This window comes from Mobula hypostoma, chromosome 16, assembly GCF_963921235.1.
Source record: "Mobula hypostoma chromosome 16, sMobHyp1.1, whole genome shotgun sequence".
NCBI lineage: Eukaryota > Metazoa > Chordata > Chondrichthyes > Myliobatiformes > Myliobatidae > Mobula > Mobula hypostoma.
In genome coordinates this window covers 67,049,585-67,121,673 of record NC_086112.1, presented here as the reverse complement: position 1 = coordinate 67,121,673, position 72,089 = coordinate 67,049,585, and the positions used below count along the sequence as shown (strand labels likewise).

Here is a 72,089-nt window from a genome sequence, read left to right as displayed (position 1 = left end):
CATGGGAAACAACTTTGCCACATCCACTCTGTCCATGCCTTTTAACATTCGAAATGTTTCTATGAGGTCTCCCCTCACTCTTCTAAACTCCAAGGAATACAGTCCAAGAGCGGACAAACATTCCTCATATGTTAACCCTCTCATTCCCGGAATCATTCTAGTGAATCTTCTCTGTACCCTCTTCAACGTCCGCACATTCTTTCTTAAATAAGGAGACCAAAACTGCCCACAGTATTCCAAGTGAGGTCTCACTAGCGCCTTATAGAGCCTCAACATCACATCTCTAGAAATGAATGCCAACATTGCATTTGCCTTCTTCACCACCGACTCAACCTGGAGGTTGACCTTAAGGGTATCCTGTACAAGGGCTCCCAAGTCCCGTTGCATCTCAGAATTTTTCCCATTTAAATAATAGTCTGCCTGTTTATTTCTTCTGCCAAAGTGCGTAACCATACACTTTCCAATATTTTGCCACTTCTTTGCCCATTCTTCCAATCTATCCAAGGCTTTCTTCAGACTCTCCGTTTCCTCAGCACTACCAGCCCCTCCACCTATCTTCGTATCGTCAGCAAACTTAGCCACAAAGCCATCTATTCCATAATACAAATCATTGATGTACAATGTAAAAAGACGTGGCCCCAACACAGAACTCTGTGGAACACCACTGGTAACCGGCAGCCAACCAGAATAGGATCCCTTTATTCCCACTCTCCGTTTCCTGCCAATCAGCCAACACTCTATCCACGTATGTAGCTTTCCCGTAATTCCATGGGCTCTTATCTTGTTAAGTAGCCTCATGTGTGGCACCTTGTCAAAGGCCTTCTGAAAATCCAAATATACAACATTCACTGCATCTCCCTTGTCTAGCCTACTTGTAATTTCCTCAAAAAATTGTAATAGGCTTGTCAGGCAGGATTTTCCTTTAAGGAATCCATGCTGAGTTCTGCCTATCTTGTCATATAGCTCCAGGTACTCTGTAACCTCATCCTTGACAATCGACTCCAACAACTTCCCAACCACCGATGTTAAGCTAACAGGTCTATAATTTCCTTTTTGCTTCCTTGCCCCCTTCTTAAATAGCAGAGCGACATTTGCAATCTTCCAGTCCTCCGGAACCATGCCAAAATCTATTGACTTTTGAAAGATCATCGCTAATGCCTCCGCAATCTCCACAGCTACTTCCTTCAGAACACGCGGGTGCATTCCATCTGGTCCAGGAGATTTATCTACCTTTAGACTATTCAGCTTCCTGAGTACTTTCTCTGTCGTAATTGTGACTGCACACACTTCTCTTTCCTGCCACCCTTGAGTGTCCAGTATACTGCTGATGTCTTCCTCAGTGAAGACTGATGAAAAATACTCGTTCAGTTCCTTTGCCATCTCCTTATCTCCCATTACAATTTCTCCAGCATCATTTTCTATCCGTCCTATATCTACTCTCACCTGTCTTTTAGTCTTTATATACTTGAAAAAGCTTTTAGTATCCTCTTTGATATTATTTGCTAGCTTCCTTTCATAGTTAATCTTTTCCCTCTTAATGACCTTCTTAGTTTCCTTTTGTAAGGTTTTAAAAACTTCCCAATCCTCTGTCTTCCCACTAATTTTTACTTCCTTGTATGCCCTCTCCTTTGCTTTAACTTTGGCTTTGACTTCTCGTGTCAACCACGGTTGCATCCTTTTTCCATTCGAAAATTTCTTCTTTTTTGGAATATACCTGTCTTGCACATTCCTCATTTCTCGCATAAACTCCAGCCACTGCTGCTCTGCCGTCTTTCCCGCCAGTGTCCCTTTCCAGTCAGCTTTGGCCAGTTCCTCTCTCACTGTAATTTCCTTTACTCCACTGAAACACCGACACATCAGATTTCAGCTTCTCTTTTTCTAATTTCACAGTGAACTCAATCATGTTATGATCACTGCCTCCTAAGGGTTCCTTCACCTCAATCTCTCCAATCACCTCCGGTTCATTACACAATACCCAATCCAGTACAGCCGATCCCCTAGTGGGTTCAACAACAAGCTGTTCTAAAAAGGCATCTTGCAGACATTCTACAAATTCTCTCTTGAGATCCAGTGCTGACCTGATTTTCCCAATCTACTCGCATGTTAAAATCCCCCACAATTATCGTAACACTGCCCTTCTGACAAGCCTTTTCTATTTCCTGTTGTAATTTGTAGTCCACATCCCTGCAGCTGTTTGGAGGCCTATAAATAACTGCCATCAGGGTCCTTTTACCCCTGTGATTTCTTAGCTCAACCCATAAAGATTCTGCACCTTCCGATCCTATATCACCTCTTTCTAATGATTTAATATCATTTCTTACCAATAAAGCCACGCCTCCCCCTCTGCCTACCTTCCTATCCTTCCAATACAGTATCCTTGGACGTTCAGCTCCCAGAGACATGCGTCCTTTAGCCAGGTCTCAGTAATGGCCACAATATCATACCTGCCAATCTGTAGCTGTACAACAAGATCATCCACTTTATTCCTTATGCTGCATGCATTTAAGTACAACACTTTAAGACCAGTATTTGATACTTTTCGCTTTGATTTCACTGCGACTTTATTGCATTGCAACTCATCCCAATGGCTACAAATTTGCCCCATCACCTGCCTGTCTTTCCTGACATCTTTACTGCTCACTATCTTAGATTTATTTCTGTTTTCCCCTTCCTCCGCTCTGTCATTCCGGTTCCCATCCCTCTGCCAAATTAGCTTAAACCCTCCCTAACAGCTCTATTAAACTTTCCCGCCAGGATATTGGTCCCCTTCGGGTTCAGGTGTAACCTGTCCTTTTTGAACAGATCATACTTCCCCCGGAAGAGATCCCAATTATCCAAGAATCTGAAGCCCTGCCCCCTAAACCAGTCTCTCAGCCACGCATTCATCTGCCTGATCCTACTATTCTTGCCCTCGCTAGCACGTGGCACAGGTAGCAATCCGGAGATTACTACCCTGGAGGTCCTGCTTCTCAGCATCCTTCCTAACTCCTGGAAATCTCTCTTCAGGACCTCCTCCTTTGCCCTATCTATGTCATTGGTACCAACATGTACCAAGACAACTGGCTGCTCACCCTCCCCCTTCAGAATATTCAGGACCCGATCCGAATCATCCTGTACCCTGGCACCTGGGTGGCAACACACCATGCGGGTATCTCTGTCAGGCTCACAGAATCTCCTGTCTGTTCCCCTGACTATGGAATCCCCCACGACTACCGCATTTCTCTTCTCCCTGCTTCTCTCCTGCACAACAGCGCCAGGCTCAGTGCCAGAGACCCGGTCACCGTGGGCGTCCCCTGTCAGGTCATCCCCCTCAACAGCATCCAGAACAAGATATTTGTTGCTGAGGGGGACAGCCACACGTGTGCTCTCCACTATCCGGGCATTTCCCTTCCCTCTCTTGACAGTGACCCAGTTTTCCGACCCCTGTAGCCTGGGGATGACTACCTCCCTGTAGCTCCTGTCGATCACCTCTTCACTTTCCCTAATAGGCAGTAGGTCATCAAGCTGCAGCTCCAGATCCCTAACACGGTCTCTGAGGAGCTGCATCTCGGTGCACCTGGCACAGATGTGGCCATCAGAGAGGCTGGAGGTCTCCCAGGATTCCCACATCTGACACCCTGAACAAAGCACTAACCCTGCAGGCATGCTATCTAATTCTACAGGGATGAAACAGGAAAAATAAGTCTACTCACCCATTTACCTTGCCAAACAGACGAACTTTTTAAACCATTAGCTGTGAGAGCCCTGCGGTTCCTGTCTGTCCGGGCCAATTCGCCGGGCGGGGGGAAAGGAGTTGGTGCTTCGCTCTCACCTTTTCCTGTTTACCGCCAAAGCCCGTTGAAGCCAAAGCCTTACACTCTGCTACCGCTCACTCCACTGCCCACTCCGACCACTGCCCGCTGTATAGGGTGGTCTCCTTTTTAAACTCTCTGTGCTGTCCTGTTGACGTCGCACGGCTGCGCAGTCTCGTCCTTCTTGCAGTTGAAGAAGTTTTTAAAAAAAACTGCCTTCCTTCAGAATTCAGCTCCCACGATGCTCTGTAATCCCGATCCAAAAGATATAATTGTGAAGATAGCTCTGCAGCACCTCTATTCTCTCTGCAGAGACTTGGCATGTCATCAGAAACCTTTTCAAACTTCTATTGACGTGTGGTGGAAAGTGTGCTGACTGACAGCATTACTGGCTGGTATGGGAACACAAATGCCCTTGAGTGGAAAATCCTACAAAAGGTAGTGGATTTGGCCTAGTACATCATGGGTAAAGCCCTCCCAACCATTGAGCACATCTACATGAAATGCTATCGTAGCAAAGCAGCATCCTTCACCAAAGATCCTCACCACCCAGGACATGCTCTTTTCTCACTGCTGCCATCAGGTAGAAAGTACAAGTTCCTCAGGACTCACACCACCAGGTTCAAGAACAGTTACTACCCCTCAACCATCAGGCTCTAGAACAAAAGGGGATAACTACACTTATCTATTGAAATGTACTGGAGTTTCCTACTGGTCATTGATGGATTAGCAGCTTTTTACAGTTGCTCCTATTTTACTTACTTTACTGTTTCCAACTTACTTTGAAACCTTACTTTTAAACGTGATATTGTTTTACTATGGCTGCAAGGGGTGCCAAAAGTACTAAAAGAGAAGAGCCTCCCGCAACTTTGGAATCTATTATCGAATTGCTTCGAAAACGCAGAAAAGAATCTTCCGAGGAGTTCCAGCAGGAGTTTCAGCAGATGTCCCAGTGCTGAAATTAAACAAATTGATGTAAAATTGGACTCCATTCAAAAAATCTTAATTGAACATGATAAACGATTACAGGAGAATGAAGCTACTCTGACGATTTTAGATGCAAGAATTGAAGACCTGCAACAGCTTTGTGAAAAACAGTCAAAGTCAAACGATAAGTTAAGACAGAAGATTATTGACTTAGAAAACAGAAGGAGAAGAAGTAATCTATGAATTCTGGGTCTTGAAGAGCTAATGGAAGGTAATCAGCCTACGGAATTCTTTGCAAACTTCTTGGCAAAATTATTTCCTAAAATTTTAAAATCCCCGCCTAAGATTGATCGAGCCCATAGACCGTCCGTGCCCGGACCTGCCCTAGGAGAGAGACCCTGATCGGTGACAATCTGTTTTCATGATTTTCAAACAAAAGAACTTTTAATTCATGAATCCCGTCGAAGAGGTATGATTGATTACAACGGTTAGAAGATCAGAATTGTTGAGGATTTTTCACCTGAGGTGATGAATGAGTGCTTCAAGTTTAAAAAGTTTATGTTGGAACTGTATAACAAACGTTTCAAACCGTCTCTCCGTTACCCTGCTTGGCTCAGAATTATTTTGAGGAATGGTTCTCAGAAATGGTTCTGTTCAATACAAGAAGCGCAAGAATTTTTAGAATCAGGAGAGTGACTGTTTAATATGAATAATTGCTTTTACTTTTGGTATACCTTTGGAGCTAATTCTCTTTTTGAACTCTTTAATGCTTCACTTAGAAAATAAGATTTTAATGAGATAATACCTTGCATGTTAATATGTTTTGAACTTTGATAGGTTTTTTAAAAAATATTATATATTATACTTATTTTTTGAGGTTTTTTTCTTTCAATAAGGTTTAGTTTGCTTTGTCTCATATTTTGTCTAGGTTGGAATGCAGTTAACCTTGGAAATTTATTTGGAGCTATGCCAGTAGGTTTTTTTGGGAGGGCAATGTCGTTAGGTTTAGCTGTTAACTGTCTATTGGTCGGTTTTTTGACTTTGGGTGGGGGGTGGGAGGTTGGGTGCTTTCTTTTCTGTAAGCTGTTTTTGTCTCTTAGCCACACTTGTTGCCTGGTTACTCTATCTCAAAGTTCACTGTGTGGATTTAATATACATTCCAGTGGTTACTATTCTAACTTTCCTTTTAAGTAGTATTAAGAATGGATCATACTATTAATTTACTTAACATGAAAGGATTAAACCACCCTGTGAAACGGAATAAGATATTTATCTACATTAAAAAATTTAAGGGCCCAATTATTTTTTTACAAGAATCTCTCATTTGTAAATGTGACAATTTACGCTTCTTTAGTTGTTGGAAAGGGCTAACATTTCATTCCTCCTTTCAGAATAAGTCTAGGAAAGTTTCGATTTTTATAGATAATACAGTTTCTTCTGTTAAACATAAAGTAGTGTCTGATAACAATGGGCATTTTGTTATAGTATCAGGAAAATTAGATAATAAATTAATGGTACTTGCTAATTTTTATGTCCCGAATATAGATGATCCAGGTTTTTTTTCGCTTTTGCCAGAATTAAGTCTTTACTCATTGGTCTTGGGCGGAGATTTTAACTGCTGGTTAGAACCAGTTTTAGATCGATCATCTTCTAAACCAGCGACACTTAGTAAATCAACCTTGTTTATTCAATCTTTTCTAATGAAATGTGAAATTGTTGATGTTTGGCATTTCTTACATCCAATAGATAAGGAGTACTCATTTTTTTCCCACGTTCATCATACATATTCCAGGATTGATTTTTTTTATTGATAACCAAATGATTCCATTAGTTCGATCCTGTGACTATAAAGAGATTGCTGTCTCAGATCATGCTCCTGTGTTTTTATCTTTAAATCTCCCTGGTCTCCCTCAAATAAACAGATTTTGGCATTTTAATCCAACTTTGCTCTCAGATAAGGATTTGAAAAATAGTTTTGGAGAGTCAAATTACTCTTTTTTTTTGAAGAGATATGCGGGAAGAGACTTCTAGTCTTATTATATGGGATGATTTTAAGGCTTATATTAGAGGACAAATTATTTCTTATACTGCAAATGTTAAGAAAAAAGCAAATACAGAGAGAATTGAATTAGCTAATCAGTTGAAACAACGAGATCAAAAATATGCCTTGGCTCCAGAACCTGCTTTATATAAAAGGCGTGTTGAAATTAAAACTAAATATGATCTTCTTTTAACATATCCAATTGAAACTCAACTCCTAAAAGATAAAAGTTAATTTTATATTCATGGAGACAAAACAGGTAAATTATTGGCTAACCAATTAAAAACCTTTATAACTAAATAGCAAATTAAAGAAATTTGTGAAGCTAATGGTGATAGGACAACTGATCATTTAGAAATAAATGATACCTTCAGAGAATTTTATCCTAAACTTTATAGTTCTGATCCTCCTAAAGATAATACTGTAGTGAATAATTTCTTAGACAAATTAAACATCTCTACACTTTGTGGTGATAACTGAAAACAGTTAAATCAACCTATTTCTTATGAGGAAATTGCCGAGGCTATATGTTCATTGCACTTGGGGAAAGCTTCGGGTCTTGATGGATTTTCTGGAGAATTTTATAAGGCTTTTTCCTCAATGCTTATATCTCACTTATATTTAGTCCTCTCAGACTCCTTTAAGTTAGGTAGGTTACCACAATCTTTTTTATGAAGCTTCTATTTCACTTATTCTTAAAAGTAATAAGAACCCATGCTCCTGTGTTTTTATCTTTAAATCTCCCTGGTCTCCCTCAAATAAACAGATTTTGGCATTTTAATCCAACTTTGCTCTCAGATAAGGATTTGAAAAAAAGTTTTGGAGAGTCAAATTACTCTTTTTTTTTGAAGAGATATGTGGGAAGAGAATGCTCTTCATATAGACCAATCTCCTTACTTAATGTTGACACTAAACTCCTATCCAAATTTTTGGCTCGTAGGATTGAAAATACTTTACCATCTATCATTTCTGACGGTCAGATGGATTTATTAAAAATTGATATTCCCACTTTAATGTTCGTCATTTATTAAATGTTATTTATTCTCCTTCTAAAGAGATATCGGAATGTGTGATATCCTTAGATGCTGAGAAAGCTTTCGATCAGGTTGAATGGAATTATTTATTTAAAACCTTAGAAAAATTTAATTTTGGGCCCGATTTTATTCAATGGATTAAATTACTTTATTTATCACCCACTGCTCGGGTTCTTACTAACTCTCAGAATTCCAAACCATTTAAACTTCAGCATGGAACTAGACAAGGCTGTCCTCTGAGCCCTCTGCTTTTTGATCCGGCCTTAGAACCCTTAGCTATTGCTTTCCGAGAATCTAATGATATCACTGGTATTTTAAGGAGAGGTATTATTCACAAAGTTTCGCTTTATGCTGATGACCTATCGCTTTATATTTCTGATGTTGAGACTTCATTACCTTCCGTACTTTCCTTACTCTCCTGTTTTGGTCAGTTTTCAGGATATAAACAAAATTTTCATAAGAGTGAACTTTTTCCTTTCAATAATTTGGTATCAATTAATGCTAACATTCCTTTTAAAATTGTAAGAAATCAATTTACTTATTTGGGTGTAACAATTACTAAGAATTATAAATATTTATTTAAAGCAAATTTTTTTACCCTACTGAATTATGTAAATAGGGCACTATCAAAATGGTCGCCCCTTTCATTATTGTTGATTGGCCGAATTAATTCTATTAAAATGAATATCTTGCCTAAATTTTATACCTTTTTCAGGCCTTACCCGTTTTTATTCCTAAATCCTTTTTTGATTCTCTTAATTCTATCATATCTTCATATATATGGAAAAATAAACTTTCTCAACTAAATAAAGTTCATCTTCAAAAGCTAAAAAGAATGGAGGTTTAGCTTTACCTAATTTTAAGTTTTATTACTGGGCAGTTGATATATGGAATCTTACGTTTTAGTCATATTATACGTTTGTATTAACTGAGAGAACTGTCTGGTTTGGGTTTCTTTAGAAGCTAACTCTGTTAATAAATTTTCTATCATCTTTCTTCTCGGATCCTCAATTCCTTTATTTTTAAGTAAACTAACTGATAGTTTTCTAGTTAAACATACTTTAAGGATTTGGGTACAATCTAGAAAATACTTTGGTTTATTGAGATTTTCTCTTTCAAGTTCCATTTTTTCTAACTATTTTTTAAACCTTCTATGACTGATGTAGTTTTCAAAGATTGGGATAAACTGGGTATTAAATGCTTCCAGGATTTGTTTGTTGGAGGAAGTCTCTTTTCGTTTGAGCAGTTGTCAGCTAAATATAGCTTACCAAAAACCCACTTTTTTCAGTATTTACAAATTAGAGACTTTCTACGATCTCAATTACATACATTTCCTAAAAGTCCCGATAAGAATTTATCAGATGTAATTTTTAATTTGAAACCTTTTCATAATTGATCAATATCTAATATTTATGGTATGCTGTTGGGAATAAGAAACGTTCCTTTAGACGAAATTAAAAATCTCTGGGAACAAGACTTACAGACTTCAATTTCTGAGGAAATTTGGACTGAAATTTTTAAATTGGTTAATACTTCATCGTTATGTGCCCGTCATTCCCTCCTACAATTTAAAGTGGACCATAGGCCCCACATGACTAAAGATAAGCTGTCTCGTTTTTATTCGGATATATCTCCCTATTGTGATAGATGTAACAATGGAGAAACTTCATTAATTCATATGTTCTGGACATGCCTGAGTCTTGAAAAATATTGGAAGGAAGTATTCCAAATTTTTTCTGTGCTTTTCAAAGTAAATTTTAAACCTAACCCTTTGACTGCCTTATTTGGTATTGTTGGAGAAAAAGATATTATCTAGGAGACAACTGATTTGCACATTTTGGCTTTTATTTCTCTTATAGCTAGAGGCATTGTTGCTTAAGTGGAAGGGTGTTGCTCCGCCTACTCACGCTCAATGGTTAAGCGATGTGATGTCGTGCTTAAATTTAGAGAAGATTTGTTGTTCAATTTCTGAATCTAGAGAAGACGTTCCAACATTGTGGGGACCATTTTTGAATTATATTCAAAATCTTTGATTTGTTATTATGTACAGATATTGGCTAATAATATGTTTTACTATATGATAAGGATTTTTTCTGTTTTTCTTTCTTTACCAAACAGCTTTTCTCGGTAGTGGGTTTAGATTTTTTTGTATAATAAAATTATTACTTTTCAATACTACGATTCTATTTAATTTACATGAATATGGGGTAATGAGATTATAAGCGTGATTTAAGTATATTGTAATTGATATATAATATATATCCTCCTATACTCTGTATTCTTTTATGTAAGAAATCAATAAAAATATTGAAAAAAGAAATGTACCCACAATGATCTCACTTTATCTTGTTATTTCATGCTCTCGTTATTTATTGCTATTTATTTATATTTGCATTTACATGGTTTGTTTTCTCCAATGCTCTTGCTCTTTCATTGATCCTGTTTACAGTTACTATTCTATATATTTTTGAGTATGCCCGCAAGAAAAAGAATCTCAGTGGTGACAAGTATGTGCTCTGATAACTTCTGCACTGAACTTTGAACTTTAAAGGTTAACTTGCAGGTTGAGTTCGCAGTAAAAAAGGCAAATTGAATCTTAGAATTCATAGAAACATAGAAAACCTACAGCACAATACAGGTCCTTCGGCCCACAAAGCTGTGCTGAACATGTCCTTACCTTAGAAATTACCATAGCCCTCTATTTTTCTAAGCTCCATGTATCTATCCAGGAGTCTCTTAAATGACCCTATCGTATCTGCCTCCACCACCATTGCCAGCAGCCCATTCCACGCTCTCACCACACTCTGCGTAAAAAACTTATCCCTGACATCTACTCTCAGGGTTGCCAACTGTCCCGTATTTGCCGGGACATCCCCTATATTGGGCTAAATTGGCTTGTCCCATACGGGACCGCCCTTGTCCCGTATTTCCCCCACTAAGGTAGAGCATTCCTATGAAACCGTTCGTAAGCGGAAATGGCGTGAAGCGAAGAAGCAATTACCATTAATTTATATGGGAAAAATTTTTGAGCGTTCCCAGACCCAAAAAATAACCTACCAAATCATACCAAATACATAACACATAAAACCTAAAATAACACTAATATATAGTAAAAGCAGGAATGATATGATAAATACACAGCTTATATAAAGTAGAAATAATGTATTACAGTGTAGTTTCATTTAACAGAATCGGGAAGAATAAACCAAAACCGATTTGTAGAAAAAAATCGGCACGTACACGCATGCGCACACAGGTGCCCGCGCAAGGCTTCATGGTCATGGTAGTCTTTCTCGGGGTGAACACAAGTGTCCCGTATTTGACTGCTACTTTTGTCCCTTATTTGGGAGTGAGAAAGTTGGCAACCCTATCTACTCTGTAACTACTGCCAAGCACCTTAAAACTATGCCCTCTCGTGCTAGACATTTCAGCCCTGGGAAAAAGCCTCTGACTATCCACACGATCAATGCCTCTCATCATTTTATACACATCTATCAGGTCACCTCTCATCCTCCGTCGCTCCAAGGAAAAAAGGCCAAGTTCACTCAACCTATTCTCATAAGGCATGCTCCCCAATCCAGGCAACATCCTAGTAAGTCTCCTCTGCACCCTGTCTATGGTTTCCACGTTTTGAGAGGAGTAAAATATAAGAGCAAGGCTGTAATGCTGAGGCTTTATAAAGCAATGATCAGACCACACTTGGAGTATTGTGGGCAGTTTTGGTCCCCTTATCTGAGAAAAGATCTGCTGGTATTGGAGATGGTCCAGAGACGATTCACGAAAATGATTCTGGGAATGACAGGGTTAACATATGCGGAGCATTTGATGGCCTGTACTTGCCGAAGTTTAGAAGAATGAGGGGGGATTTTATTGAAGCTATCGAATATTAAAAGGCCTAAATAGAGTGGATGTGTGGAGAGGATGTTTCCTGTAGTGGTTAAGTCCAGAAGCAGAGTGCACAGGCTCAGAATAAGACCATAAGACATAGGAACAGAATTAGGCCATTTGGCCCATCGAGCCTGCTCTACTATTTCATCAAGGCTGATTCATTTCCCTCTCAACCCCATTCTCCTGCCTTCTCCCCGTAACCTTTCACCTGGCAAATCAAGAGCTCACCAACCTCAGCCTTAAGTACACCCAATGACTTGGGCTCCACAGCCACCTGAGGTAACAAGTTCCATGGATTCACCTCTCTCTGGTTAAAGAAATTCCTCCTCATCTCCTTTCTAAATAGATGTCCCTCTGCTCCTAGATTCTTCTATCAGAGGAAACATATCCACACCCACTCTATCTAGGCCTTTCAATAGATTTCAATGAGCTCTCCCCACCTCATTCTTCTAAATTCCAGCGAGTAAAGCCTCAGAGCCATCAGTCGCTCCTCATATGATAAGCCTTTCATTCCTGGATTCATTCTCGTGAATGTCCTCTGAACCCTCTCCAACGACAGCACGCCTTTCTTAAAATAAGGGGCCCAAAACTGCTTATAATACTCCAAGTGAGGCCTCACTCCAAGTACCTTATAAAGCCTCAGCATTGCATCCTTGCTTTTGTATTCTAGTCCTCAAGATATGAATGTGAACATTGCATTTGCTTTCCTCACTACCGAGTCAAACTGCAAATTAACCTTTAGGGAATCTGGCACAAAGGCTCCCAAGTCCCTTTGCACCTTGGATTTTTGAATTTTCTTCCCATTAGAAAATAGCCTGTTCTTTTATTTCTTCTACCAAAGTGCACATACTTCTCAACACTGTATTCCATCTGACAAGTCCTTGCCCATTCTCCTAATCTGTCTAAGTCTTTCTGTAGCCTCCCTGCTTCGTCAACACTACCTGCTCCTCCATCTATCTTTGTATTGTCTGCAAACTTGACCACAAAACCATCAATTCTTTTATCCAAATCATTGACATACAACGTAAAAAGAACCAACCCCTGTGGAACACCACTAGTCACTGGAAGCCTATCAGAAAAGGCTCCCTGTATTCCTACTTCTTGCCTCCAGTCAATCAGCCAGTGCTCTGTCCATGCCAGTACCATTCTTGTAATACAATGGGCCCCCTTGTTGTTGAACATTGTTGACTGCTTTCCTTCTAACAACAAATATACTTCAGTCCCTCAAAGACTGGGAATTTTGAAAGCTCTGTCTAATGTTGGTCACACACCCCTCCCTGTGAGTAGATAAGTGATAGAATCTGGGGGAGCTGTTGGGAATGTAGGGAGAGTAAGATGGGCTAAATATGATTAGAGTGAAAATGGGTGCTTGTTGGTCAGCTCAGACTCCGTATGTTGAAGGGCTTGTATCCGTGCTCATTTCTCTATGGAGCTATGACTTGAATTTGTATACACATTGTTCAGTGTTCTGATGCTGAAGAAACTATCATTAACAATCGGTAGCACCATTTCTTGTCCAATAGTCTGCTTGTTCAGCAGGAAACAGCAGCCAGAGTCTCCAGTGATCATTTCCTCTGGGGTTGGATGAGTACTGGAGTTTATCCTGGTGCATAAGAAATGCTGAAAGAGGCAAATGTGAGCTACCACCTCTGTGAAGCAAGTGGATTCCAAGTTTGACTGTGTTCTAAATATACAAATGGAATTTTCTGATTTCCCATGGCAGAGCTGCCAATGTATCTTAATTTCTCTCGCTCCCTTCTGTCCTGACTGGATAAAATTGTGGTCATTCTCTCTGAAGATCAGTTTTGAATTCACTGGTTCTATTGTTCCAGACAAGGCAAAAGAGTTGTTCATAATCTCCATCAGCCTCCTTTAAAATAAAAGAAACAGAATATCACATCAACATCTAACATGCTTTTCTCCAGCAAGAACTTGACCAATTTTCTAACTGGTCCTATTAATCCAGTTTCTTCATTCCGTCAATCATTCTGATTGGTCTCTTCTGCAAACTCTCTATTCCCCTGAACTGTCATTTGCAGCATGAAGTCCTCCTTGTAATTCAAGTACAACTGATACGGTTAGATTGGATTAGATTAGTTTATTGTCAAATAGACTAAAGTGCAATGAAATTCCTCATTTGCATGCAGTTCACAGAGTAAACCGAATACTTAGTAATAACAAGTACAATTATATAATAAAGCAGCAATGATTTACAAAGAGGCAGGACTTCCTCAATTTGACAATACTGGGTGCATTAATTGCACCTCGAACGCTGTATAAACCATAGCTCTTCAATATGCAAAGTCATTCTGTACAGGGGGAGCTTTTCAAATAATCAGTTCAGCTCCATCCTGCCATCTGGTTTATCTTTTTACTAAGACTGCCTGTCACTGCCTAAACTGAGTACGTGCTGTGAAACAGAGTGTGTAGTCACCACATTCAAACGTCCAGCCACTACTTGCTGGTGCCCATTGAAACAAAGAAAGCAACTTTGCTCTTCACACTTTTTCTGGTAAATGGTTGCAGCAAACAGTGGCCTGTGGCTTCTTTGTTGGAGTTGAGCTGAATTCGCTGTACCACCTAGCATTTTTGTGGTGCGGGCTGGGGTCTCGGGGAGGCAGGACGGTTGTAGAATGCCCAGGGTGGAGTTGCTGGAGTGGACTCGGAGGTAATTCGATGCGGCGGAGTCGAGGAAGGATCAGAGGTTTGATCAATTTAAGAGCCAGGCCATATTGGAAAGGCCGAGTACTGGCTGAATCAAAGTGGCAGAGAGGGAGGAACAACCTGGGGTTTGGACACGTTAGGTGCTGGGTCAGATTGAAATGGTCAGGGTGTCAGGGTCAGAGGCGAGGGACGATCCGGTTCGGCCCACTGCTCTGCGGTTTGCTCGTCTCTGAGCTGGATGCCTGCAACCAGTGGACTTTTGGATCGGCTGCAGTGATGGCCGGCTCTGTGAACTTCAGTTCCCAATGCTGTTGGCTTGCTCTTTTTGTTTGCACAATTTGTTTTCTCTCTGTCTTTCTGCACATTGGCTGTTTGATGGTCTTCTTTTGTTTCTAATGGGTTCTATTGTGTTTCTTTGTTTCATGTCAGCCTGTAAAGAATCGAATCTCAAGGTTGTATAAAGTATACACAGTTTGATAATAAATGTTCTTTGAAGCTTGAAAGCCCTTTTGTAAGTATCTCTGACACGGTAGGGAGAGATGAGGCAAGAGTGGGTTGTGTGCTTGAGTGGAGTGTGACCCTCATCAGGCTTTCGTAAGCTGATGAGTTTCACTTTACCTGAGAATGTGGTGTCCAGAGGCTGGAAATTTTATTGAAACAGACTTCCACTGTGATTTCAAATTCATTGGCGCTGCAGTTTGTCCCAGGGGGTGGGAATGAAAGGCAGGTGTGATCTGCCAGGTCCACAAATTGAAGGACCTCTTCATTTATCTGGAACCTTTAATGCAACAAAATATTCCAGGATGTTTCTTTGCAATCTTATCAAACAAAAACCGATGAAAACACATTGGGGAATTTATGGCAGGTGATCAAAACTTTGGTTGAAGATGTAGGTTTTAAGGAGTCTCTTGGAAAAGAGGAAGGAAGGAATTCGAGAGTGCCTCAGTTGCTGAAGAAACACCTTTGAATAGTACAAAGACCACAATTAGACTACAGCAGGAAAGTCCCAAAGCTCTTCACTTTGCAAGGTGGAACAAATAGACAGAGTATTGCTTAACTGAAGCAAAATTGCAGAAAGCTGCAGTACCAGGGGATAGGACAGTCCTTGTGCATGAATCAAAGAGAGTTAAGGCACAATACAACAGATGTTAAGCAAGGCTAATATAAAGTTGGTCTTCATTTCAAAAAGGTTGGCTATAAAAATAGCCCTACTGTAACTGTTAAAAGCACTTCAGTAACACTTAGAATAACTTTTGGTCTCCCTCTTTTGAGAAAAAAATATTAAATTGCAGATGGTTCAGAGAGTTTAGAGGGGTTGTCCTAAGAAGGAGTTTAGAAGAACAAAAGGTGGTCCTTTTGAAATGTATGAGATTCTAGGCAGGCTAAATGTTGAGAGGATGTTTCCTGTCATCGGAGAGTCCAGAACCAGAGGGCATGGTCTCAGAATAAAGGTGCAATGACGAAGAATTTGATCTTTTGGAGCATGGGTTTCCAAACACTTTCATGCCATGGACCAATACCATTAAGCAAAGGGGGATCTTTGGAATTTCTTGGCACAAAGAGCTGTGGGCGTGAGCTATATTTCAGTAAGGGAATCAAGGGCTATGATGAAAGGGCAGGATATTAGAGGAGTGTTGAATCAGCCTTAATCGTATTGAATAGTGGAGCATGCTCAAATGCCTGCTCCTATTTCTACTCTCTGTGGAAAAGTGCAAGTATATTGGAGCCTTATGGGGCTGGGGGCGATGAGAGAGACAGGATGGAGTGAGGCCACGGAGCCATTTGGAAATTAAGGCAAAGGTTTTTTTTAAGGTTTTGCAAAATCAGAAGGCAGCTTGAATTGGTGAGAATAGTGATGGTGAATGAGTAGGTCTTAGTGTGAGGTAAAGTACAATTTTGGAGAAGCAAGTTTATGGAGAATAGGGTAATGGAGGCAAACTAGGAGTGTGTTAGAATAGTTGAATCTAGAGATAACTCTAGTGTAGATGATGCAGTTAGCAGCAAATGTCAACTCAAGCAACACCTTTTTCTGCTAGACGAGGTACATGATAATACTCCCTCTGGACCTTTCAATAAGCCTTTATCCGCCCCTGGATTTCACTTCTCTTATGGTACACGAAGCCATGTATGGTAGAGAAATTATAATTAGGCCTGTGGATTTCAAAGATCTAAAGTGTGAGTTGTAAGAGATGGTTTTGAGATGATAGGTGGATGTATTTTATTGTCAGTGGATGATAATTTTAAAAATAAGGCATTCCTTAACCAGGAGCCTGTATTCAGCAGCAAGGACAGAGTGAGGGGCAAATAGGAGATGGTGCTTTCCATGAATATTGTTAGCCTTAAAATATAAAATTGCGGTATAAAACTTTATTATTTAAATGGGGAAGAAGATATATAGCTTGGCAATTTATTTGAAGTTTTTTGCATGGAATGCTAGCATGTGATGTGTGTTTTTGAGAAAGTCTCATACCACTGCTCTGTTTTAGTAACTGTCACCTGCCATTTCCCATGCAATGGAAAGGACAAACATGAGAAAATCTGCAGATGCTGAAAATCCAAAATGCTGGAGGAACTCAGCAGGACAGGCAGCATCTATGGAAAAGAGTAAATAGTGCTGATGAAGGGTCTTAGCCCAAAACATGGACTGTTTACTCTTTTTCCAAAGATGCGGCCTGGCCTGCTGAGTTCCCCCAGCATGGAATAGACAAGTGTGGTGGTAACAGAGGTACAGATGAAGCTTCATCTACCAGTGCATTGTGACAAGCTGGAAACAGGAATGTTATGTAATCTTTATGGTGGAATGAGATGTGATCAGAAACCCATCTCTGAAATACATACCATTGCCCAGTACAATACAGAAAGATTTGGATAAGAGGTGGGAATTCACAGCAGTACTGAAAACAATAGCTTTAGTCTTTCCTATATTTTGTTGAATGAAATTTCTGCTAACCCACTGCTCAATACAGACTTGCAGCCGGGCAATCTGTCTGTAACAAATAGCCACAGGATGAGGATAGATTGTGCGGTGAATTCACGGTGATCGTGTAGGAAGGTCATTGGAAGAGAATCACCGACTTCCATTAGGTACATGAGAGTGAAACCAGCCAAGGATAACTTGCAAAGTTCTACAATCTCTGATAAAACAATTCAGTTTTTTAGATAAACACAAAAGATTCTGCAGATGCCGTAAATATTGAGCAACACACACAAATGCTGGTGGAACTCAGCAGAAGAGGCAGTATCTATGGAGAGGCAATAAACAGTTATCGCTTCTGGCAGAAACCTTCCCCCGCCCGAAACGTTCACTAGTTATTCCCTGTGTAGATACTGCCTGACTTGCTGAGCGCCTCTAGAAATTTGTGGGCGTTGTCTTTTTTTAATTAGAAAGCAGCTGCAGGTTATTCCACGTGTTCTCAAACGATTTCCTGTTGCACGATAAAATGGGTGTTTGAGGTCAGCGTGGGGTCGGTGACTGAATGCTGAATTTCTTAATGGATATCCTATTCCCTGTCGCCCCCTTCTCTTCTCCTACTTGCTTGCTTAAAACCTAAGGTTTTCCAATTCTGATAAATAATAATTGACCTGGCGCATTAATCTTTACAAGTGCTGCTTGCACTGCCAGGCATTGCTGTTTCTCTGTTTATAACTTTAGATTTCCAACGATCCAGTCATTTCGACATTACGTTACAATATGTGGTGGTAAGTGGGAATCTCCAACAAACTGATTCCCATATGGTTCGTTAAATACATTTCCAAGAGCTGAACGGTTTTTCGCTCCTAAATCCTGTAAATATAAATAACTGTCTAAGTGTGATAAATAACAATGCAGAAAACGTGAAAATACTGAAGAAATACAGCGCGTCCGATTTCCCATTTCACCCCGGATCCGCGTGCCATTACGTCTTGACATCACGTCGAAGGGGCGGGTGCGCGTTGACGTCACGGGCTGACGTCTGAGGGGTGGTCCGAGTAACGGGGAGCTGGAGGAGAAGGTAAAGAGCGGCAGTCGGCCAGGGCTGAGGGGCGTAGTCGCCGCGGGGAGGCGTGCCTTTGTTACCGATGGTTTTGTGGGGCGGGGTGCTTCGAGTACTGGGGCCGGTGGTTGGATGAATGCCCAAGGGCAAGGCCTAGCTGCCCGTGGGGCCTGATGAATGAGGAGCCTTCTCCGTAAGTTTCAGCGCCGCCTCCCCGTCCCGGCTGCTCCGCCGCGGAGAGCGGCGCAAGGCAGGTACTGAAGCAGGCCGGGTGCGATTGTCAGAGCGCGGTTTGGGGGACGGTGCGGTGCTTTCGCCTCTGAATGAGGAACGGGTCTGACACTCCCTCCCCGGGGAATGTCCAGGCTGCCCAGTGGTACGTGGAGGGAATGCCGGGCCGTGCTTCAACACAGCTGCGGAAAATTCCGCCGCTCCATTTTAATACTGATGAACTCTCCCTAGTGTTTAGCCCTATCTCTATTAACTTGTGTCGGTGTAGGTAACAGCTCAGTTTTCTAGTTACACTGTGTCGTCTTAGTCCATTTGTAGCACTTATTACTCGCCCTTTGTTGCCCTTGAAACATTGACGCTGAACTACTGAATTCGCCTTGAATATACTGTGTTCTTGGGGTTCCTCAGTTTAAACCCAGTGGAGATGATAACTGATATATTTACAATACAGGATTTTGTGTGACCTGGAGTTGGTGGCCTTGAGTGTCGTCAGCTTTTGTTTTCGGAGGGTGCTGTTGAAGTCGAGAGGTCTCCCATAATGTGTATAGGACGCCCTGAAGTGTTGGAAAAACATTATAATTTTGGGAAGGGGAATGATAGATGTTGAAGTATTGAGGTAATTGGAATTAATATAAGATTATTATAGGAATATAGATTAATTTTAATTGAAAGAAATATAGGAATTACAATTTGAAATGAACACAAAATAGATATGAATGTTATGTTGATAAAAGGAAGGAATTGACTGGTGGGCAAACATGAGGAATTCTGCAGATGCTGGAAATTCAAGCAACGCACATCAAAGTTGCTGGTGAACGCAGCAGGCCAGGCAGCATCTGTAGGAAGAGGTACAGTGGACGTTTCAGGCCGAGACCCTGAACCGTGAAATGTCGACTGTACCTCTTCCTAGACATGCTGCCTGGCCTGCTGCATTTACCAGCAACTTTGATGTGTGTTAATTGACTGGTGGGAATAGTTTAGAATTATTTTATTACTCTTGTACAGATCCTAAGAAGATGATGGTGGAATGGCGTTCAGTGAATATGTATTTGTGAATGTTCTCAACTGAGGTGCAGTTCGTTCCAATATCTTGGTCATATATCATTTTCCAACTTCCCGTCAGGGCCAGTGGGGTGCTGAGTGTTTTGGCTGTAAATTGCCTTTTCACTGCCCAGCAATGTGTGTTATGGTTATAAGTGAGCTGTTGAACCTCCTTTCCCCTTATCATTTTAGGTCATAGTCTTCAGGTGCTTATAAAGATTGAGTTAATAGTCTAAGAATGCTTTACATTTGTGGTTTTGCCTCAAATCAGTCCTGATCCTTTCTAGTCAATATGCTCTTCATAGTTGCTAGTTTGGATGGATCAGAGCAAACAGACAAGTGAATTTATTTGTTAGGTTTGTTAGATTACTTGTGAAACTGTATCTGAAAAGTGCTTTTTTTATTGACAGATGGAGGGCTTCATTGATAGGTACCACTTCAATCATTTCTTTTGGCAGATGGAGAACTCCTGGAGTTAGCTTTCCCTTCTGTCATTAACAGTTACAACTTGCCAGATTGTTATTTTTGACCTCTGTTTGTGCCTCCCAAGATCAATTTATTTCCCTCTCAGGATGCAGGCCAGTTTTTTTTGTGTAAGGTCAGAAAGAAATTCCTCCTTTCAGGTTTCCTTTTCCTAATTCACCCTCCCCCTTCAGTTACACACTTGTTTCTCACATGGGAATTGCTTTGGGTGCAATAACTGTAACCCATCTACAAGAATGAAGATGAATCCAATTGCAGTAGCAACATAATGTCCCAACCATTTCTCCCAGTGAACTGCTTCCTGCATTGTAATATGGATAGAGTATGGGTTCTGTCCACCTCAGACTAACCATCAAACTCCTAAAATAAACTCTTCTGAGCTTTATTACCAAAGACAGTACTGTTTGAAGAGGAAATGCTTTATGGATGTTCTCAAAACCTCCTTGAAAAGGTGCAAAATTATTTGTAGGGAATAGCTGGCCCATGACTGTTCAAAATGAAAAGGAACATTCATAATGATATTAAAAATCTTCATTCATTGGGAGCATATCCATCTCCCAAATTTCACACCCACTTGCTTCTCTGGTACCTCTTGCCCCACCTTTGGCAGAATTTGGAGGTCCCACATGGCCACTGTAGAATCTTCAGAACTGCAGTGAGTGTACTCAACCTTTTTCTCATCGTGCAGAATTTCTTGCATCATTTACTGAGTCCTGATGATGCTGAGATATTTTTCAGTCTTAAACATGAGATTCTACAGATGCTGGAAATCCAGAGCAATGCAAAGAGAATACTGGAGGATCACAGCAGATCAGGTAGCATCTATGGAGGGGAATAAACAGTTGATGTTTCAGGCCAAGACCTTTCATCAGGACTGTAAAGGAAGGGGGGGTGGAAGCCAGAATACGGAGGTTGGAGAAGGAAAAGGAGAATAAGCTGGCAAACAATAGGTGAAGCCAGGTGAGGGGCAGGGGAGGATGAAGTGGGAAGCTGGGAGATGATGTAGTAAAGGGCTGAAGAAGGTGGAATCTGACAGGAGAGGAGTGTGGACCAAGGGAGGAAGGGAAGGAATGGCACCAGAGGGAGGTGATAGGCTGTCAAGGAGAAGAGAAAGGTTAAGGGTGGAATTGGAATGGAAAAGGAGAGAAAGGGAATAGGTGAGGGAGTACTGGAGTTTAGCGAAATTGATGTTCATGTTGTGCATTTGGAGGCTACCCATTTGGAATATAAGCTGTTGCTCCTCCAACCCATGAGTGGCCTCATGGTGGCAGTGGAGGAAGGTCATGAACCAACATGTCGGGTGGAATTAAAATGAGAAAGCTCACCTTTTGTGGCAGATTGAGTGAAGGTGCTTGATAAAGCGGTCCCCCCCATCTACATTGGGTTTCACTGATGTAGAGGAGGCCACACTGGGAACACCAGATACAGTACACCATCCTAACACTTCACCTGGAAGGACTGCTTTGGGCCCTGACTGGTGGTGAGTGAGGTGAATGGAGGTGCTGGGGCAGGTGTAGCACTTGTCCCACTTGCAAAGGTAAATGCCAGGTGTGAAAGGATGAGTAGACAAGGCTGTTGTGTAGAGAGTGATCCCTGTGGAAAGCAGAGAGTGGGGCTGAGGGAAAGACGTGTTTAGTGGTAGGGTCCTGTTGAAGATGGCGGAAGTTACAGAGAATGATGTATTTGATGCAGAGTCTCGTGGGGTGATAGGTAAGGACAAGATGAACTCTATTCCTATTGTGACAGGCAGATGGAGTGAGGGAAAATGTCCAGGAAATGGAGGGCATATGGGTCAGGACAACATCACTGGTAGAGGAAGGGAAACTTTGAAGAAGGAGGGTGTCTCGGATGTTCTGGAATAGAAACCTTCTTCTTGAGACCAGATGTAGCAGAGATGGAGGAACTGAGAAAAGTGAATAGCATCTTTGTAAGTGACAAGGTGGAAAGAGGTATAGTCCGAAGGTTTATACTAGTAGACAGTCTATCTCCAGAGATAGTGACAGAAAGATCAAGAAAGGAAGGAGAAATGTCTCAGATCAAATAAATTTGAGGGCAGGGTGGTAGTTGCAGGCAAAGTTGAGTTCAACATGGGTGTGGAAGTAGTGAATGTAGTGCAGAAAGGGTTGGGCCACACCCCCAGCAGGTGGACTGTTCGACTTTGCAGGCGAAAAGATAGGTACAGCTGAGACCGTGGCTTCCTATGGCTACACCTTGGGTGTAGAAGAAGTGAGAAGAAACTAAAGGGAAATTGTTGAGGGTGATGCCAGTTCTGCCAGATGGAGGTGGGTAGTGATGGAGGGGAACTAGTTTGGTCTATTGTATCTTTTAATCTCTTTGTTTTCACGAACAGTGCGTCAGGTTTTCAGAGCCAAACTTGATATTTTCCATATATTACTCACCATAAAATGCTAGTCCATGGTTAGGTTCTGACAGCTATTTGTTAATTTGACAAGAAATGTTTCGTTTAAGTCGGTAAATTTCCCTCATATATGATGGCATTACAGTTACGGATCCCATCTGTGCAGCGCCCCCAAGATCCTGGTGGGTTGTGGGCGAGTGTCTGTGTTGTGGCAAAGCTCTCTCCAGTTCACTCTGATGTTGTCTATCCATTTCTTCCTCTGTCTGCCCCTTTTTCTTTTCCCCTGCACCGTTCCCTGAAGAATGATCTTTGAGAGTCCACTTGATCTTGTTATGTAGAAACATAGAAAACCTACAGCACAATACAAGCTCTTTAGCCCAAAAAGCTGTGCCGAACATGTCCGTACCTTAGAACTACCTAGGCTTACCCATAGCCCTCTATTTTCCTAAACTCCGTGTACCTATCCAGGAGTCTCTTTTTAAAAAAAAAACCTTATCATTTCTGCCTCCACGGCTACCGCCGGCAGCCCATTCCACGCACTCGCCACTCTCTGCGTTTTTAAAAAAACCCCACAAATGAACAAACAACTTACCCTGGCATCTCCTCTGCACCTACTCCCAAGCACCTTAAAACTGTACCCTCTCGTGTTAGCCATTTCAGCCCTGGGGAAAAAGCCTCTGACTATCCAAGCGATCGATGCCTCTCATCATCATATACACTTCTATCAGGTCACCTCTCATCCTCCGTCGCTCCAAGGAGAAAAGGCTGAGTTCACTCAACCTATTCTCATAAGGCATGCTCCCCAGTCCAGGCAACATCCTTGTAAATCTCCTCTGCACCCTGGCCATACCATCTCAGTTTCCTCTTCTTTACTGTGAGCAGTAGATCTTCATAGTGTGTCGTGCTGGGTGATGGTTCTTCATACTTCATCCTTTGAGACATGGTCAGTACAGGAGATGCTAAGGAACCTTCTGAAGCATCTCATATCTACTGCCTGGATCTTCTTTTGCGGTTCTGATGTCAGTCCATGATTCCATGAAGTATGATGACATGCCTTTTCAAATATCCGAAATTAGTTGTTCTGTCCACAGAAACTTCTGCTTCGTCTCTGATCTTCCTTTCCTTTTCAAATTTATTGTCTCCCAAATCTGCGTATATTTTTCAATGTTTAGATTCCATTAGGTTTCCAAAGAAGTTACAAATGGAGCATTTTATGTATCCACAGTAAGCATTACTTTCTCATCTTAACAAGTTTGTAGCCTTTGATGTGAAAGGTTCTTCCATTGTGTCACATCTTGTCCCTTGATGGATGATGCTGGTGGGATTGTAGTCACATGTAATCTGTAGTATCTAGTTGTCAGTGGGTCACCTGAAGTAGCATGTCCTCCTACTTTCCTACCATCCCGAACAAATATATTACTAACTTCCTCCAATGTCCCATTAAACTCAGACTTCTAAAAATGCAAAAAAATCCAACATATGGTCATAATATCTCATTTTAATCTTCTGACTTGTTGCAGGTACAGAGCGTTAAACAGCTGTGGAGTCAGGCCAAACAAACGAAACAGGAATATTTAGGTATCAGGTTAACAAAGGCTTACAGCATGAATGCTCTGAGGTAGAATTGGAGACAATGTAAATAAACACAGAATGCTTTTCAACTTGCCAAGGAAAGCTTGTTATAGGAATCTGACATTCACTAGTGCATGCACATAAATTTATTCCAACTAAATACTGAAAAAGGAAGCTGTTGCCATCAATTCAGTGTGAAGCAGCATGATAGTGTAGTGGTTAGCTCAAAGCTTCACAGTACCAGCAACACGGGTACAATTCCCGCCACTGACTGTAAGCAGTTTGTACGTTTGTCCTGTGGTCGCCTGAGTTTCCTCTCGGTGCCCCCGTTTCCCTCAGTCCAGAGACTACCAGTTGGTCATTGAAAATTGTCCCATGATTAGGCTAGGGTTAAATCGGGCCAGAAGGGCCTTTTCTGCGCTGTAGTTCTATAAAATTTTTTAAAAATTAAAAAGTCCTGTCATACCATCATTCCTCCTGCCACGGTGGTGAGGTTCCATGGCAATACTCCACAATCAAGACCATCTAATACTGGCCCCTGTATTCTCATATGTGGGGGGGGGGGCACTGCATAGTTGGAAAATAGTTCTTATGATTTTCTGTAATAAGAATCCATGTCATCTGGGCATGTGTCAAAAAACATGAGCCGAAAAAAATTGTTTGTTTATTTACATTTTTCTGCACAAATTCTGTGAGAGCAAATTTTATTCCATAGCTTACGGTTTTGAGTAGTGATTTGTGAAATTGGTAAGGGTGATTTCTGTTACCCGAATGGCTGTAACATGGGTTGGCTGTAGTTTGATCTCTGTCTATGGTCTGTCTCTAATTCTGTCTGAAGGTATTCATGCTATAACCCTCATTGTTGTGTTTGTCCTCCTAACTCCACTGTCCATTAACAGAAGTTTAAAACTCTGTGCCTTACATTCTTCCATTGCACCTGTGCTTGTTGCATTGCATTAGATTTTAGTTGGCAGTACAGTATCTCAGGTTTAAAGTTTGCAGTGTGGTTTTCAGATTCTTAATACTCAATTTGTTTAATCCTTTCCATATACATGACCCTCCGAGGAATATGTTCTTGTGATGGGCATCTCCATTTTAACCTGATTTCGCCGTTGCAGCCATACTTTCAGTAGCTGGATCCCAATTTCTGAACTCTACCTCCCGAAAGCTCTGCCCCGCTTCTTTCCTCCGCTAAGATGCCTACTGTTGAGATACAGTGAGGAATAGGCCCTTCCGGCCCTTTGAGCCACACCGCCCAGCAATCCCCCAATTTACCCCTAGCCTAATCACGGGACAGTTTACGATGACCGAAGAAACTTACCAACTGATACATCTGGACGGTGGGAGGGAATCTGTGTGGTCGTGGCGAGAGCCTACAAACTCCTTACAGGCAGTGGTGGGAATCGTACCAGATCACCTGTACTGTAAAGCGTGTGAACCACTGCACTATTGTGCCTGCTGAAATATTAGAGGTGCACCCTAAATGCATATTGTTGGTTGACATTGTTTGCTGAATTACATTTAGTGTAGAGCAGCTGCTAGGGCATTTTAGCTACAGTGGCTTTTGCATTTTAAATCCAGTATAGATTTAAAAGTTTTGAAAATAATTCCAAACGTGTGAATACATGGAAAATGTGCTGGAAATATTCAAACATGCCTGGGATCTGGCATCTGCAGAGGGAGAATTGTTAATGTTGCAAGATGGTTAATGGCCTTTTATTATTTCAGTGGTGTTCCTGGTGCATGTGAATATTCTGCCTGGAACATCTCATGTACCTGTCATAAGTAGAGATATTGACTGAGACTATGACGTGCATCTGTTTCACAATGCTTTTGTAATTTTTTTCACCAATTTCTGTAAATTACCAGCTGAGAAATTACATTCAAATTGCCTTCAAATAAGTTCCCTGTCTTCTGCTGAGATTTCTTGTCATGAAAATAAATTGCCAAGAAATAATAAAGTTTTTCTCAGTAGGTTGTTTGCAAAAGACCATAGGATACAGGAGCAGAAGTAGGCCATTTGGCCCATTGAGTCTGCTCTATAAAGCTCGTGTTACTTAATGCTAACTTTTCTGGGTCATGCTGGAAATTAGAGGAAAGAATGCGCAAAAGCTGAGAAGTTAAACGTACAAGTTTGGAAAGAAGGTGCGACAATGCTTATTATTTTGGGAAACGATGGCAGCTTGAATGCAACTTGTTTCACTTTTTTTTTAAAAACTATTTCTACTTCAATGATAGTCTTAGAACATAGAAGCATAGAAAACCTACAGCACAATACAGGCCCTTCGGCCCACAATGCTGTGCCGAGCATGTCCTTAACTGAGAAATTACCTAGAGTTACCCATAACCCTCTATTTTTCTGAGCTCCATATACCTGTCCAGAAGTCTCTTAAAAGACCCTATTGTATCCACTTCCACCACCGTCACCAGTAGCCCATTCCACGCACTTACCACTCACTGTGTATTTAAAAAAAAAACAACAACAACTTACCCCTGACATTTCCTCTGTATGTACTTCCAACTGTGCCCTCGTGCTAGTCATTTCAGCCCTGGGAAAAAGCCGCTGACTATCCACACGAGCAATACCTTTACACCTTATCTTATACATGTCTATCAGGTCACCTCTCATTCTCCGACACTCGAAGGTGTTACGTGACCAGCAACAATGAATATCAATCGAGACAGGTTATATAAAAACAACCAAACATTTATTAAACACGGATAAACAATTAAAAAAAACGAAAACCTTAACCGGAAGTTAATCGCTATGCAGCTGTTCAACAAATCGCCACTCGGTGCTGGTTCTTAAAGCGTTAAATGTGAAAACAGTTCTTAAAGCGGTAAAGTCAGATGTAGTTCTTAAAATGGTAAATTCGAAAGTCCAACAGATTTATACGTTCAATTGGGAGAGACTTCTCTGGAGAAGGATTTCTTCATAGACGCAACTTTCCTGCTGGTTCTGTCCAAAGGATTCACAATGCAGGAAATTAACAGCTTAAAACAACTGACCTTAAATTCTAGAGAGCACCTTGCATGAACTCTTTTCTCTTTTGGCAAGAGTTATCTTCAATGCAGGTCACTACTCCTTCAATGAAGACTCAATAAGGTCGATCCTTTGTTAAACTGCCGAACGATACCGACTCCTCTCAATCCGTCGGGTCCTGTACTTTGATAAAGTCTTCACTTTCCCGTACTACTGCTGGAATAAGGTACGTCAACACATCTAGCAAAAATTTCCAGTCCAGCACTATTGTACCTTGCAACAGAACGTAACAACCGTTTTAAAAATGAAACTGCGTCATAAAAACAAATACGCAACAGAAACGGAGACACAGTAACGTTCTAGCTGGAAAACTAAAAACTAAACACTAACTGTGTCACCTGAGGTCTTCCCTTATATACCCGTGGTGCACATGTCATCGTGTGACCTCACATCGGGGGGAAAATTACATCAGGTGACCTCCAAAAGACCATTACATCATTCTCACAAAAAAAAATCACAGATCTCCTTGAGGTATGTAACACCAAGGTAAGAAGGCTGAGTTCACTCGACCTATTCTCATAAGGCATGCTCCCCAATCCAGGCAACATCCTTGTAAATCTCCTCTGTATCCTTTCTATGGGTTCCACATCCTTCCTGTAGTGAGGCGACCAGAACTGAGCACAGTACTCCAAGTGGGGTCTGACCAGGGTCCTATATAGCTGCAACATTACCTCTCAGCTCCTAAACTCAATCCCACAATTGATGAAGGCCAATACACCATATACTTTCTTAACCACAGAGTCAAACTGCACAGCATCTTTGAGTGTCCTATGGACTCGGCCCCAAGATCCCTCTGATCCTCCACACTGCCAAGAGTCTTACCATTAATACGATATTCTGTCATCATATTTGACCTACCAAAATGAACCACCTCACACTTCTGTGGATTAAACTCCATCTGCCACTTCCCAGTCTGTTTTTGCATCCTATCAATGTCCCGCTGTAACCTCTGACAGCCCTCCACACTATCCACAACACCTCCAACCTTTGTGTCATCAGCAAATTTACTAACCCATCCCTCCACTTCCTCATCCAGGTCATTTAATAAAAATCACGAAGCGAAGGAGTCCCAGAACAGATCCCTGAGGCACACCACTGGTCACCAACCTCCATGCAGAATATGACCCGTCTACAACCACTCTTTGTCTTCTGTGGGCTAGCCAGTTCTGGATCCACAAAGCAATGTCCCCTTGGATCCCATGCCTCCTTACTTTCTCAATAAGCCTTGCATGAGGTATCTTGTCAAAGTCCTTGCTGAAATCCATATACACTACATCTACTGCTCTACCTTCATCAATGTGTTTAGTCACATCCTCAAAAAAATCAATCAGGCTTGTAAAGTACGATCTGCTTTTCACAAATCTATGCTGACTATTCCTAATCATATTATGCCCCTCCAAATGTTCATAAATCCTGACTCTCAGGATCTTTTCTATCCACATACCGACCACTGAAGTAAGATTCACTGGCCCTCTTCCTTAATCCTGTCCGCCAAGGCCTTCTCATGGCCCCTTCTGGTTCTCCTAATTTCTTTCTTAAGCTCTTTTCTGCTAGCCTTATAAACTTCTAGATCTCTATCATTACTTAGCTTTTTGAATTTTTTGTAAGCTCTTCTTGACTAGATTTACAACAACCTTTGTACGTTATGGTTCCTGTATCCTACCATTCTTTCCATCTCATTGGAACGTACCTATGCAGAACTCCACGCAAATATCCCCTAAACATTTGCCACATTTCTTCTGTACATTTCCTTGAGAGCATCTGTTCCCAGTTCATGCTTCCAAGCTCTTGCCTGATAGCTTCATATTTCCCCTTACTCCAGTTAAACACTTCCCTAACTTGTCTTATTTCTTGGTTAACTGCAAAAACTGATCACATTCTGTGCTACATATTTAATTCTGAAAGGTAGGAAAATCAGCAGATTTGTGGAATAAAATAATTAATTGACTTTGAGAAACTTAGCACTGTTTTTGATTTAAGTTTTATTATGGGCTGAATTCATGTTATTAATAGGAAGTCCAGCTCCCGAACATATACATTTTGGCAGCGATACTTTTGAAACTTTCTGGAATTAGGAAATCAGTGGGGTAACATTGTCTCCAATACCCTGTGAGATTCAGCACACTCCATTGTCATTAAACTATCCTGCTCCCCGAGTGTGTGGTCCACTTAGCTGGGTCATGATAGTTGTCACACCAAACTTCGAGTACCATTCCTTTCCCCTTTTTGCTTGCAGTTCCTGATTCCTGATGCAAGTTTATTACCTGAAATGTTAACCATTTCTCTTTCCACAGATGTTGTCTGACCTGCTGAGTGTTTGCAGCATTTTCTGTTTTGATTATTAATGGACAGGAATTGATTATTTCACCAGAGCCAGTCTGAAAATCTGTCAGGTAAGGTACTTGCATCTGGGGTGGATGATCTGCCCTTGAGCTACAGTCTTTTGAACACTACCGAGACACTTGAAAATTTAATGTTATAAAGTGTGATTAGATTTGTTGGTTGTGATCATTGGCCAGTGCTCTGTGAAGGATAGTTAACTTTTAAGTTAACGTCATGACCAGCTCTCGATCATCAGTGTTAGCCATTTATTTAGCTGCCACACTAAAACTGCACTTTCACTGGAGTTCTATCTGAGGCAGCAGCCACAGTATCTTATAAATGAAGTTAATGTTTAAATAGTTATATGAAGTATGTGAGGTTTCTTTCTCAGCTATTCAGGGAAGCTTATCACAAGATCAGTGGGTTCCTCTCTATAAAATTCTGTGTTTGTGTTTTTTTGGGGGTATTATGTTTGTTGGAATTGAGTGCTAGAATCATCCCTTTGTTCCTGCAGTTTTGGTCTCAGTTTTCTAACTTTCATTGCTCTGCCATCAGCAGTTGTGCTGCGCTGGTACAAAGCTTCAGAATTCCTTCCCTAAAAATGCACCACCTCTCTAGCTACCAAGTTTTTGTTTAACTCTGTATTGATTAGTTTCTTTGCAATGTAAACTTCATCATCAATGTGTGTTTTTGTATGAAAGCCCCAATCATTCTGCTCCTTTCCTCACTTGAATATTATTTCCCAAGGAGTATTTACCATCTATTCTTGACCAAAGTACACAAGCATTCTCCTGTGTTGAAATTAATGTTCTACTTGTTGCTAGCTCTGCAAAGCTGTTATTTTATTCCCTTGGTTTTTATCTCTACCTCATAAAGTTTTATGTCAGCGTCTTTTGAAGTTGTACTTTGGTCTAGATTGTTTGCAGCAATGAGCCCAGGATACCTCCTTTTTGGACACTTAACATCTTCTGCCAGTTTGAAACTTCTCTTTCTTCTCAGGATCGAGGCTGATTCTCCTTTAGTGGGTTCTGAGGTGGCTAATGAGGCCAATGTGGAGAGCACAGACGTGGCAGGAGGGGGCACAGCTTTGGCCCTGTGTACAGGCTTTCCATCTGCTTCTTGATATATGGCCTTGTACTCTCAATACCAGTCCAAATGATTTTGATTACTGTTCATACTTTTTCCTTTTATCTGGATCAGTGCTGTAAACTATTAAAGGGCAGTGCCTGATATCTGGCAAATGCCCAAATTTCTTTACTTTATACTTTATTGTCATCAAACAATTGGTACTACAACGTACAATCATCACAGCGATATTTGATTCTGCGCTTCACACTCCCTGGATTACAAATATTAAATATATTAAAAATAGTTAAAATTAGTAAATATTAAAAATTTAAATTATAAATCATAAATAGAAAATAGAAAAATGGGAAGTAAGGTAGTGCAAAAAAACCGAGAGGCAGGTCCAGATATTTGCAGGGTACGGCCCAGATCTGGGTCAGGATCCGTTCAGCAGTCTTATCACAGTTGGAAAGAAGCTGTTCCCAAATCTGGCTGTACGAGTCTTCAAGCTCCTGAACCTTCTCCCAGAGGGAAGAAGGAAGAGGGACGAAAAGTGTGTTGGCTGTGTGGGTGGTGTCCTTAATTATCCTGGCAGCACTGCTCTGACAGTGTGTGGTGTAAAGTGAGTCCACGGACGGAAGATTGATTTGTGTGATGTGCTTCGCCGTGTTCACGATCTTCTGCAGCTTCTTTCGGTCTTGGACAGGACAACTTCCATACCAGGTTGTGATGCACCCTAGAAGAATGCTTTCTACGGTGCATCTATAAAAATTAGTGAGGTTTTTTAGGGGACAGGCCAAATTTCTTTAGTTTTCTCAGGAAGTAAAGGCAGTGGTGGGCCTTCTTGGCAGTGAACTCTGCTTGGTTGGACCAAGTCAGGTCATTTGTGATATTGACCCTGAGGAACTTAAAGCTTTTGACCTGTTCCACTTGCGCACCACCGATGTAAATTGGGTCATGCGGTCCGCTACTCCTTCTGAAGTCAACAACCAATTCCTTCGTCTTGCTGATGTTAAGGGATAGGTTATTGTCTTCGCACCATGTCACCAGGTTCTTAATTTCCTCTCTGTACTCAAACTCATCATTACCCGAGATATGGCCTACAATTGTTGTGTCATCAGCAAACTTATATATTGAGTTTGATGGAAACTTGGCTACGCAATCATGGGTGTACAGTGAGTACAGCAGGGGGCTGAGTACACAGCCTTGTGGTGCTCAGAGTGATTGTAGAGGAGAGCTTGTCCCCTATTTTTACAGCCTGGGTCCTGTCTGTGAGGAAGTTGAAGATCCAGCTGCAGAACTGAGTGCTGAGGCCCAGGTTCCGGAGCTTAGGAATCAGTTTATTTGGAACGATGGTATTAAAGGCAGAGTTGTAGTCAATGAAAAGGAGCCTTACGTATGCGTCTTTATTCTCCAGGTGTTCTAAGGAGGAATGTAGGGCCAGAGAGATGGCATCTGCTGTTGACCTGTTGCTCCGGTAGGCGAATTGCAAAGCGTCGAGGTTGACTGGTAGGCTGTGGTTGATGAGTGCCAAAACCAATCTCTGGAAGCACTTCATAGCAATTGATGTCAGAGCCACAGTTCGATAGTCATTCAGGCATGCCACCTTGTTCTTCTTCAGCACTGGGATTATCGTTGCCTTCTTAAAACACAAGGGGAACTTAGACTGAAGCAAGGAGCATTTGAGGATGTCAGCAAACACTCCAGCTAGCTCGCTTGCACAGGCCCAGAGAACCCGTGCTGGGACGCCATCTGGGCCCGTCGCCTTCTTCAGGAAGGCCCTTCTAACGTCCTCCTTGGTGACGATGAATCTTGATGCCACCAGGTCTGGTTCATCCGGAGGGAGTGGGACGCTTCTCTTCTGTTCGAATCTTGCGTAGAATATGTTAAGTTCGTCAGGAAGAGAAGCGCCACAGTTGTTGATATTCCCAGCCTTTTCTTTGCGCCCCAGTGATCTCATTTAGACCCTGCCATAGTCTACTGGTATCCCTTTGGTTAGCCTGGGCTTCCAACATGGCTCGATATTGCCTCTTGGTGCCCTTAATGGCCACATCTGCGCCAGGTGCACCTAGATGTAACTCCTCAGAGACCGTGTTAGGGATCCGGAGCTGCAGCTTGATGACCTACTGCTTATTAGGGAAAGTGAAGAGGTGATAGACAGGAGCTACAGGGAGGTAGTCATCCCTAGGTACAGGGGTCAGATAACTGGGTCACTGTCAAGAGAGGGAGGGGAAATGCCCAGATAGTGGAGAGCACACATGTGGCTGTCCCCCTCAGCAACAAATATCTTGTTCTGGATGCTGTTGAGGGGGATGACCTGACAGTGGACGCCCACGGTGACTGGGTCTCTGGCACTGAGCTTGGCACTGTTGTGCAGGAGAGAAGGAGGGAGAAGAGAAATGTGGTAGTTGTAGGGGATTCCATAGTCAGGGGAACAGACAGGAGATTCTGTGAGCCTGACAGAGATACCCGCATGGTGTGTTGCCTCCCAGGTGCCAGGGTACGGGATGTCTCGGATTGGGTCCTGAATATTCTGAAGGGGGAGGGTGAGCAGCCAGTTGTCTTGGTACATGTTGGTACCAATGACATAGATAGGACAAAGGAGGTCCTGAAGAGAGATTTCCAGGAGTTAGGAAGGAAGCTGAGAAGCAGGACCTCCAGGGTAGTAATCACGGGATTGTTACCTGTGCCACGTGCTAGCGAGGGCAAGAATAGTCAGATCAGGCAGATGAATGCGTGGCTGAGAGACTGGTGTAGGGGGCAGGGCTTCAGATTCTTGGATAATTGGGATCTCTTCTGGGGGAAGTATGACTTGTTCAAAAAGGACAGGTTACGCCTGAACCCGAAGGGGACCAATATCTTGGCGGGAAAGTTTAATAGAGCTGTTAGGGAGGGTTTAAGCTAATTTGGCAGGGGGATGGGAACCGGAATGACAGAGCGGAGGAAGGGGAAAACAGAAATAAATCTAAGATAGTGAGCAGTAAAGATGTCAGGAAAGACAGGCAGGTGATGGGGCAAATTTGTAGCCATTGGGATGAGTTGCAATGCAATAAAGTTGCAGTGAAATCAAAGCGAAAAGTATCAAATACTGGTCTTAAAGTGTTGTACTTAAATGCATGCAGCATAAGGAATAAAGTGGATGATCTTGTTGTACAGCTACAGATTGGCAGGTATGATATTGTGGCCATTACTGAGACCTGGCTAAAGAACGCATGTCTCTGGGAGCTGAACGTCCAAGGATACTGTATTGGAAGGATAGGAACGTAGGCAGAGGGGGAGGCGTGGCTTTATTGGTAAGAAATGATATTAAATCATTAGAAAGAGGTGATATAGGATCGGAAGGTGCAGAATCTTTATGGGTTGAGCTAAGAAATCACAGGGGTAAAAGGACCCTGATGGCAGTTATTTATAGGCCTCCAAACAGCTGCAGGGATGTGGACTACAAATTACAACAGGAAATAGAAAAGGCTTGTCAGAAGGGCAGTGTTACGATAATTGTGGGGGATTTTAACATGCGAGTAGATTTGGGAAAATCAGGTCAGCACTGGATCTCAAGAGAGAATTTGTAGAATGTCTGCAAGATGCCTTTTTAGAACAGCTTGTTGTTGAGCCCACTAGGGGATCGGCTGTACTGGATTGGGTATTGTGTAATGAACCGGAGGTGATTGGAGAGATTGAGGTGAAGGAACTCTTAGGAGGCGGTGATCATAACGTGATTGAGTTCACTGTGAAATTGGAAAAAGAGAAGCCGAAATCTGATGTGTCGGTATTTCAGTGGAGTAAAGGAAATTACAGTGGCATGAGAGAGGAACTGGCCAAAGTTGACTGGAAAGGGACACTGGTGGGGAAGGCGGCAGAGCAGCAGTGGCTGGAGTTTATGCGAGAAATGAGGAAGGTGCAAGACAGGTATATTCCAAAGAAGAAGAAATTTTCGAGTGGAAAAAGGATGCAACCGTGGTTGACGAGAAGACAAAGCCAAAGTTAAAGCAAAAGAGAGAGCGTACAAGGAAGTAAAAATTAGTGGGAAGACAGAGGATTGGGAAGTTTTTAAAACCTTACAAAAGGAAACCAAGAATGTCATTAAGAGGGAAAAGATTAACTATGAAAGGAAGCTAGCAAATAATATCAAAGAGGATACTAAAAGCTTTTTCAAGTATATAAAGAGTAAAAGACAGGTGAGAGTAGATATAAGACCGATAGAAAATGATGCTGGAGAAATTGTAATGGGAGATAAGGAGATGGCAGAGGAACTGAATGACTATTTTGCATCAGTCTTCACTGAGGAAGACATCAGCAGTATACTGGACACTCAAGGGTGGCAGGGAAGAGAAGTGTGCGCAGTCACAATTACGACAGAGAAAGTACTCAGGAAGCTGAATAGTCTAAAGGTAGATAAATCTCCTGGACCAGATTGAATGCACCCTCGTGTTCTGAAGAAAGTAGCTGTGGAGATTGCGGAGGCATTAGCGATGATCTTTCAAAAGTCGATAGATTCTGGCATAGTTCCGGAGGACTGGAAGATTGCAAATGTCACTCTGCTTTTTAAGAAGGGGGCAAGGAAGCAAAAAGGAAATTATAGACCTGTTAGCTTGACATCGGTGGTTGGGAAGTTGTTGGAGTCGATTGTCAAGGATGAGGTTACAGAGTACCTGGAGGCATATGACAAGGTAGGCAGAACTCAGCATGGATTCCTTAAAGGAAAATCCTGTCTGACAAACCGATTACAATTTTTTGAGGAAATTACCAGTAGACTAGACAAGGGAGATGCAGTGGATGTTGTATATTTGGATTTTCAGAAGGCCTTTGACAAGGTGCCACACATGAGGCTACTTAACAAGATAAGAGCCCATGGAGTTACGGGAAAGTTACATACGTAGATAGAGCGTTGGCTGATTGGCAGGAAACAGAGTGGGAATAAAGGGATCCTACTCTGGTTGGCTGCCGGTTACCAGTGGTGTTCCACAGGGGTCAGTGTTGGGGCCGCTTCTTTTTACATTGTACATCAACGATTTGGATTATGGAATAGATGGCTTTGTGGCTAAGTTTGCTGACGATACGAAGATAGGTGGAGGGGCTGGTAGTGCTGAGGAAACGGAGAGTCTGCAGAGAGACTTGGATAGATTGGAAGAATGGGCAGAGAAGTGGCAAATGAAGTACAATGTTGGAAAGTGTATGGTTATGCACTTCGGCAGAAAAAATAAACGGGCAGATTATTATTTAAATAGAGAAAGAATTCAAAGTTCTGAGATGCAACGGGACTTGGGAGTCCTCGTACAGGATACCCTTAAAGTTAACCTCCAGGTTGAGTCAGTAGTGAAGAAGGCGAATGCAATGTTGGCATTCATTTCTAGAGGAATAGAGTATAGGAGCAGGGATGTGATGTTGAGGCTCTATAAGGCACTGGTGAGACCTCACTTGGAGTACTGTGGGCAGTTTTGGTCTCCTTATTTAAGAAAGGATGTGCTGACGTTGGAGAGGGTACAGAGAAGATTCACTAGAATGATTCTGGGAATGAGAGGGTTAACATATGAGAAACATTTGTCCGCTCTTGGACTGTATTCCTTGGAGTTTAGAAGAATGAGGGGAGACCTCATAGAAACATTTCGAATATTGAAAGGCGTGGACAGAGTGGATGTGGCAAAGTTGTTTCCCATGATGGGGGAGTCTAGTACGAGAGGGCATGACTTAAAGATTGAATGGCGTCCATTCAGAACAGAAATACAAAGAAATTTTTTTAGTCAGAGGGTGGTGAATCTATGGAATTTGTTGCCACGGGCAGCAGTGGAGGCCAAGTCATTGGGTGTATTTAAGGCAGAGATTGATAGGTATCTGAGTAGCCAGGGCATCAAAGGTTATGGTGAGAAGGCGGGGGAGTGGGACTAAATAGGAGAATGGATCAGCTCATGATAAAATGGTGGAGCAGACTTGATGGGCCAAATGGCCTACTACTGCTTTGTCTTATGGTCTTAATGGGTTTCTGGAGTTCACGCCTGGAATCTGTGTAGCGACTGGTATCCCCGGACCTAAAAGCTGCAGCTCTAGCCTTTAAAAGGGACTTGACGTCATAATTCATCCAAGGTTTCCGGTTAGGGAATACCCGGAAAGTCTTGTGAGACACACAGTCCTCCGTGCATTTCCAGATAAAGTCCGTGACAGCCGAGGCATACTCATCAATGTTAGTTGCCGAGTCCTTGAATACTAACCAGTCCACCAATTCAAAGCAGTCATGGAGGACCTCATCCGTTTCCTCCGTCCAACGCGACACTACTTTTGACACCGTGACCTCCCGCTTCAGTTTCTGTTTGTAAGCCAGGAGGAGGAGTACGGCCTGATGGTCCGATTTTCCGAAGTGAGGTCGTGGAATGGAACGGTGGGCATCCTTGACTGCTGTGTAGCAGTATATTTGGGCCTCTAGTGGGGCAGGAGACATGTTGGTATAACATGAGGTTGGCCTGGTTAGAGTCCCTGGCTGTAATGAGCAAAGCCTCCGGATACCTGGTCTGAAGTTCACTGATGTTGGCATACAGTATGTTCAGAGCATACTCCACGTCCCCCTGGGGTGGGGGGGGGGGCAATGTAGACTGCTGTCAGTATGACCGAGGTGAATTCCCGTGGCAGATAGTAGGGACGACACTTCACTGACAGGTGTTCCAGGTCCAGGTTGCAGGAGCTTGTCAGTGCCACTGTGTCCGAGCACCACCCATTGTTGATCAGTAGGCAGACACCATCTCCCCTCGTCCTGCCTGAAGACGCCGTGCGGTCCATCCAATAGATCGAAAATCCCTCCGGTGATGGCACAGTTGGGGGTGGCAGGGGAGAGCCAGGTCTCGGTGAAACAGAATACACAGCAGTTCTGCATCTCCCTGCAGTAAGTGAGTCTCCCTTTAAGATCATCCACCTTGTTCTCTATGGCTTGCACATTAGCTAGTAGGATGGTGGGCATAGGGACCCTGAAGTCCCTCAGCTTCAATCTAACCAGCAGCCCAGCTCTTTTCCTACTCTTCCTCGGTAAATTATGTATCTTTCCAGGTCTCCATTGATGCAGTGTGTTGTCAGCTCTTTGATGTTGGTGGGTCGTGTCGTCGTGCGCTCCGGGTCGGGCTGAGTAACCGGGGAGGCTCCGCTGCCATTTCCCGCTGCTGGGGGCCCAGGCTCTCGATTGGGTTGGGCCCCGAAGCCGACACTTAATCCCGGATGGCCGGGTTCCTTGCTAAAACAAGCCCTTAAGCCGATCACGGTTGCGGAGGCCTCCACTCCAGTCGAGCCTTGGGCTCGATTTCCGAGGTCGGCTGCAGAGGCCTCACTTCCAGCAGCTGTGGATGGCCACCAACGGGGCTTTACGTTGGTCGCTCCGGGGAAGCGTCTGGGGCATCTTGAGGTCTCCGCCATCACTTCTGTGTGGTCGTCTGCTTTGGAGAGGTGCTGGTCGGAATAGGCCGTGTCTCCAAGTGCTCCGGCATGGTAGCAGACCGTGGGACTCCGGGAACGTGGTGGGCCTCGCTGGTCGGGTCCCGGTGCGGTCCGGAGTTTAAGAAGCAGTTCTGGTGCGGTGGCCTCCAGCTGGGTCAGTAACTTTGCCAGGGTGTTGTTGACCTTTATCTTGCTAAACTTAGGAAGGACTAGCGGAACACACACAAAATGCTGGAGGAACTCAGCAGGTCAGGCAGCATCAGTGCATTTCAGGGCTAGTGTTTTCTTTTCTCCAAATGATTTTCAAAAGTCGATTGAGGAATTTTTCCTAGTTGAGTCATAGAGCTATACAGCATGGATACAGGCTGTTCTACCCAACGAGTCCATGCTGATCATAGTGCCCACCCAGCTTGTCCCAATTTTCTGCATTCAGCCTGTATCCCTCTTAAGCTCCAATCCTCTATAGACTTATCCATGTCTTCCTTAAATGATACCATTGTGTTGGTGCAGCCACTTGTTCCGGCAGCTCATTCCACCTGCTCATTATCCTCTGCATGAAGAAATTGCCCCTCGGGTACCTTTTGAATCTTTCCCCTCTTGTCTGAAATTTATGCTCCCCCCTAGTTTTGGGCTCCGGATCCTGGGGTGAAGGCTGTTACTGTACACCTTATCTATGCCTCTTGTAATTTTAAATACTTGTATAAGGTCACCACTTGTTCTCCTATGCGCCAAGGAATAAAGTCCTACCCTGGCCAACCTCCCCATAAATTGGTCTCTAGGTGTGACAACATCCTTGTAAAAATTCCTATAACAGGGTGACAAAACTCTGAACAGTACTAGTGCAGCCTCACCAATAGAACTGCAACACAATATCCCAACTCCTGTACTCTGTCCTGACTGAAGGAGGCCAGCGTGCTAAATGACTTTTTCACTATCCTGTGTCACTACTTTCAACAATTTCCTCAGCATTTTGTATGTGATACACTTTTACCCTGATGCATTACACTCCCTAGTGGTGACTTTCCAAATTGCATCACCTCACACTTGCCTGATTTGAAATCCATTTGCCACTTCCTGGCCCACTTATCCAAACGATCAAGATCCCCCTGTAATCTCCAGTAACCACCTTCACTACAAAAAACAGCACCTAATTTTGTGTCATCTGCAAACTTATTGATCAATGTACATTTGCATCCAACTTACCTATGCCACTTATAATCTTAAACACTTGTCACAACATCAACTCCTGAGGCACACCAGTAGTCATCACACCCATTCGGAGAAGCAGGTTCTTCAACCACCATCCTCAGCTTCTTGCTTCCAAGCCAATTTTGAATCCACCTAAATAGGTTTCCCTGGATTCCATGTGACCTCACATTCCAGATCTGCTTACCATGTGGGACCTTACTGCTGAAGACCAAGTATACAACATCCACTGCCCGATCCTCACTGCCTTTTTGGTTACTTCAAAACAAAACTGAAAAGTTCAATAGGCATGACTTCCCATGCACAAGGTGATGCTGACTCCTGATCAGTACATTTGAATTACCTTGTATGTTCACTTGTAATAATGTAGCCCATGACAATACTCATGAGGATGAAGATATGTTAACAGTTCCATCAGCATTCAGAACTCAAGCATGTTTTTAATTTAAACCCATGGCCCATTGATGTCTATCAATATGTGCTGTTATCATTATCCAGTTTTCCAGTGGCCTTGTTATCGTTCTGTTCCTTTCATTCTGTCCTCTTTTAAAATTCTGATGCCCTCATTTGGAGCCAATGAAGGTATAATTAGTTTAGTTCAAAAACTTGGTTCAGTCTTTGAGCCAATTAAAGACAAAAAAAATCACTTGTACTTGAGACTTGGCTTTTTAATTAAGTTTTGATGAATCATACTGATATATCTTAATGCAATATCTCTTAGCTGTGTCCACAAGTTACCTTAAAATATTTTCAAACACTTAAAGGCATTACAGATTGAAACTGATGTTGCTATGCTCTTGTCCAGATTATAGCAGTTCTGATGTGCTGGTTTTCAGTATATTGGTTGCTTTTATGGTTGGACTGATCAATTATTTATCTCACTGCATTAAGCCCCTGTAAGAATTCTTCAACTATTACTTAAACCCTACTTTAAACTTCAAGATATTCTAAATTACTTGAGTAATTATTTCAGACCATTGTGAAATCCTCTAGTTTCCAGAACAAAGCTAAAACAAATAGTGGTGCTTTGTGGTTCAGACTTGTAAGAAAATGGTCAATATGGTCTTAACAAAAATGCATATTCAACTGTGAGATCAGGTCTGGCCTGTGCTTCATTTTGTATTTATCTGCAGACACTGCATAGCCATGATTCCTCATCCAGCAAAAATGTGTACAACTCGATTTGAAAAATTGTTTTAAGGATTTTTACAGTTTCAATTTCTAATCCTGCAAATGGAGTTTCTTGTTGTATTGTTTTGTGAAAGTTATTAAGCATTGATCATAGTTATAGTTTCTCAATTTATTAATGGTGGATTTATTTATTGAGATAACTGCATGGAATAGGCCCCTCCAGCAATCACCTGATATAATCCTAGCCTAATCACGGGACGATCTTCAATGACCAATTAACCTACCAACTGCTGTGTCTTGTTCTGTGGGAAGAAACCCTCACAGTCATGGGGAGGATGTAGAAACTTGTTCCAGGCCGTGGCAGGTATTGTGCCTGGGCTGCCTGTACTGTAGAGCATTGTGCTAACCACTATGCTGCCATGCTGCTCCCAGTTATGTATCACTTGGATTATGAGAATCTTGGAATGGTCATGTTTCTCTGTTAATTAAAGTTTCAGCATACTCCATTTATGGTGACCTTACCAACCATATGTATCAGCACTTGGTCTGCAGCCTTCTAAGTCTTGATAATTCAAATGTTCTTCCAAATTTTTAAAAAAGTTGTGAAAATACTTACCTCCACCGTGGTGCCAGGCAATGCATTCCAGATTATGAAAGCACTATGGGTGGCTGTGGAACGAAAAGTTCCTCAGACCTCTGATTACGCAGTCCAAATATTTGCAAATGTTAATTGTCAGGGCATAACCCCCTTTAATACTTTTGGTGGAAATTATTAATGTTCACTTGGTTTCATAGAAACATAGAAAATAGGTGCAGGAGTAGGCCATTCGGCCCTTCGAGCCTGCACCACCATTTATTATGATCATGGCTAATCATCCAACTCCGAACCCTGCCCCAGCCTTCCCTCCATACCCCCTGATCCCCGTAGCCACAAGGGCCATATCTAACTCCCTCTTAAATATAGCCAATGAACTGGCCTCAACTGTTTCCTGTGGCAGAGAATTCCACAGATTCACCACTCTCTGTGTGAAGAAGTTTTTCCTAATCTCGGTCCTAAAAGGCTTCCCCTTTATCCTCAAACTGTGGCCCCTCATTCTGGACTTCCCCAACATTGGGAACAATCTTCCTGCATCTAGCCTGTCCAATCCCTTTAGGATTTTATACGTTTCAATCAGATCCCCCCTCAATCTTCTAAATTCCAACGAGTACAAGCCCAGTTCATCCAGTCTTTCTTCATATGAAAGCCCTGCCATTCCAGGAATCAATCTGGTGAACCTTCTTTGTACTCCCTCTATGGCAAGGATGTCTTTCCTCAGATTAGGGGACCAAAACTGCACACAATACTCCAGGTGTGGTCTCACCAAGGCCTTGTACAACTGCTGTAGTACCTCCCTGCTCCTGTACTCGAATCCTCTTGCTATAAATGCCAGCATACCATTCGCCTTTTTCACCGCCTGCTGTACCTGCATGCCCACTTTCATTGACTGGTGTATAATGACACCCAGGTCTTGTTGCACCTCCCCTTTTCCTAATCGGCCACCATTCAGATAATAATCTGTTTTCCTATTTTTGCCACCAAAGTGGATAACTTCACACTTATCCACATTAAATTGCCTATTCAAGTGCTTATTGTTGAATTTATAACAGTAATTAATCTTGCTTTGACACGCCCTGGTACAACATCTCCTGAAGCCGTCAGCACAAGAAGCAACACAATGATTTGGAGTTTCCTAGACTTTACAATGCACTGTCAGGTTCAATGTGTTCAAAATGTTCTTTATGCTTCATACAAATCTCCATTTTATAATTCTTGTGATATAATCCACAGTTTCCTTTCTGTGTCTATTCAGCTATCATGAAAGATAAACCATAGAGCACAGAAACAGGCCCTTCAGCCTACAATGTTGTGCTGAACAAATTAAACGAGTTATTAGATGCTAACTAAGCTAATCCCTGCTGCCGACACAGGCCCATGTCCCACCATTCTCTGCCTTATCATGTATCTAAGAATCTCTTAAATACCTGTATTGTAGGTACGTAGTTCCACTCCCACCCCTGACAGTCCAGTCCAGACACCCACCACTCTTTATTTAAAAAAAAAACGCCCACGCATCTCCTCTGAACATACCACTTCTCACCTTGTATGGATGTCCTCTAATATTTGAGATTTTGACCCTGGGAGAAAGATACTGGTGATCTGTCTATACTTCACCAACTTTCATCCTGCTGATAAACTCAATTGGTCCATTTCTGACACCTCTCTTCCCTCTATCAATTTCCCTGCCTTCGTCTCTGAAAACCCTGTCAACGAACATCTTCCTCTTCCCACCCTGTTTCCTGTATCTATATAAAAAAAATGTAATTCCCTTTTCTCAGTTCCTTTGTGTCTGCCACATCTGTTCCCAGGGTGCAGCTTTCCTTCACAGGACATCAGAGATGTCCTCCTTCAACGAATGGGGTTTCCCTTCCTCCACTACTGATGCTGCCCTCACCCACATCTCCTCCATTTCCTGAACATCTCACTCACCCCTTTTTCCCCGCTGCCTTAACAGAGATAAAGTTCCTCGTCCTGGCCTTTGCATCCAACAGATCATTCTCCACATCTTTTGCCATCTTCAACGGAATCCTACCACCAAACACATCTTTACTTCCCCCAAATTCTCTGCTTTCTGCAGGGATTGCTCGCTCTGTGATTCACTTGTCCATTTGTCCCACCCCACTAATCTCTCTTCTGACACACACATCACTCCCTGCAAGCAAGAGAAATGCTAATACCTGCCCATTAGCCAAAATCCAGCACCACGAGCACTGTACAGCATCTTTCATTATACTGTAGTCTCTGCACTAAGGCTCAAACCCGTGATCTAACCGAGACAATGATGACACAATTCTTGTATTCTGCTTACGAAATAGGTGACTGCATCTCAAAATATTTCAGTGTCTGTAGTGTGTCTATCCCGAAAATGTGGAAGACACAATTTAAATGAAGGTTGAAAGCTTGGAGAGATTTTTAAAAAATTTGTCTGCAGTACAAAGATAGAGGTTCAGGTTTAAATTTTGCAGTGTTTCCCTCTACAGGACCATGTGGCTGATGGAAAACAGTATCATTGACCCAGAAGGATAAGCACCCGTGATACATGGATACTGAAGCAGGCAACCGGTCAAAGGACCTTGTCTTAGCTGGGACTAAGCAGGATTTGACGCAACAGATCTCTTATGTGGGACCTACTAAGTACTATATCTGTGGATATTTTGCAGCATTCACTAACATTGCGATCACTTTCCCCATACAGAAAGTGTTGTTTCGGCAGCAGCTGTATGGACTAACGACATTGGATGCTATTCGCCAGTTAAAGCAGGATGGCTTTCGCATTCTATACAGAGGTATTCTGCCTCCGCTCCTCCAAAAGACGACGACTGTGGCATTGATGTTTGGTTTGTATGAGGATTTCTCATGCCTCTTGAAGAGAACAACTAATGCCCCAGAGCTTCTGACCCGTACTGTTTCTGCGGTATTGGCAGGGACTGCAGAGGCTGTGCTGACACCATTTGAGAGAGTGCAGGCATTGCTACAAGATCGCCGACATCATAGCCGATTCACAAATACTTTTGATGCCTTTAAAGCTTTGAAAGTGCATGGTTTTGGGGAGTATTACAGAGGACTTGTACCAATTCTCCTCCGCAATGGACCAAGTAATGCATTGTTCTTTGGCTTGCGAGGGCCTGTCAAAGAATCTCTACCAGAAGCTACTACGTACAGTACTAATGTGCTTAATGACTTCATCTGTGGGGGCTTTTTGGGGTCTGTACTTGGAATAATATTTTTCCCAATTAATGTGGTGAAAGCACGCATGCAGACAGAAGTTGGAGGAGAATTTCAATCTTTTACAAAAGTCTTCATGAAAATCTGGAGGGAAAGGGATGGTAAACTGTCAAACGTAATGCGAGGAGTGCACCTTAACTACCATCGCTCAATTTTATCATGGGGTATAATCAATGCAACCTATGAAATTTTGCTTAAATTGATCTGAGAGAATTTTTCAAAATTTGATCCCGAACTGGAGCAATAGTTTGAGCTTCATATATCATTTGTGGTATCTGCCTCTTCAGTTATACCCATCAAATGCACTTCGCCTAGCTTATTTAATGCATAGGTCGAGAAGAGTTCAGCTTAAAGAGATCAGGTGTCTAATGACCCAATTTGAGAATATTTTGGAGTTCCTGGCTTCATTTTCTATTGAAATAGAGGGACAGTGTGAGTCATGAACCAGGAGATAGATCCAAATGATTATTCCATCAAACCTACCTCGGAGAGGATGGTTCATATCTCTTAAGCTGATAGAAATAATATTTTGTCTTTATACTTTGTTTTGCTGACAACTTCTGTATCAATTTAAAGTTTGCATTATGATCTGAAACTTTTGTCCAGTTCTACAAAAGACTTTCTTTTAAAGTTTTTTTTTAAACTTAAGAGATGTTATAATTACTATTTTTTTTTACTCTTGATACATTGGGGTAAGGTACATGCTTTGACTTGCCTTTAACATACTTGTGCAGAAGGCCACTGAGGAATTTGGGGTAACGTTGTTGCATTATTTTTAGTTGTGATAATTGGAAAGGTTCCTGGTCTGTATGCCCTGTTAAGTCTGTGTCCATGTTGTTGTTGCTACTATTGTTTATCACTTTGCTGATACAGACAGACCACTATCCTTAACATTTCATTCTTCATTAGATTAAGCATTCAAGAACAAAGTGCCCTGTGGATACTTAATTGCTTTGAATTATTCTAGCATAACAGAGGATGCTTCAGCAATGCACCCCTGTTGACTTATGTATATACGTATTACATTTTTATCTTGTTGAGTAATCAGTTTTTGCACTTTTGTTGAAAATTGTATATTAAACTGAATATGGGTACTGCATGGTTACTTCAATTTTGTGTTATTACCTGTTGCTTCAAAGTTATTGATGATCTAAACAGGCTTGGGCATTGTGAAAATATTTAAGGTAAACTCAACAAGGAACTGCTCACCTCCCCCTCCACTGCCAAAGCCTTGGAATTGCTGGTCCCTTTCAGGATCTTACAAAGAATTTCTCTGGTAGAAAAATTGATTACAGAAGCTCATGGTTTTTCTAAGCAGAATCAGTTATCACAGACCTATGATGTGAATTTTGTTGTTCTGTGGCAACTACAATGCAAAGGCTGAAAAATCTATAAATCACAAAAAAGAAATGGTGCAAAAAAGCAGTGTTAATTCAGAAATCTGATGGCGGAGGGGAAGAAGCTGCTCCTAGATTGTTGCATATGGGTTTTCAGGCTGCTGCTCTTGCTTCCTGATGATAGTAACAAGAAGAGAGCAGCTCCCAGATGATGAAGGTCCTTAATGCTGGGTACTACCGCCTTGAGGCACCATCTCTTGCAGATGTCCTTGATGGTGTGAAGGTTGTGCCTATGATTTAGTAGGCTAAGTGGATAACCCTCTGCAGCCTCTTACAATCCTGTGCATTGGAGGCTCCATATAGGCTGTAATGCAACCAGTCTCCTCTGTTAATCTGTAGAAATATGTAAGAGTCTTTGCTGACATACCAAATCTCCTCAGACGTCAAAAGAAGTGGTCCTGTTAACATGCCTTCTTTACGATCGAATCAGTGTTTGGACCAGGATAGATCCTCTGAGATGTTGACACCCAGAAACCAGAAGTTGCTTATCCTTTTCACCACTGACCCCTCAATGAGGACTGGTGTGTGTTCCCTCAACTTCCCCTCCCTGAAGTTCCCGGTCGGTGCCTTGATCTTGTTGATGTTGGTTGTGAGGTGGTGGTTAGACCATTTTGTCTCACCCTGTACTCCATGTTGCCATCAGACATTTACCAACAACCATTGCAAATTTATATATAGGTGGTGATTGAGCTATTCCTAGCCACACAAGTCACGAGTTGAGAGAGTAGAGCAGTGGGCTAAGCATATATGCCTGAGGTGTGCCTGTGTTGATAGTCAGCGAGAAGGAGATATTATTATCCATCCACACTTAACTTGGTCTTCCAGTAAGGAAGTCAAGAATCCAGTTGCAGAGGCAAGTACAGAGGCCCAGGTTTGGAAACTTGGTTAGTGGTACTGGTGCTGAATGCCGAGCTGTTATTGATAAAAACTAGGATCGTAAGATTGCTCATCAGCCCACAAATGTAGAGAAACTGAGTTAGCATTTCCACTTTGTCAAAAGTGGTCTAACCTGCTGTGTTGGTACTTCAATTTTCCAGCATCTTTCTGCGTTGACATTTACTGTTGAATTCACTAGCACTTGCCTTCCTGGAGGAGTTCTTGTGCTCTCCAGCAGGATTTTCTTTCATCGCGTGCTCATCTGCAGTGGTTTCTCTTTCCCTTCTTCTCTTGTATACAAATGCCTCCAGCTCCAACCCATCCCGTATACATATCAGTTCAATTGCCACCCTTTACAATTCTGACCCACTCAGGATGTTGGAACTATCAGTGTTTCTCAGGGCACAACTCTCATTTATGCGGTCCCTTGCCACACCATTCTGACTTTCAAAAGTGAACCACTGGACTTGTAGATGGATAAATCCCCAGAGCTAGATGAGTTATGTCTCTGGCTGCTACAAAAGGCAAAGGAGAAAGCTGCTGGGGTGCTGACAGTCTTTTTAAAAATTTCACTAATCACTGTGGTGCCAGATGACAAGGGATAGTAATTGTATCTTTTACTCAGGAAGGGTAGCCAGGTAGCCATTCATGATTAGTGTTAGGATGTTGGGGAAAAAAATTATGGATCAGAATTTATTTTTGACTTGTATGGGTAGGAATTAATGAAAGATTGCACAGATTTGTTAGGAAGACATCCTATCTGAGCAGTTTGGATGAAATTTTCAAAGAGATAAGTGTGTTAATGAGGTGAATGTGTACTCTGTTCAGCTTTCTGTAAGGTCTTTGCAAGACTCCCAGATGGGAGACTTGTCCAAAAGGTTGGAGCCTCGGGATCCAGGGCAATTTGGCAAACTGGATAGAAAATTATCTTTGTAGAAGCTGTTCGTGGTTCATGTGTTTAATGATATACCACAGGGTAGGTGCTGTCATACTGTAAGTACTACTTGATATAGACATCAAAAATTTGGACAGAAATGTAGGAATAGTAAGTCTATGGATGGCATGAAAAGCGATAGTGATGTTGGCAGTGAGGAGAGGAGGTGCTGAAGGAGCAATAACAGATAGAATTTAATGCTGTTATGTACAAGGCAAGCAATGCACAATGACCGATAAGGTTCCAAGGAGTATTGAGGAACAGAGACCTCAGTATTCAAATCCAAGGATCTTTGAAGGTGGCAATATGGCTAGATAAGCTGGTGAAGCTGGATCATGGAATATTTACCTTAATTAATTCCAGCACAGAATTTAAGAAGGACAAAATGGTTTACCTTTATAAAATAAAGTTTGTCAACAGCTGCAGTATTGTCTGCAGTTGTTACTGGCATACTGTGGGAAGGATGTGATTGAACTAGAGAGGATATAGAAGGGATTTGCCAGGAAGATGGCTGAGATGAAGCATTTCCAGTTTCAAAACGAGACACAATTTGTTCTCGCAAACACAAGGAAATCTGCAGATGCTGGAATTTCAAGCAACACACATAAAAGTTGCTGGTGAACGCAGCAGGCCAGGCAGCATCAATAGGAAGAGGTACAGTGGACGTTTCAGGCCCGAAATGTCGATGGTGCCTCTTCCTATAGATGCTGCCTGGCCTGCTGCATTCACCAGCAATTTTTATGTGTGTTGCACAATTTGTTCTGCTTGGCTTCCTTGGGGGACAGAATAGTACAAAATTATGAGGGGTAACGATTCCCCTAGAAGAAAGGCTTTAGAGGCACCACAGTAGTGTAGTAATTAGCTTGATGCTATTGCAGCTCGAGGTGGTTCCGAGTTCGATTCTGGTGCCATATATAATGTGTTTGTATATTCTCCCGTGAATGCATGCGTTTCCTTTGGGTTCCCTGGTTTCCTCTCACCTTCCAAAAGCATCCTGGTTAGTAGGTTAATTTGTCATTGTAAGTTGTCCTGTGTTAAATAAGTAGGTTGCTGGGCAGTGCAGCAGGGTCAAAAGTGCAAAAAAAAAGCGCAAAGTAAGATCATAAGACACAATACCAGAATTAGGCCATTCAGCCCATCAAGTCTGCTCCGCCATTTCATCATGGCTGCTACCGGATCCCATTCAACCCCACACACCTGCTTTCTCACCATATCCTTTCATGCCCTGACTGATCAGGAAGCAGTCAATTTTCACTTCAAATATCCCTACAGAGTTGGCCTCTGTGTCAGAGCATTCCACAGATCACTACTTTCTGGCTTAAAAAAATTTCCTCCTTACCTCTGTTCTAAAAGTTCGCCTCTCAATTTTGAGGCTGTGCCCTCTAGTTCTGGACACCTCTACTCTGGAAAACATCCTCTCCACATCCACCATACCTAGTCCTTACAACATTCGGTAGGTTTCAATGAGATCACCCCCCCCCCCCCCAACATTCTTTTAAACTCCAGTGAGTACAGGCCCAAAGCTGCCAAATGCTCCTCATATGTTAATCCCTTCATTCCCGGAATCATCCTCATGAACCCTCTCTGAACTCTCTCCAATGTCAACACACCCTTTCTGAGATATGGGGCCCAAAACTGTTGACAATACTCAAGTGCGGCCTGACTAATGTCTTATAAAGGCTCAACATTATCTCCCTACTTTTATATTCTATCCTCCTTGAAATAAAATGTCAACATTGCATTTGCTGCCTTTACCACAGGCTCAACCTGTAAATTAACCTGGGCATCTTGCACTCAGACTCCTAAGTCCCTTTGCACCTCTGAGGTTTGAATTTTCTCCCCATTTCAATAATAGTCCGCACTGTTGTGATATAGGATCGGAAGGTGCAGAATCTTTATGGATTGAGCTAAGAAATAGCAGGGGTAAAAGGACCCTGATGGCAGTTATTTATAGGCCTCCAAACAGCTGCAGGGATGTGGACTACAAATTACAACTGGAAATAGAAAAGGCTTGTTAGAAGGGCAGTGTTATGATAATTGTGGGGGATTTTAACATGTGAGTAGATTGGGAAAATCAGGTCAGCACTGGATCTCAAGAGAGAGAATTTGTAGAATGTCTGCGAGATGGCTTTTTAGAACAGCTTGTTGTTGAGCCCACTAGGGGATCGGCTGTACTGGATTGGGTATTGTGTAATGAACCAGAGGTGATTGGAGAGATTGAGGTGAAGGAACCCTTAGGAGGCAGTGATCATAACATGATTGAGTTCGCTGTGAAATTAGAAAAAGAGAAGCTGAAATCTGATGTGTCGGTATTTCAGTGGAGTAAAGGAAATTACAGTGGTATGAGAGAGGAACTGGCCAAAGTTGACTGGAAAGAGACACTGGCGGGAAGGACAGCAGAGCAGCAGTGGCTGGAGTTTATGTGAGAAATGAGGAATGTGCAAGACAGGTATATTCCAAAAAAGAAGAAATTTTCGAGTGGAAAAAGGATGCAACCATGGTTGACACAAGAAGTCAAAGCCAAAGTTAAAGCAAAAGAGGGCATACAAGGAAGCAAAAATTAGTGGGAAGAGAGAGGATTGGGAAGTTTTTAAAAACCTTACAAAAGGAAACCAAGAATGTTATTAAGAGAGAAAAGATTAACTATGAAAGGAAGCTAGCAAATAATATCGAAGAGGATGCTAAAAGCTTTTTCAAGTATATAAAGAGTGAAAGACAGGTGAGAGTAGATATAGGAACGATAGAAAATGATGCTGGAGAAATTGTAATGGGAGATGAGGAGATGGCAGAGGAACTGAACAAGTATGTTGGATCAGTCTTCACTGAGGAAGACAGCAGTATACTGGACACTCAAGGGTGGCAGGGAAGAGAAGTGTGCACAGTCACAATTACGACAGAGAAAGTGCTCTGGAAGCTAAATAAGCTAAAGGTAGATAAATCTCCTGGACCAGATTGAATGCACCCTCGTGTTCTGAAGAAAGTAGCTGTGGAGATTGTGGAGGCATTAGCGATGATCTTTCAAAAGTCGATAGATTCTGGCATAATTCTGGAGGACTGGAAGATTGCAAATGTCACTCCGCTTTTTAAGAAGGGGGCAAGGAAGCAAAAAGGAAATTATAGACCTGTTAGCTTGACATCAGTGGTTGGGAAGTTGTTGGAGTCGATTGTCGAGGATGAGGTTACAGAGTACCTGGAGGCATATGACAAGATAGGCAGAACTCAGCATGGATTCCTTAAAGGAAAATCCTGCCTGACAAACCTATTACAATTTTTTGAGGAAATTACCAGTAGACTAGACAAGGGAGATGCAGTGGATGTTGTGTATTTGGATTTTCAGAAGGCCTTTGACAAGGTGCCACACATGAGGCTACTTAACAAGATAAGAGCCCATGGAATTACGGGAAAGTTACATACGTGGATAGAGCGTTGGCTGATTGGCAGGAAACAGAGAGTGGGAATAAAGGGATCCTACTCTGGTTGGCTGCCGGTTACCAGTGGTGTTCCGCAGGGGTCAGTGTTGGGGCCGCTTCTTATTACATTGTACATCAACGATTTGTATTATGGAATAGATGGCTTTGTGACTAAGTTTGCTGACGATACGAAGATAGGTGGAGGGGCTGGTAGTGCTGAGGAAACGGAGAGTCTGCAGAGAGACTTGGATAGATTGGAAGAATGGGCAGAGAAGTGGCAAATGAAGTACAATGTTGGAAAGTGTATGGTTATACACTTTGGCAGAAAAAATAAACAGGCAGACTATTATTTAAATAGGGAAAGAATTCAAAGTTCTGAGATGCAACGGGACTTGGGAGTCCTCGTACAGGATACCCTTAAAGTTAACCTCCAGGTTGAGTCAGTAGTGAAGAAGGTGAATGCAATGTTGGCATTCACTTCTAGAGGAATAGAGTATAGGAGCAGGGATGTGATGTTGAGGCTCTATAAGGCACTTGGTGAGACCTCACTTGGAGTACTGTGGGCAGTTTTGGTCTCCTTATTTAAGAAAGGATGTTGGAGAGGGTACAGAGAAGATTCACTAGAGTGATTCCGGGAATGAGAGTGTTAACATATGAGGAACATTTGTCTGCTCTTGGACTGTATTCCTTGGAGTTTAGAAGAATGAGGGGAGACCTCATAGAAACATTTCGAATGTTAAAAGGCATTGACAGAGTGGATGTGGCAAAGTTGTTTCCCATGATGGGGGAGTCTAGTATGAGAGGGCATGACTTAAGGATTGAAGGGCACCCTTTCAGAACAGAAATGCGAAGAAATTTTTTTAGTCAGAGGGTGGTGAATCTATGGAATTTGTTGCCATGGGCAGCAGTGGAGGCCAAGTCATTGGGTATATTTAAGGCAGAGATTGATAGGTATCTGAGTAGCCAGGGCATCAAAGGTTATGGTGAGAAGGCAGGGGAGTGGGACTAAATAGGAGAAAATGGATCAGCTCATGATAAAATGGTGGAGCAGACTCGATGGGCCGAATGGACTACTGCTCCTTTGTCTTGTGGTCTTTCACCAAAATGCATTATCATACATTTCCCAACACTGTATTCCATCTGCCACTTTTTTACCCATTCTTCCAATTTGTCTTAAGTTCTGCTGCAATCGCGTTGCTTCCTCAGCACTAACTACCTGTCCACCCATCTGCATATTATCTGCAAACTTTACCACAAAGCCATCAATTCCAATACTAAATTACTGAAACACAATGTGAAAAGTAGCAGTCCCAACACTGATCCCTGAGGAACACCACTAGTCACTGGCAGCCAACCAAAAAAGGCCCCTTTTATTCCCATTCCCACTTGCTGCCTCCTGCCTGCCAGCCATTCCTCTATTCATGCCTGTATCTTTCCTGTAACACTAGGATTTGAACTTGTTAAGCAGCCTTGTGCGGTATCTTATCAAATGCTTTCTGAAAATCCAAGTAAATTACATGCACTGTCTCTCCTTTGTCCACTCTGCTTGTTACTTCCTCGAAGAACATATATAGATCTATAGATAGCACATATATATAATGATCTGGATGATGGGGTGGTAAATTGGATTAGTAAGTATGCAGATAGTTGGTGAGTATAAGACAGGTGGTAAGTATAAGATAGGTGGTGTTGTGGATAATGAAGTAGGTTTTCAAAGCTTGCAGAGAGATTTAGGCCAGTTAGAAGAGTGGGCTGAAAGATGGCAGGTGGAGTTTAATGCTGAAAAATGTAAGGTGATACATTTTGGCAGGACTAATCAAAATAGGACATACATGGTAAATGGTAGGGCATTGAAGAATGCTGTAGAACAGAGGGATCTAGGAATAATGGTGCATAGTTCCCTGAAGGTGGAATCTCATGTGAATAGGGTGGTGAAGAAAGCTTTTGGTATGCTGGCCTTTATTAATCAGAGCATTGAGTATAGGAGTTGGGATGTAATGTTGAAATTGTATAAGGCATTGGTAAGGCCAAATTTGGAGTATTGTATACAGTTCTGGTCACCGAATTATAGGAAAGATGTCAATAAAATTGAGAGAGTACAGAGGAGGTTTACTAAAATGTTGCCTGGGTTTCATCTCCTAAGTTACAGAGAAAGGTTAAACAAGTTAGGTCTTTATTCTTTGGCGCGTAGAAGGTTAAGGGGGGACTTGATAGAGGTGTTTAAAATTATGAGGGGGATTGATAGAGTTGATGTAGATAGGCTTTTTCCATTGAGAATGGGGGAGATTCAAATAAGAGGAGATGAGTTGAGAGTTAAAAGGCAAAAGTTTAGGGGTAACATGAGGGAGAACTTCTTTACTCAGAGAGTGATAGCTGTGTGGAACGAGCTTCCAGCAGAAGTGGTTGAGGCAGGTTCGATGTTGTCATTTAAAGTTAAATTGGATAGCTATATGGACAGGAAAGGAATGGAGGGTTATGGGCTGAGTGCAGGTTGATGGGACTAGGTGAGAGTAAGAGTTCGGCACGGACTAGAAGGGCCGAGTTGGCCTGTTTCCATGCTGTTATGGTTATTTGTCAGGCAAGGTTTCCATTTACAGAAACCATGCTGACTTTGACATATTTTGTCATTAGTCTCCAAGTACCTTGAAGCCTCATCCTTAATAATAGACTCCAACACTTTCCCAACCACTGAGGTTAGGCTAACTGGCCTATAATTTCTTTTCCTTCCTCCCTTCTTAAAGAGTGGAGTGACATTTACAATTTCCCAGTCCTCTGGGACCATGCCAGAATGAATCTCTCTGCAGATGACCTTAAGACCTTTGAGTTTGCGTAGCACTCTTTCCTTTGTAATAGCAAAGGCACTCATTCCTGCTGCCTGATACTCAGGGATCTCTGGCAGACTTGCACAGTGAAGCCTGATGTAAAGTACACATTAAGTTCATCTGCCATTTCTTTGTTCCCCATTACTATCTCACCAGCATCATTTTCCAGTAGTCCAATATCATCTCTCGCCACCCCCCTGCCACTCTTTACATAACTGAAAAAATTTTTTAGTATCCTGCTTTATATTCGCTAGTTTGCCCTCATATTTCATCTTTTTCCTTATAGCTTTTTAGTTGCCTTTTGTTGGATTTTAAAAGCTTTCCAATCATCCAACTTCCCACTCACTTCTGCTACCTTATATGCCCTTTCCTTGACTTTTATGTAGTTGTTAACTTTCCTTGTCAGCCACAGTGGCCTACCCCTGCCATTTGAGAACAACTACTTCTGTGGTAAATATCTATCCTGCGCCTTGCGAACTATTCCTAGAAACTTCAGCCACCTCTGCTCTGCCATCATTCCTGTCAGTGTCCTCCTCTAATCCACCTGGGGAAGTGCCTCTCTCATGTCTCTGTAATTGCCTTTATTCCATTGTGATACTGATACATGTGACTCTCTTAAATTGCAGTATGAATTCAATCATATTATGGTCAATGTCTCCTGAGGGTTCCTTTGTTAGGCTGACTAATAAGATCTGGGTTATTACACAACACCCAATCTACGATAGCCTTTTCTCTAGTAGGCTTAAGTGCAAGCTGCTCTAAAAGTGATCTCACAGGCATTCAACAAATTTCTTTCGCGATCTGACACCAACCTGATTTTCCCAATCCCCTTGCATATTGAAGTCCCCCATTACAATTGTGACATTACCCTTATTACATGCCCTTTCCAGTTCCCTTTGCAATCTCAACTCCACATCTTGGCTACTTTTTGGAGGCCTATATATGATTCCCGTAATGGTTTTTTAACCCTTGCAGTTTCTTAACAACACCCACAAAGATTCAACATTCTCTGGCCCTATGTCACCTCTTCCTAAAGATGTAATTTCATCTCTTACCAACAGAGCCACACGACTGCTTATGTCTTCCTGCCTGTCCTTTCAATACAAAGTATATCCTTTGATATTAAGCTCCCAACTATGGCCTCCTCTCAGCTGCAACTCGATGATGCCCACAATGTCATACTGTCCAATCTCTAATTGCGCCAATCTCTAATCTCTAATTGGGGTGAATGGGGTGTCAGGGAGGGGTAGCACCTCTGGTGGGGTAACAAGTCGCGTCCTTTTCAAGGCGGTTAGTCCACCTTTGGTCCCCACCTGGCACTCAGCTCTCACCTGTGGCTCCCTGTAGCTGTTTGCATGTGACAGCGGCTTCGACAAGCCGGCTAAACCAGGTGAGGGTAGCTGACGGGTCTCAAACCCTCGATGAGATAGGGAGTTGCCTATCCCAGCACGTGAAAACAGACTCTGGCGGATTGAGCGGACGAGACCAATGGAAGGTCCAACGGTCAAGGCGGCGGTCTCTGCAAGCGTCGTGGAACGTGTAGAGCAGGACAAGACACAGAAGACGTCCTGGTCATCCACTGCGCCTAGTCCCATCTCCAGCCGTCTTGACTCTGTCTTGCCACTGGATCCAGATGGGAATTGGGAAGAGAGAGTGAGGCTGACGCTGCGCAACTCTCCCTCACTTAAATCCAAGTCACGCGCTAGTCTTGACACCATCAATAATGGTGTCGAGGTCCTCATTGATGTACGATGGACGAACAGCAACAATTGTGCCATGAATTCATCCACCTTATTTCAAATGCTATGCATATTTAAATGCAGCACCTTCAGTGCTGCATTCTTTGCCCTTTTGAATTTTGCCTCTGGTACAATTTAACTCTTTGTCTGCATTTGTACCCAGTCATTGGCTTGTCCTTCCTTTCATTCATGTTACACCCATCATTTGCTTGTAAACCTGCTGCCTCGTCCTCAGTTCTATCATACTGGTTCTCATCCCCCTGCCATATTAGTTTAAACCACTCCTAACAGCTCTAGTAAATCTGTCTGCAAGAATATTGGTCCCCCTTGGATTCAAGTGCAACCTGTCCCTTTTGTACAGGTTACACCTGCCCCAGAAGAGGACTCGGTTATTCAGAAATCTGAACCCCTATGAGGTAGTGTTCATGAATTCATGGACCGTTCAGAAATCTGATGGTGGAGGAGGAAGAAGTTGTTCCTAAAACATTGAGTGTGTACCTTCAGGTTCCTCTACCTCCTTCCCTATATTAGTAATGAGGAGAGGTTTCTAATGATGAGTGCTGCCTTTCTGTGGCACTCCTTTTGAAGATGTTCTTGATGCTGGGGAGGCTAGTCCCCATGATGGATCTGGTTAAGTCTAAAAGCCTTTGCAGCTTTTTGATTCTGTGCAATGGAGCCTCCATATCAGGTGGTTTTGCAACCAGTCAGAATGTTCTCTACTGTACATCTGTAGAAATTTTCTAGAGTCTTTCATGACATACCAAATCTCCTCAAGCTTCTAATGAAGTATAGCTGTTAGTGTAATTGCATCAGTATCTGATCAAAAGGTCAGAATTAATCCTAATTTAGTGGTGGTGGGGAGAAAAGATCTTTAAAAGAGCGATTGACCTAAAACATTAATTCTGTATCTTCTGCAATCACAAAGAAGGCACAACAGCACCTGTACTTTCTTGGAAGTTTGCACAGATTCAGCATGTCATCTAAATGAGCAATGAGGAAGGGTTAATTAGCGATCTTGTCGTGAGAGGCCCCTTGGGTAAGAGTGACCATAATATGGTGGAATTCTTCATTAAGATGGAGAGTGACATAGTTAATTCAGAAACAAAGGTTCTGAACTTAAAGAGGGGTAACTTTGAAGGTATGAGACGTGAATTAGCTAAGATAGACTGGCAAATGACACTTAAAGGATTGACGGTGGATATACAATGGCAAGCATTTAACGGTTGCATGGATGAACTACAACAATTGTTCATCCCAGTTTGGCAAAAGAATAAATCAAGGAAGGTAGTGCACCCGTGGCTGACAAGAGAAATTAGGGATAGTATCAATTCCAAAGAAGAAGCATACAAATTAGCCAGAGGAAGTGGCTCACCTGAGGACTGGGAGAAATTCAGAGTTCAGCAGAGGAGGACAAAGGGCTTAATTAGGAAGGGGAAAAAAGATTATGAGAGAAAACTGGCAGGGAACATAAAAACGGACTGTAAAAGATTTTATAGATATCTAAAAAGGAAAAGACTGGTAAAGACAAATGTAGGTCCCCTGCAGACAGAAAGAGGTGAATTGATTATGGGGAGCAAGGACATGGCAGACCAATTGAATAATTACTTTGGTTCTGTCTTCACTAAGGAGGACATAAATAATCTTTCAGAAATAGTAGGGGACAGAGGGTCCAGTGAGATGGAGGAACTGAGCGAAATACATGTTAGTAGGGAAGTGGTGTTAGGTAAATTGAAGGGATTGAAGGCAGATAAATCCCCAGGGCCAGATGGTCTGCATCCTAGAGTGCTTAAGGAAGTAGCCCAAGAAATAGTGGATGCATTAGTGATAATTTTTCAAAACTCATTAGATTCTGGACTAGTTCCTGAGGATTGGAGGGTGGCTAATGTAACTCCACTTTTTAAAAAAGGAGGGAGAGAGAAACCGGGGAATTATAGACCGGTTAGCCTAACGTCGGTGGTGGGGAAACTGCTGGAGTCAGTTATCAAAGATGTGATAACAGCACATTTGGAAAGCGGTGAAATGATCGGACAAAGTCAGCATGGATTTGTGAAAGGAAAATCATGTCTGACGAATCTCATAGAATTTTTTGAGGATGTAACTAGTAGAGTGGATAGGGGAGAACCAGTGGATGTGGTATATTTGGATTTTCAAAAGGCTTTTGACAAGGTCCCATACAGGAGAGTAGTGTGCAAACTTAAAGCACACGGTATTGGGGGTAAGGTATTGGTGTGGGTGGAGAATTGGTTAGCAGACAGGAAGCAAAGAGTGGGAATAAACGGGACCTTTTCAGAATGGCAGGCGGTGACTAGTGGGGTACCGCAAGGCTCAGTGCTGGGACCCTAGTTGTTTACAATATATATTAATGACTTGGATGAGGGAATTAAATGCAGCATCTCCAAGTTTGGGGATGACACGAAGCTGGGTGGCAGTGTTAGCTGTGAGGAGGACGCTAAGAGGATGCAGAGTGACTTGGATAGGTTGGGTGAGTGGGCAAATTCATGGCAGATGGCATTTAATGTGGATAAATGTGAAGTTATCCACTTTGGTGGCAAAAATAGGAAAACAGATTATTATCTGAATGGTGGCCGATTAGGAAAAGGGGAGGTGCAACGAGACCTGGGTGTCATTATACACCAGTCATTGAAAGTGGGCATGCAGGTACAGCAGGCGGTGAAAAAGACAAATGGTATGCTGGCATTTATAGTGAGAGGATTCAAGTACAGGAGCAGGGAGGTACTACTGCAGTTGTACAAGGCCTTGGTGAGACCACACCTGGAGTATTGTGTGCAGTTTTGGTCCCCTAATCTGAGGAAAGACATCCTTGCCTTAGAGGGAGTACAAAGAAGGTTCACCAGATTGATTCCTGGGATGGCAGGACTTTCATATGGAGAAAGACTGGATGAACTGGGCTTGTACTCGTTGGAATTTAGAAGATTGAGGGGGGATCTGATTGAAACGTATAAAATCCTAAAGGGATTGGACAGGCTAGATGCAGGAAGATTGTTCCCGATGTTGGGGAAGTCCAGAACAAGGGGTCACAGTTTGAGGATAAAGGGGAAGCCTTTTAGGACTGAGATTAGGAAAAACTTCTTCACACAGAGAGTGGTGAATCTGTGGAATTCTCCGCCGCAGGAAACAGTTGAGGCCAGTTCATTGGCTCTATTTAAGAAGGTGTTAGATATGGCCCTTGTGGCTACGGGAATCGGGGGTATGGAGGGAAGGCTGGTGCAGGGTCCTGAGTTGGATGATCAGCCATGATCATAATAAATGGCGGTGCAGGCTCGAAGGGCCGAATGGCCTACTCCTGCACCTATTTTCTATGTTTCTATGTGTCTATGTTAAAACTATGTAAAACGTTCCGCATGGCCAAACACCCAAATAATCACATTGTCAAGTTTGCTGATGACATGCCAGCGGTGGGGCTCATCACCAACAACGATGAGACGGCCTGCAGAGAGGAGGTGGACGAGCTTGAGGCCTGACGCCAGGGAAATAACCTCTTCCTCAATGTCAGCAAGACAAAGGAGATGGTTATCAACTTCAGGAGAACTCACGCCACTCACGTCCCTCTATACATTGGCAGCAACACAGTGGAAACTGCGAGCTGTTTCAAACTCCTGGGAGTGCACATCAGACATAAACTCTCATGGTCCCAGAACACATCCTACACAATAAGGAAAGTCCACCAATGCCTCTACTTTCAGAGGAGGCTGAAGAGAGCTGGACTATGCACATTAATACTCATGACCTTCTACAGATGCATAGTAGAGAGCATCCTAACACGCTGTATCACTGCTTGGTACGGAAACTGCACTGCAGTGGACAAGGGGCTCTACTATGGTTAGTCAAAACTGCCCAATGCATCACTGGTACCAGTCTGCTCACCATCAAGGACATACTCTATACAGAGGGGTGCCAGAAAAAGACCAAATAACATCATGAAGAATCCCATTCACCCTTCTCATGGTCTGTTTATCCCACTCCCAGCAGGAAGGAGGCTATGTAGCATCCATGGCAGGACCACTAGACTCAAAAACAGTTCCTTTCCCCAAGCAGTCAGGCTGATCAACATCTCCAACCACCAACAACCAACCCACCCCTCCACACCTCCACACCCTCCACCACCAATACTTTATCATTTCCTATCAGAGTCACCTTGTGTACAGACACTCCTGTGCTTAGTGTCACCTAATAGATATGCAATCAGTCTATGTACAGTATATAAGTTACCTTATGTATTTATATGTACGATGTTTTTTTAATTATTACGTTCTTTATCTCATTGTGTTTTCTTTGTGCTGCACCGGATCTGGAGTAACAGTTATTTCATTCTCCTGTAGACTTGTGTACTGGAAATGCCAATAAACAATACTGAGTTAGTGAATAATTTCCTTTGAAATGAAGGATATCCGAATTATAATGTTTAACTCCTTTACCTTTCATTGCTGAATTGGGTAAGAAGATTAAGACACAATTAATTGCATTGTCCTGGAACCGGCTGGTTGTTAGCACTAAAGAGGATGAGTGGTTTGAGCATTGACAGTGTCATAGTCATAGAGCTGTAGAGCACAGAAACAAGCACTTTAACCCACCTACCTGTCCATACCTCTCTCATCCATGTATCTCTCCAAATTTATCTTAAATATAAATAAGGTTGGGTGCTGACATGTAGACAGTGGAACAGAAATATGAAAGGAATGACAGGGAACTCCTCTCATGACTTTGGGCCATTCCAAGTTGCTTTGTTGCTAGTGAGGTATTCTTACTGTTTTACTATTTGTAAACATTGGCCATTTTGCCCATGGCAAGATGCAACGAATAGTAATCTGATAATAACCAAATTAACTGATGTTAAATCCTGACTGAAGAAAGTGATGGCTGGATGTGAAAGAAATCTCTGCCAGGGTCCAGCTGTTTCTTCCATTTGTTTCCTACAATGTCCTAAGATACACCTGGTCAGGGTTCAGGGATTTATCCACTTTCATATGCTTCAGCACTGCCAATTCCACCTCTTTCATAATGTCAATATGCTTTCTGGACATGTCCTCTTGCCTCAACTCATAAATTTCCATGCCCTTCTCAGTGGTAACTACAAGCACAAAGTATTCATGTACTTGGGAGACTGGGTGTGAGATACCATATACTCAGGAATCCTTGTGATGCCATGGACTAAAATGTCTTGGAATGCAGTTTTTCCCGACCCTGTTTGAATCTTCATGTCTTATTCAGTGTTGTTACAAAACCAGACATTTAACATTGTTTCATAATAGAGGTACTTAATTGCACTGTGTAACAAAACTTTGATTTGTTCTTGTAGAGTGAGTACAGCTTTAGGAGAAATAAGAATGATTTTATTAAATATTCCACCAGCTGGCACAGTTTACTATGTTGATCAAATGTAAAGGGTGCTGAATGAATTCAGCACTTAACACTAATTTATAATTACAACTTTGAGATCCGGTTGTTGCCCGTTCCTAACTGCTACAGAAGCTGATGGTCAGCCATGTACTTGAACTGCCACAGTCCAACTTTGCTATTGGTTTGGGTCTGGAATTTAGATCCAGGGATTGATTTTTTTTAAAAATTGTGTCACACCAGACAGTCAGCCATTCTTGTCTGGCGCGTGGATTAACCGGGTCACAATATGAACATTCCTGACTTGACCCTTAGTTTATTATGAGGCCGAGTGGCTAGCTCGATGCTCAACCCAGCACAGGTGGAAAGCGTGCTCTGGTGGCCCGACTTGGATTTGAACTCGGGAACCTTTGCTCCGCAGTCCAGAGCTGATGCCAATGCGCCATCGGCCAGGGATGACATAGGAACACTATATCTGCAGTTCAGAGAAATAAACTCGGTTGTAGCACCTGCAGTTAGGCCAGGGTGTAGATTCAAATCTAAATTCAGGGACAGAAATACATAATACTGCAGTATCACGGATGGTGCCTTTTGGATGAAGCATTACAATGATACTCTGTTAACTTTCTTGAGGGTGTAAGAAATCCCATGGCACTATTCAAAGAGAAAGGAAATCCTCCTAAATACCTTGCAGGATTTCAGCTTAATTCAATCATCCCCTCATTGTTGATTAGGGGATCTTTCTTTGTGTATATTGGTTCTCGGGTTTTCTTCATTAAACACTGGCGTTACTTCAGTAGTGCTTGTTGGCTGTAATCATTTTATGGCATCTGAAAGGCAAGAAAGGTTCTATAGGAAACCTGTGCAGTGAGGTCTCTGCTGATGGATTATAACTGAGTTTACATCCTTTCAGATTACCAATGCCAGCAGGCTATCAAAAAAATATTTCCTTAATATCTACAAGTTCATCAGTGTCTATCTTGAATGTACTGAGCAGCTGAGTCTCCACAACTTTCCTGGGCAGAGACTTCCACAAGATTACACTCGATCTACTGGATCACCATTATCAGTTTAGTTAGATATATGCTCAGCAATTCTATTAGAATTGTCAAATATCATTTCCCTTTTATAAATCTGTTTGCCCAGCTCATTTCTATTATTATTTTCTTTTTTTGTAATTTATTTTTTATTGAAATTCATCATCAAACAAACATTTCCATAAGATGTATTTCAGATACTATATATATATATCATATATTCATATTTGCCATAAATCTCCACATAGTATTTATCTGAGGTATACACCTATAGAAAGGAAAGAAAGAATAAGCAAAAAGAAAAAACTATGTACAAGTAAAGAGTGATTTTTTTTTTACAACATATTCATTGTTTTGTGAGAATAAAATCAGGCCTATGGGGTGTTATGTAGTTAAACCATTTTTCCCAGTATGAATCAAATTGTTCCAACTTATGATTAACAAATGCTGTTATCTTCTCCATTTTGTAAATGTCCATTGTAATTTCCATCCATGTGTTTAACGTTGGGCTCTCCTGTGATCACCATTTCCTGGTAAGGGTCTTTTTACCAGCCACTGACAGTATATTCATTAAATATTTATCTCTTTTCATCCATTCTTGAGGTATATACCCAAAATAAATGGTCTTACTTTCTAAAGGTATTTCACATTTAAAAATGTCTTGTAGGGCATTGTGTATCCCACTCCAATAGAATTTGATAGTGGGGCAATCCCAGAAAATATGATAACGGTTTGCATTTTGATTCCCACAATTTCTCCAGCAAACAGGGAGGTTACTATCATAATGGAACTTCTGAGAGGGTGTAATAAAGTATTTTATCATGTTTTTCCACCCAAACTCCCTTCATTTCTGTGAACTAGTACATTTCCATTGATATCTCCATATTACTGTCCATTCTTCCTCAGATATAGTTATCCCTCCTTCCTTCTTGTTTTAATGTATGAAGTTGAATCTGTTCTAAGATTTGACAAACCCTTATACATGCTTGAAATGATTCTACTATCATTATCTGAATTATATGCTTTTCTAAATAGTTCTATCAAACATGTACTTGCCTTGTTTGCACTTTCCACCCTCCTATTACCATAATGTCACATCTGCAAATACCGATAAAAGTCTCGTTTTTCTAATAAGTGTTTCTTTTTGAACATTTCAAAACTGAACTGTTTTCCTTCTTTCATTACATTGCAAAGATCTGTTATTCCTTTAGCTGTCCAGTCCTTAATTCTAGCATCCAGTTTATTCGAGGTAAAATCAGAGTCATATGCACACCATTTAAGAATTGCAATATCTCCCTCTAGTTTATATTCTTTTGTAATAGTTTTCCATATTTTAAGAGTCCATTAAAAGGAGGGAGGAGAAGATGGTGGTGCGCGTGGCCTCTCCGGTGAAATGATATCGTATTTGTTAAATAGGGGCCGTGCACAATCCTGATTTGATGGAGACGGATGTGAGAAGCACGGAGGAACATCTGGAGAAACTTCTGAAATGCCCGGTTCACTGCCGCTGCTACTGTGCGATTGAGAATCTCCGGAAGGAAGGCACCAGATCCTCGGCTTTGCCTGTTTCTGGCGGCCGGGGCCGGGGTCAAAGCGCTCGGCAGAGATGGTGCTCGGTGTCGGAGGGCTGGTCAGGGGCTCGAAGTTTTCGGACGGACTAAAAGTCGGACTGTGGCCAGGTGCTTCCAGAATGCTGCATCGGCAAATTTGCGGTGCTGGAAGCTCATGGCAGGGAGAGTTTTCTTCCATCTACCGTCTGCGTGAGATGTTGGGACTTTCGAGAGACTTTGGGACTCTTTTTTACCGTGCCCATGGTCTGTTCTTCTACAAATGTTTGTATCAAATTACGGTATTGCTTGCACTATCATAACTATATGTTATAATTATGTGGTTTTTGTTAGTTTTTCAGTCTTGGTCTGTCTTCTGCTTCTGTGATATCACACTGGAGGAACATTGTATCAGTTCTTAATGCATGCATTACTAAATGACAATAAAAGAGGACTGTGTGTCCTCATAATCTAATCTAATCTAATTTCACCCATGGGTTATCAGTAGTATTTATGTAACTTTGTAGGTTATTATCAGCCAAAATTGCCTGTATGGGAATGGAAAGTATCCTCTCTTCAATGTTCTTCCATTGAGCATCATATGATGGGTTGCACTAGCATATCACAGCTCTCAACTGTGCTGCAAAATAATAATCTCTAAGAGAAGGTAGACCCCATCTCCCCTTTTCCTTGGCTAATTGCAAAGTTTTAAGATGAACTCTAGGCATTTTACCTTGCCATATATACCTTGATAACATTTTGTTCCATTCATTGAATTGATTTTGGGTAATCTCTATTGGTAGGGTCTGAAAGAGATACAGTAGTCTGGGCAGTATATTCATTTTAATGGATTCAATCCTTGAACAGAGACTATCTTCCTTAATTTTTTTATATCTAGGCAAATAATTGCATTCTGATAATTTTGCCAAATCTTTTGGCAGAATGATGCCCAAGTATTTGAAAGACTCTGTTTGCCATGCCCAGGGATATCTACTTTCAATTTCTCTTGGTGGGCTATAGTTATATGAAAGTAATTGGGTTTTACCTTTGTTGATCTTGTATCCTGATAATTGACCATATTGTTCAAAGGATTGCATCAATTTAGGTAAAGAGTATGTTGGTTGCCCTAGATAGATCAAAATGTCATCTGCGTAACAGGCCAATTTAAGCTCTGTCCCTTTAATAGTAATTCCCCTGATAGCTTCAATTTGTCTAATGTATTGAGCTAATGGTTCCAGATATAATGTGAAGAGTAGCAGTGACCATGCACAACCCTATCTCGTGCCCCGTTCTGGGGTAAATCTATTTGATAAATATCCATTGATTTTAATCCTAGAGGTAGGATCGTCATACAGTGCTTGTATTATTTTAATAATTGTGTCATGTAAACCAAATCTATGTAAAACTCTGTACAGAAAATTCCAATTAACCAAATCAAATGCCTTTTCAGCGTCCACGCTGATCACTATTGCTTCAATTTTATTTTTTTGTATATGATCCATAATGTGAAGTCTTCGTATATTGTCTTGTGTTTGGCGTTATTGTATAAAACCAGTCTGATCACTATATATCAGTGTGGGTGGAAACCCTTCTAATCGTTTGGCCATGATGGAGGTAAATAATCTACAATCCACATTAAGAACAGATATTGGTCTAAATGACCCACATTCCATTTTATCCTTGCCTCCTTTCGGTATAGCTGAGATTATCGCCTCCTTCCAGCTGGGGGGCATTTGTGCCTTTCTTAGAGCCCAGTTCAGTGTGGGGAGTAAAACAGGAATTAACTCACTTCTAAACTCTTTATACCACTCTGCCGTATATCCATCTGATCCTGGTAACTTGCTTAATTTAAGCCTACTAATTGCAGTTTATTGTTCAGCTTCAGTTATGTCAGCAGTCATCATTCTATTTTGCTCTTCATTTAAAGTGGGTAACTCTAGAGAATTCAGGAAGGTGTCAATTTGGGTTATGCTTCCCCCTGGAACTTTGGAATATAGAGTTTTGGAAAACACTTAAAAAGCTTCTTGAATTTCACTTAACTTATTTTTTACCACTTTTGTTTTTGGATCCCTAATTCAATGAATTGTATTTTTTGCTATCTTTTTTTCCAGTTTCCACGCCAGTATTTTCATAGATTTAGATCCTCTTTCATAGTGTCTCTGTTTCAGAAACATTAGATTTTTCCTGATTTCTTGTGTAGCCAAACTATTAATTTCATTCCTATTTTTAAAAATTTCCTCCAATGTATCCTGTGCCAAACTCAATTTGTGTTTTTTTCTAGTTCCTTCAGCTTATTTTGTAATTCCTCTAATGTTTTATTCCTTATTTTTTTCTTATATGAAGATATCGCTATAATTTTCCCTCTTAAGACAGCCTTCAGATTATCCCATAGAATGGGAGGTGAAACCTCTCCATTATCATTGAATTCTAAGTAAAGACCAATTTCTTTTTTAATTTGTTCCTTAAAATAGGGATCATTGAGTAGACTTGAATTTAGTTTCCAAATAGTATTCTTTGGTTGTAGGTCAAACTCAACGGATAAATATATATGGTCACTTACATCTATTGTTCTAATTTTTTATTTTGTCTTTATCTTTTCCAAATGTTATGAAATAGTCTATTCTTGTATATAAAGAATGGAGGGCAGAATAACGAGTGTAATCACTTCTGTTGGGGAAAAGGTCGCTCCGTATATCAACTTATCAACTAGACCAACATCCTCAAAAGATGTGTTAACTTTCTTATGTAAGGACTTGTTTCATATGTTTTTCTACTGGAAGAGTCTAACTTCGGTTGTAATTGTAAACTTAAGTCTCCCCCACATATCAAGAGACCTTCTGTTTCCGTTACCATAATATTAATAATTTTCTGAAGGAAGCTAGTATCACTTCCTGGGAGTGCGTATATATTCAATAGAGTAACTAAATTCCCGTCTATGTTCCCCCTTACTAGAATATATCTGCCTTTCTTATCTTCCATTTCGAAGAGTTCTTCAAAATTTAGCTTGCTTGAGATGAGAATAGCAACTCCTCTCCTATGTCTTGATTTATATGAGGAGAAAAATAAATTAATGAAGCCCATTCTCTTTAGTTTTCCATGCTCATTATCACTTAAGTGAATTTCCAGTAAATATACTACATGGGCTTGTTCTTTCTTCATTTTTGATAGAATTTTACTGCATTTGATTGGATTTAACAGCCCATTAACATTAAAAGAAATTAATTTTACTTTGTCCTTAGCCATGTGTATTTATCTGTCCGTGTATCATTGAAATTAGCAGAATAGAACTTAGTCGATCCACTCCCTGAACAAATAACCAAAAAACGCGAATGAAAAAAAAGGTAATGAAGGTATGATTTCTATTTTTATTTTCCAAGTGAACTTTTTCCAATTCCTTAATTATAGACTACTGTAGACATCGTAGTTGTCTATTATCTCTCTTCCCCATTCAGTTAGCATTAGTTTCCAGACGATAGAGGAGAATGGCCCAACTGGTTCAAGCTGAGAGGAAGATGGGAGTAACCATGCATTATAACAGTGGTGTGCAGAAGAGCATCTCTGAATGCACAACATGTCCAACCTTGAAATGGATGGGCTAGCAGCAGAAGACCACACTTGTTTTCACTCCTGCATCACTTTATTAGGTACACCCCTGGACCTAATGAACTGGCCATAGGGTGTATATTTACTCGTGCTAATTTCACTGAGTTCCTGACTCGCTCTTGATCTATAGTTCTCCATTGTCTCCAGATCTTTTTTGCATGTCTTCTTTCACAATGACACACATGAAAATATGTTTGATTTCTCTTCTATTTCTTTATTCTTTGGTATAATTTCCTCAGTTTCCATTAGCTATCCTGTAGTGTGGAGGTGTGGCTTATTTGCCAGTTGAAAGCTGTTTCTGCCATGTCAGTTCTTGACTGGTGAGTTTAAAAAACTGCATCTGCTCTTCCCATTGGTTGGCCTGTGCGCCATGGCACCTAGTGTCTGGTTTCAAGCACCTTGGAGGAGGGGGGTAAAACAGTAATATGTGCGAGAGGTTTTCCCTCTCTTTCCCTTTGTCTCCAGGGCATGCGACACAGAACTTTGAGAAAGTATGCTCCACACGTGCTCTTAACTAATTTAACCATCTGTTCATTGAATATTTAGTTTTGTATTTTGCGTAACCTTGGGGAACTTAAATGTTCAAAGGTCAAATTTTTTACTGTTAGTGAATAAATTATTAATGTACTTACCATAGTCAATATTTTCTGTCTCACTCACCAAACCGTGAACCTGCTTCCACAATACATTTGGCGCTGTGTTGGCAGGTTTGTTGTTTGAACAGAAAATGCATAACTTCAGAAGGTTATTAAGAAAGAGGACCCCCCCCCCATACGAGCAATGCCAAGTCCCGGGGTGGACCAATAACAGTATGGGGTTTGGGAGTCTCGCCAATCTACTGATCGGATAGGGGTTGCCTGTAGATTGGTCAGACCAGTTAGGTTTCTCCGGGGTTGAAATTCAACACCACATTGCTTCCATACTTAAAACACTGGGGTTTCCCAGGAGAAAGGACAGCTGGTGGGATACTTTCTGGCTGTTTGCAGCCATCATAAGGCACCAGCGTAAGATGACCATCAGTCTTCAGACTTAAGTGGAAGAGCTAAATCAGCACTGTTCCATTATGAGAGAAGCGCTGTTGTTGGCCTAGACCCACCCAGGCTGCAAACTTCAAAGATAAGAACACAGACATAGTGTTGGCTAATGAAGGTGCAGCAATTAGAGCCTGCCCAGTGGGATAATTGGCAACTGGATCCTGTTAAGGTTCCAGCTTTAATGCAGCAGGGTGATGATCCCACTGTGGGGATAGGGGATGGGAATGTCTGGCTGGATGATAAAAATGATGGAGACAGGGTACTCCCAGGTTTATTCCTCGAAATGATCGTCCTCTCCCCTGCATACCCGAAACTGTATGGGCCAGGCCAGAGATCACACGTTCCCACACCCACCATTAGGGGGCAGCAGCCCACGGCTTCTTCCTCCCTGCAGGGAGAGGAGGATCGGGAATGTGTAGGTGATGGCACACATAGGTGATCGAGACACAGAGATCAGGGAGTACTCTGCTAAGCAATTTGCAAGTTTAGGGGATAGGTACAGCCAGAAGCCTGGAGTGTCTCTGGCCACGTGGTTGTTTAAGGGCACTGGAGTGAGCCTAACTAAAAGAGAGTTGGGCGCTTTAGAGAGCCCAACACACGATCAATAATGCACTGAGAATGCAGCTTGCTTCCCCGAGCATAATGCATCATTATGGGATTGAATGGCAGATTCAGGAACCCCAAGTGCAATGGAACACAGTAGAGGGAGTCACTAAAGTCTCTTGCCAATGGGTTCTTATTACAGAATTATACAGAGGGAGTGATAGCTCACCAGAAGGTGGCATGATAGGGCATCTGGTTACAGCAGTGGATTCCCATTTAAAATGATAGGACCAGCAGTAGGTAGTCTTATAAGGAACACCATTCAATTGTTACAGGGCTTGGTGTATGTAGAAGGTGTGTATAACCAGATACGGAAGTTGGATAAGCAGATGGGGAGTGAGGGATTCTGCGTGACCCATAAGGAAAAGTTTTTGGCATTGCTCAAAACTGGGGTCCTAGAGGAGCAGGTAAGTGATGTTCCTATGCAATGAGGAGAGTATTGCCAAGGGAACCCAGAAAAGGAGGCTGTTTTGGGGAATGGTCGTTCCTCTCCCAATAAGGGCTCTTTTTGTCCTCCGCACCACCCTGTGGGAAGCCAGGGGTAGGCCTAACCTAAGACTTGCTTATCCAGTTACTGCCATTCGGCGTCCAGCGAGTGCCCACCTTCACAACACCACACCGCAGGGGCTGCTCTACATTTGTTCCAAACCAGTTGTATTCTATTTCCTCTTGTTGATGCTTTCTTCCTTCTTTACTGAACTCTCAAATTTTCCCAATCAGATTGTTTTTTAAAAGGAATATTATGCACTTTTTCCTTGATGATAAACACAGGTGGATTTCCATTTGGAACTATTTTGACTTTGAGTCTGTAATACTTCTTAATTATGTATTAATTATTTAAAAGTTATCCATTGGATGTTTACTGTCATCCATCTGAATGTAGTTTCCCAATAGAACCAACTCATGCATTTGTAGTTTGCTTTGTTTCAACTTCAAGATTTCAGGTTTGCATTGACTTAAGCAGCACATATCAATGTTGCTGGTGAACGCAGCAGGCCAGGCAGCATCTCGGAAGAGGTACAGTCGACGTTTCAGGCTGAGACCCTTCGTCAGGACTAACTGAAGGAAGAGCTAGTAAGAGATTTGAAAGTGCGAGGGGGAGGGGGAGATCCAAAATGATAGGAGAAGACAGGAGGGGGAGGGATGGAGCCAAGAGCTGGACAGGTGATTGGCAAAAGGGATATGAGAGGATCATGGGACGGGAGGCCCAGGGAGAAGGAAAAGGGGGTGGGGGGGAAAAACCAGAGGATGGGCAAGGGGTAAAGTCAGAGGAACAGAGGGAGAAAAAGGAGAGAGAGAGAAAGAATGTGTATGTATAAATAAATAATGGATGGGGTACGAGGGGGAGGTGGGGCATTAGCGGAAGTGTAATTGCATCTGTAATTGCATTGACTTAAGTTACTTTTCATTTTTATACAAATTATTGCCACAGTTGCCTGAAAGACTCTTAACCTGCAGATCATTAATTAACTTGTACTCGTTCAACAATACTAGATCCAAAATTGTCCATTACCCTCTTTAGGTCCTCAAGTTGCTGATCTAGATCATCTTGTACACTCCGATTAATTCATCCTTCTTTTGTTTTTAATATTCCTTATCACGTTCAAGTGTTATCTCATGATTTATACAATATTATACATTGTCCATACTATTCAGCAAATCCTAACACTGCTTTCTGCCTCTTGCAGTTTCTTAGCTCCACGCAAAATGATTCTAATACTTGATATTCTGAGCAAAGATACTTCTTGTTTCCTGCTTTCATTCCGTTCTTTAATATCAGCACCACACTGCTCCATTTGCACTTTGTTTATTTCTTTAAGAAAATTACAAAAATGGAAACTACTGGAAACAGTTGGTTGGTAAGTCGGCATCTGTGGAAAGAGAAAGAAAGTTGCTTTACACACAATGAAGGAAAAGTGTTTCTTTCTCCTTGAAGCGGTCTCACCTTCAGAATGGTTTCAGATTTTCAGCATATCCAGTTTGTTCATCTACCCAGAAGTAAAGTGTCATCAGAACATAAGAAATAGGAGCAGGAGTAGGCCATCTCTGTCATTCAATAAGATCATGGCTGATCTGGCCATGGACTCATCTCCACCTACCTGCCTTTTCCCCAAATCCCTTAATTCCCCTACTATGCAAAAATCTATCCAACATTGTCTTAAATATATTTACTGAGATAGCCTCCACTACTTCATTGACAGAGAATTCCACAGATTCACCACTCTCTGGGAAAAGCAGTTTCTCCTCATTGAATCTTGTACTATCTCCCCTAGTTCTAGTCTACCAGTAAAGATCATGAAGAAGTGACAATAGACAAGCAGTGTGAGGCAGCTTTCCAAAAGGCAAAGGAAATGGTGACATCAGACACTGTACATTATGATTCACATTGTCCAAGGAAGTTTCCCTTATGGTATAGTGCAGTCATGTCACGTTATAAGAGATGAAAGTAAACACCTCATGAGCTTTGCATCACGTTCCCTTACCACTGCTGAGAAAAATTACACACAAGTTGACAGAGAGGCCTTGAGTCTGGTTTCGGGTGTAAAACCTTTGAGCCAATACCTGCATGGGAACAGTTTTACCCTCATTACTGATCGTCAGCCATTAGTGTCCATTTGCAGAAGGTTGCTCCACGAACAGAGATGGACTCTGTTTCTTGATCATGTTTACAAGGTCAAATTCAAGAGGACAACTAATCTTGGGAATGCAGATGGATTGTCCTGCTGCTTACTCTTGGAAAAGGAAATCCCTGAAAAATTTACAAAAGAGGACACTCCTTTTGACGTACAGTATTCTCCTTAATACAAACTGGAAATCTCCCTATGATGGCAGAGATGATCCAAAGGGAAGCCAGAAAAGACCCCACACCGTCTCAGGTCCACATGGCAATCCAAAATGGTTGGAATGTGCAGCAGAAGCTCCAGATCCCCCATTTTACCAGCACTGGGATGAACTTGCCCTTGACGGAGGTTGCCTTATGTGGGAACTGAGAGTTGATGTACCATCCAAGCGAGAGCTAAAGTGTGGAGGAGTGAGGCTGAGATGAAAGTGTTGGCTCAAAGCTCTGTCTGGTGGCCTGGGATAGATCAGCAGGTCAAGCAGCTTGCCATGTATAAGGGATGGCAACATGTCCAGAAGATGCCAGGAGCAACACCTCTCCATCCCTGGGAATGGCCTGCATTGCCCTGGCAGAGGATTCATGCGGATTTTGCTGGACCATTCATAGGCACACATTTTTTGCTGCAGTGAATTTAGTGGTAGTAATGGAAATGGCCAGAAGTGTTCCCAATACTCCCTTAGGAGTTTGCGAAGATTCCTCATGAAGTTTAAATCTTTGAAAAACTTCTATAGGTATGTGCGGATAGTATATTGACTGGCTGCATCACAGCCTGGTATAGAAACACCAATGCCCTTGAATGTAAAATCTTACAAAAAAGTAGTGGATACGGCCCAGTCAATCACGGGTAAAGCCCTACCCACCATTGAGCACATCTACACGAAGTGTTGTTTCAGGAAAGCCGCATCCATTATCAGGGACACCCACCATCCAAGTCATGCTGTCTCCTCATTGCTGCCTTCAGGAAGGAGGTACAGGACTCACACCTCCAGGTTCAGGAACAGTTATTATTGCTCAGCCATCAGGCTCTTGAACCAAAGGAGATAACGTCACTCAACCACTTGCCCCATCATTGAACTGTTCCTACAACATATGGTCTCAATTTCAAGG

At 42.1% G+C, this 72,089-nt stretch overlaps 1 protein-coding gene across 7 annotated transcripts; it reads left to right on the top strand.

The window, feature by feature from the left end:
• The first annotated feature begins 18,284 nt into the window (after positions 1-18,284).
• LOC134357460 (mitochondrial nicotinamide adenine dinucleotide transporter SLC25A51-like) lies at positions 18,285-63,558 on the top strand. 7 transcript variants are annotated; one of them, XM_063069062.1, is made up of 3 exons: positions 18,285-18,337; positions 29,343-29,441; positions 43,261-45,147. In XM_063069062.1, exon 3 carries the CDS (start codon positions 43,320-43,322, stop codon positions 44,211-44,213), a length of 894 nt encoding a protein of 297 aa, XP_062925132.1. In that variant the 5' UTR covers positions 18,285-18,337; positions 29,343-29,441; positions 43,261-43,319; the 3' UTR covers positions 44,214-45,147. The 7 variants fall into 7 exon arrangements, 6 of the variants coding, with proteins under 6 accessions (XP_062925132.1, XP_062925136.1, XP_062925131.1 ...); XR_010020631.1 differs by lacking the exons at positions 18,285-18,337; positions 43,261-45,147 and adding exons at positions 18,345-18,573; positions 62,992-63,558; XM_063069066.1 differs by lacking the exon at positions 18,285-18,337 and adding an exon at positions 18,345-18,512.
• The last annotated feature ends 8,531 nt before the right edge of the window (positions 63,559-72,089 follow it).

Bases quoted from the DNA above. Each gene is read 5' to 3' on its own strand.
- LOC134357460 (XM_063069062.1), top strand. From the start codon at position 43,320: ATGGATACTGAAGCAGGCAACCGGTCAAAGGACCTTGTCTTAGCTGGG.